General features: G+C 50.4%; 1 protein-coding gene across 1 annotated transcript; it reads right to left on the reverse strand.

Moving 5' to 3' along the window:
- Positions 1-14,725: 14,725 nt before the first annotated feature.
- Positions 14,726-51,031, reverse strand: LOC119709524 (heparan sulfate glucosamine 3-O-sulfotransferase 3A1-like). The gene is made up of 2 exons (XM_038157422.1): positions 50,071-51,031; positions 14,726-20,870 (listed from the first exon to the last, which is right to left on the reverse strand). The coding sequence occupies exons 1-2, from the start codon at positions 50,628-50,630 to the stop codon at positions 20,252-20,254; spliced, it is 1,179 nt and encodes a 392-aa protein (XP_038013350.1). The 5' UTR covers positions 50,631-51,031; the 3' UTR covers positions 14,726-20,251.
- Between the last annotated feature and the right edge of the window lie 19,858 nt (positions 51,032-70,889).

Below are 70,889 nucleotides of genomic sequence, written 5' to 3' on the forward strand. Positions count from 1 at the left end.
TCCTCCAGCCTACAACCTCCCCCTGCACCCACCTTCCCTCTGCTCTTCCTCCCATGCCTGCAGAAATAAACCAGTAGTGCCACTGTGACGAGGTACCTGTGACAGTGAAATGGGTGCTACAAGCCCCAGGAGTGGATCCTGCTTTCTGCTTTGTTGGCAGATAATTACAACGTGGAAGGGAAAAGTGTTTTCTGAAAGCAGGGACTTCACGGGGTTTACAAAGAATGCTTTGTCCAGGCAGCTACTGGAGTCAATAAAACTCAGCTTGGGCTCCGTAAAGCTCTGCAGAGGTGAAAGTCTGAGTTCTGCTGAGTGTTGCCAGGCTGGGAATGTGGGGCTGGCATTCATGGCTCCTGGCCAATGCTCCATGGAGAGCTGGGGGGTACAAAGGGTGATGAGGACTCGGGGTTGTACAGGAACAGCTCCTGAGCCCCCCAGCCCATGGAAGCTGGAGCCAAACTGCCTGTTTGCCAGCCAAGGAGCTTTGTTGCTGGATTTCACAGCACTAGGAAAGCACCACAAACTCCCAGAGGTTTTCTGTTTTGGGGACTCATCATTATTAAGTGCATTTGTCTTCATTTGGTCTCTTCAGCCAGCAAGACTCAGTAGCAAAGGGGTGAAGAGGGGATGTGGAATTTTAATGCTGAGCTGTTTTTTCTATTTTTGTGATCCCATTCGTGGTGCCCAGGTGGGACATTAGTACAGGGTGTGGGTGCCAATCCATCCCAAAATAGCCCTGGACGCAAAGATGTCCCTTGCAGCACCAGGAGCTCCTCCTGCACCTGCAGCTGGTGGTTGCACTTGGTCATTATGGGCTTTGAAATTCTCAATCTGACACAAAGGCAGTGGGAGCTGAACGGCTGTTGAATAAATAACTTTTTGGGGAGGGAGTTCCTACTCTTTTCTTGTCTTTTTATTCTTTTCTCCAGTAGCTGCAACAGGGGAAAAATATATAGAAAAAGGGAAAAAAGACCTGGAGGAAACAGGTCAGAAAATAAATAAAGAATGAGAAATTAAGTTATTTGGAAAGCAGAGTTATTTGCTTTGAGAGCCAACTTCTTTTTTTGGTAAAAAAAAAAAGGCAAAAAATAATTTTATCAAAATATCACTTTTTTTTTCTTTCTTTCTTTAAAAACTTCAGGCAAATTTTTGGTGTTGCCTCTGCTCAGGGTTTGCAATTTAATAAAGTTGTTATGTTACAAATCCTGAGACTCCACGACTCCTACCCTAGTCCATCTGCCAAGCAGAGAGCATTTCTTGACCTTTTAAAGAAAGCCAGAGATAATGAACCATTTGGACCGTAGGATGCCCTGGCTGCTCGGAATAAAATCAGCGTGGCTGTGAATTTTGGAGAGGCACAAACACGCAGCCCTGAGCCAGCAGTGTGGCCTGAGCCTTTGTGGTGATCTCCCACTGCAGAAACAGCCATAAAGTCCTTTAAAACAGTCAGTAAATCAGAGGCTGTGGGCAGAGGGAGGCCTGGCTGCACAAGGGCTCCAGAAAGTGATTTGAAAGGTCCAGAGAGGGAGGATTTGCCTGGCTGCCATTGAGATTCAGCTTGTAACTGGTGAATTTTTCTCCTTCAGAAGTCTCTGGTGAAATGTGGATTTCAGCTGAAGAGGCTGATGCTGCTTGAGGGGAGCTGGATGTCAGCATCTCCTTCCCTGCTGTTGATGGCATTAGAAATGTGCCAGTGTGTGCCACATATTTTGATTTCAGGTGTCTGGGGGCTCCCACACAGAAAGAGAGGAATGTGGTTCTCTGGTCCTTTTGTGAGACCAGCAGCTGCTCATGGATGACCCTCTCTGTGTTTTTTCATGGATGATCCTTTCTCTGTCTGTTCATGGATGATCCTCTCTATGTTTGCTCATGGATGACCTTTTCTGTGTTTGCTCATGGATGACCCTCTCTGTGTTTGTTCATCTGTGTTTGTTTCCATCTTTCCATGATATTTCTATCTCTCTTCTCATGAATGACCCTCTCTGTGTTTTTTCATGGATGATCCTTTCTGTGTGTTTTCATGGATGATCCTTTCTGCATTCATTTATGGATGGTCCTTTCTGTCTTTCTTCGTGGATGGCCCCCTCTGTCTTTGTTCATCTGTGTTTGTTTCCATCTTTCCATGATATTTCCATCTCTGTTTTTGTTAATGGATAACCCTCTCTGTGTTCATGAATTATCCTCTCTGTGCTTTTTCATGGATGGACCTCTCTGTGTTCATGGATGATTCTGTCTGTGTTTTTTCACGGATGATCCTTTCTGCGTTTGTTCATGACCTTCTCTGTGTTTGTTCATCTATGTTTGTTTCCATCTTTCCATGATATTTCCATCTCTGTGTTCATGGATGGCCCTCTCTGTGCTTTTTCAGGGATGATCCTGTCTGTGTTTGTTCATGGATGACCCTCTCTGTGTTTGTTCATCTTTCCATGGTATTTCCATCTCTCTGCTCATGGATGACCCTCTCTGTGTTTTTTTTTAATGGATGACCCTCTCTGTGTTCATGGATGATCCTTCCTGCACTGTTCGATTCACCAGGTTTCTCCCACTGCCTGGGCTGTGATTTTCCTGCCTGGGCTGAGATTTTCCTTCCTGGGCTGTGATTTTCCTGCCTGGACTGAGATTTTCCTGCCTCCTGCACAGGGTTGCTCCTCCCAATGGTCTCTGCTTAGCCCAAGTGGTTTTGCTCTTTTCATATCCACTAGCTGAGCTACTCTGCCCCTTTTCCTTGCATTTTCCATGGTATTTCCATCTCTGTAGCGAGCACAGCACAGGAGCAACAAGCTCCTGCCTGGCTCTCCCCTTGCTCCTCCTGCTGCAGCCAGGTGGTGTTCCCTGGTCTATTTGAGGATTTGTGTGTCCTTCTAGTGCAGTGAAACCAGAGCCAGAGCCTTGCTCTGTAATTCTTTTCGGGAAAGATGTCATAGTTGGTCTTGATTAAACTTTTAGTTTAATGTTGTTTAAACCATGGTTAAATTATTCATGTGTCTAGCAGCTCATGCAACACAGAAGGAGTTTACTGTAATGGGATGGGTTGACATGGCCAGTGTTAAAAACTTGCTGTTGTGCTTGTTAGAAATGAGCATGGAAAAATAAACAAATAGGATTGTGGGGGAAGGCCTTTCTTCGTTCCCACCACAGTGTAAATGGAGCTGTCGTTTAAAATGAAACAGCATTGGGTTTATGGTGATTTTTGGCCACAGATCTCATGTCATAGCCTGCTTTTCTGCCAAGGAAACATGGGCAGGCTTGCTCTCCTCTAATGGGGAAACCCAAAGCATTGCAGAACGTGGCCACTGCCATGGTGGTGGCACAGAGCCAGGCAGAGCAGTCGCTCAGTGCCATAATAAGTAATGATTCAGCTAAGGGAAACCTCCAAAATCAACGCTCATAAGGAAAATCCCAGGGCTGCTTCGGTGCCTGGCAGAGTAAAAGAAACACCAGGCTGAGGGGATTTCTCTGAGAGCTCTCCCACTCTGCACACAGTGTTGGCTTTCTTCCTGGGAAGCTGAAAATCTTGACACTCACAGAACACAGCCCACGCTGCCAGAGGCAGGCTTGCTTTGGTCACTGGGGGCTCTCCCCGTGCCCATCGCCCCCAGGGATGGAACATGGACAACAGGGAACATGGACATCAGCAATGGATGGGCATGAGCCTGCCCCGAGGGGCCGGTTGGTTCAGATTTAGGGTCAAGGGGTGGCTGGTTAGAGGAAGAGCAGCTGCTGGAGGCTCCCTTTGCATTTCCAGCATCTCCCTGCTTTGCCATGCAAAAGCTGAGGGTGGGGAGGGAAGGGAGGGAGGAATCTCCTGCTGGGGATGGTCTGAGCCCTGCCATGCTCTGCTTGGGGCTGGGCAGGGGGGGCTGGCACAGAGGAGGGACCATGCTGCATCTCCTCTGATAACAGTAGCTGAGGGAAAAGCTGGAGGTGGTCACACTTCACAGAGAAATAAAACCATTTTTGAGCATGGGAAGTGAGGAGGATGGATGATAGGGTGTGTCAGAGTGCCCAGAGCAGCTGTGGCTGCCCCTGGATCCCTGGAAGTGTCCAAGGCCAGGCTGGACAGGGCTGGGAGCAACCTGAGATAGTGGAAGGTGTCCCTGCCTTGGCAGGGGAGTGGAATTCCTCTTTGGAGTCCCTTCCAAACCTAATCATTCTGCAATTCTATGAATAAATAACCCACCAGGGCCCATAAGAAACCTATTCTTCTTCTGCAGCAAGAGGCCATACACCAATGCGCATGTCCCAGAAGGTAAACTAACTTTATTTTGAGCTAAAAAGGAATGTTTTACTGGAAAAACCAAACCAGTTTGCTTTGGCTGAGCTGCCACCCATCCTCATGGCAGCCGTTCTCCAGCAAGCTGCAGCTGCCTGAGGTTTCCTCTCAGCCTTCTCCAGCTGAACAGACCAAGCTGCTCCTCGAGGCCCTTCAGCAGCTTCATGGCCTCCTTTGGAAGCTTTCTAACAGTTTAATGTCTTTATTTTATTGTGGTGCACGCAGCACTGGAGGCGAGGCTGCCCCAGTGCAGAGCAGAGGAGGACAATCTCTCCCTTGCCTGGCCAGCAGGGCTGTGCCTGATGTCCCCAGGACAAGGCTGACCCTCCTGGCTGCCAGGGCACTGCTGGCTCATGTCCAGCTTGCCACTGGCCAGGATTCCCAGGTCACTTCCCCTGCTTTCCAGCAGCTCTCCATCCTCATGGAGGCCTTGTGAGTGTCACAGTCACACTTTCTGGAGAAACCCCTTCGCCCAGGATTTTTCTCCTGGGAAGCTGAGAAGCCTCACAGAAAAAGGAAAACAATTCTTATCTCATTTGCTTCTCTTCTGTTTTGCTGCTTTGGAATGTGGTTGGAGATTGTTTATCCAACAGGTGATTGTTTCATTGGTTTAATGTGAATTGCTTTTGACTTATTGACCAATTACAGCCAGCTGTGTCAGACTCTGGAGAGAGTCAGGAGTTTTCATTATTATCTTTTTAGCCTTCTGTCTGTATCCTTTCTGTATTCTTTAGTATAGCTTAGTTTAGTATTCTTTAATATAATATAGATCATAAAATAATCAATTAGCCTTCTGAGAACATGGAGTCAGATTCATCATTCCTTTCTTCGTATGGGAACCCCACAAATGCAAGATTGTGTGGTTCTCCCTCTCACTGATGAGCACTGAGTGCATCCCCTGGGGCAGAGAGCTGAAGGGGACAGAGCAGTTGTGCTGAGCTAATGACAATCTCTGGAGTGGGAGCTCTGAGGATTTCCTCTGGTTTGTGCTCTGCCCCCAGAATGAGTAAATAAAAGCCTCCTCATTTATTTATGATGCAAATAGTAACTGTGCATTCAGCTCTAGGATTTGTTATTATTTATTTAGAGCCTCTTGTCTCCGAGGCACTGGCAGTTTGCATGCGGGGGCATCTGTCTGCCTTTATTACCCACAAACAGACATTTTTCTTTGCAGGCTTTGGCTGTTAATGCAGCTGAAAGTCTGCTCTGGGGATGTAAATCCTTCCAGGGAGACACAGATCCCTTGGTCCTTCCTCTTCAGAGTAGCAGCAGCAGCTCGAGGTCCCCCCAGCCCACTTTTCCACACAGTGTCCCATTCCCATGGCAGAGCTGAGCACTGAGCTCCTCTGGATGTGAAGGTTTCCACTGCGACAGCCCCAAATAAGGATAACCAAAGTCTGCTTGCTCTAGGTTTAGCAAAAAGCTGAAGGGAAGATGAGTAGGTGATGGATATGGGCAGACACAAGAACAAGGGGGTAGTATTTGGCTAAATATATTAGTGGTGGCTCTTTGGAACCCCTTCCTCTCCACCCCCGATGGAAGACAGAGCGTTACTGTGTGCCAGAAGTGTTGGATTGGTCTTGTTTGACAGCCAGGCACAAAAAGCAGCTTTGTTGGGCTCCAGGACATCAGGGATGGAATCGATGCTGCCCTGTGCATGTTACCCCAGGCACCTTTAAGTACTCCTGCTTCTCCTCAGGCTGGTGGCTGATTCAGTTTTGGCACCTGGCTTTAGGGAGCTGATGACACTCATTTGCTCCATCTGAGGCCACCCCCTGGGCTTTGACAGCTGATGGAGCACGAGCATCCCTGCAGACAGCACCCCATTAGTGCTGCACGGCAGGGACCAGCTCAGAGCCCTGGTGAGCTCCCTTCTGGGCAGCATTTCCAGACAGTGCAAAGGTGGGGAGGGCAGGGCTTGTCCCAGGAGATGGACTGTGGCATTCACATTTTCTGGAAAAATCCCTTCGCCCAGGATTTCTCTCCTGGGAAGCTGAGAAGCCTCAGAGAAAAAGGAAAACAATTCTTATCTCATTTGCTTCTCCTGTGTTTTGCTCCTTTGGAATGTGTTAGGAGATTGTTTACTCACAGGTGATTGTTTCATTGGTTTTCTGTGAGTTGTTTTCACTCTTTGGCCAATCAGGGCCAAGCTCTGTCAGGACTCTGGAGAGAGTCACGAGTTTTCATTATTATCTTTTTAGCACTCAGTAAGTATCCTTTCTGTATTCTTTAGTATAGTTTAGTATAGCAATCTTTAATATAATATAGTATCATAAAATAATAAATTAGCCTTCTGAGCACACGGAGTCAGATTCATCATCCCTTCCTTCATCCAGGCACCCCGCAAATACAATACTGGACAAGCCCAGAAATGTGAGATTGTGATGAAGGAATTCTGTCCTTTCCTGCTGGTCACAGCTGTGGCACTATCACAGGACCCTGTGAGGAAAGGCTCTGGCAGCTCACCCAGCCACCATCTCATTATCCAGCAAGTCATCCTTGCTGAAATCTCTTTCAGTGTCCTGTGCAGGAACCCCTTCCTTGTAAAAAGGTGCCAAAGTCAGGGTTTTGGAGGTAAGAGTTGATTTCTTTGAGATTTCTTTTCAAAAAGCTGTATTTACCCTTCCATTTGCCTGTCTCACAGTCCTAGGGCCCGTGGGTAGGAATTCTTTTCCCGGTAGTTACGTGGTGTGTTTCTGCAGAGGAAAGTCATTTACATCCATTGAGTCTCAGAAGTGTGAGGTATAAATAGAAGAATTAATTCTCACTCCACAGCACAGCTGGCCAGCTTGATTAAATCCAGACCTAGAGGATCAAACTTAGCACCAAAATGAGTGACCGAAGTCCCTGGTCTAAGCTCAGCTTGTTGTAGGTCTTGGATCTCTTCTCTCACAGACTGAGAAATGGTTGCTGTTAAGCAAGATGGATTTTGCTTGGCTCCTTCATTCAGGGCAGAATTTCCAGGGTTTTCCAGGGCTTCACCCATTCTCATGGGTCTTGTCTGAATCCTTCTCCAGCTTCTCTGCCTACATCTCAAGGTGTCCAGCTGCCCAGGACCTTACAGACAGGATCCTACCTAAATTCCAGATCCTTTGTGCAGGCAGCCACCCCAATGGTTAGTGGTGAAAGCTGAAAGCTTTTGAAATGAAAAGTCTTTTAACTAAAAGTTTTTTAGAGCTGGCACAGTTGAGGAAAAGGGGATGTCTAGGAGTTCCTGGGCTTGGAGAAGGCTTTTAGGGTTGGGAGGGACAAAGTGGCCAGACAAACAGCAGAGTGCTGGATGTTGTTCCTGCTCTCTGTGCATCCCAAAACACAGACACATCTGGGGTGATTTGTGGAGGTACTCAGATACTGAAGAAAGCTGCACAGACAGGCCTTGGTGACCATCAGAGTCCCACCAAAATCACATCATGGGCTGCACAGGAGAGCTGGGAAGGGCCTTGGCTCTGCAGTGGGGCAGGACCCAGCCTGTGGCTGTGCTCCAGGGCAGCTGGGATGCACTGATGGAAAACCCTGCTGCAGCTCCAGCTCCTGGGGCTGCCACGGATTCTCCAGACACTTCTGGCTCTGGGCTTGGAGTCAAGCCAGAGTGAATCTCACAGAGGGGCTGGGATGAGCAGGGGGTAATGAGCTCTTTAGAGGGCCATGAATAGCAGCTTTCATGAGCTGTCATTTCCCATTAGAGCTGACTCGGTGTGGAAACACAGCGCAGGGCCCTGGCAGGAGAGGTTCCCTGCCTCTAAGTCCCAGCCAGTTCCATCCACAGTCTCCTCTGGCTCTTTGGAGACTGAATTTTGCAGCTTGAAGCAGCTGCAGTGCCTGCTGGACCCACCAGCTTCAGGACACCAGCTCAACTCTTGACTGGCAGCATGGAGAGGGAGAAGAAGGACCCTGCTGGGGTGGATGTGAGCTGATGTGGATGTTGTGCAGCACCTCAGCTGAGTGCAAGGATGCCAAGTGCAGGGATCTTCAAACAAGACCTTATGCACAGGCTCCTTACGTGTGGGAGCCTCCTGCCAAAAGGTAGCCAGGAATTTGATGTAAAAGCAGAAATTTCCTCCAGTTGTCTTGGAAAGCAAAATCCTCCTGAGCTGGCTCACAGATCACTTTGCAGAGATCAGCTGTCCACCCATCTACCAAAACCTCCCAAACCTGGCAGAATGTCTTATGAAAAGAACAGGAGGATGATTGAGTGTCTCTGCTTCCAATTGACCGTGGGGCAAAGTGCCTGAATCTGAGCCTGAGGATGGAGCTACACGCTGTGTGCATGGAGATTTGCAGGAGTCCTTGGTGTCATGTCTGGTTGGACATGGGTGTGGTGGTGCTGGAAAGGAAGGAGAGCTTGGAAAAGGAGTTTCCAACAGGGAGTAACCAAGGGAAACTGGTAGTTTATGTGCCAATAAATTGGAACTGAGATTACTAAGGCAGAGAGTAATTTTTACGCCCTGGAGCTCATTTATCTGCTTCATTCTGGGTTTGGGTGATTGGCACACAGAAGGATGAGGGCCAAGGGCTGGGCATGGAAATCCCCAAAGCCTGTGTCTGACAGAATAGTCAGTGTTTAGTCAGTGTTTAGTCACTGTTTTCTCCAAGCAGTGTGGGGGCAGCTCTGGGTGAGCAGCGTGCCCAGCCTCAGCCAGAGCCCAAACCCACAGTGAGTGTCTGGGTGTGAGAGGGAGAAGGGCTGGGAGGAAAGAAGGGTGGAAAAGCCTCACTGCTCCAGTGTGGAAACCCCAGAGCACAGGGAATATTCCTCTGCCTGCTCTGGGCTGCCCTGACCCCCAGGGCAGCACTGACTCTGACCCTCATTCATGGAGAAAGTTTCCTGGACTTCAAGATAGACTGGAACCCACAGGAGTGTGAAATGGATTATAGAGAGCAGTGTGGGTGTATCACTTGGGGAGAAATTGAGGGTTTGGCATTTCTAGTGTGTTGTGGATGGCAGCAAGATGAGCAGAGGGTGTCATCCTGGGTTTCTTCTTCATGCTGCTTCTTCCTCCTTCTCCATGGGTTTGGGTGGCATTTTGGAACTGGGCAGGAAAGTCCCCACTGGGGCTCTGTGGGATCAGTTATTGGGTTAAAAGGGGAAATAATCCAGGTGTCAGTTCTTAATTGGATAGTTTAGTCTTAAAAGACCTTGTACCAAGAGATTGTTGGCCATTTTTGTGGTGCTTTTCCAGCACGCTGAGCCTGGTGTGGACAGCGTGCACAACTCTAGATAAGATAACAATAAACAACAACCTGAAGACTGAAAAAATCCAGTGTGTCTCTCTTTCCTGACACAAGACTGCTCCAGGAGGGTCTCCCCCGACAGGGGAGCCCCTGGGAGGGCCCAGCCAGAGTCGCAGAGGTTGGGGAATTGGCAACAGGTACCCCAGCAACTGGTGCCCCGTTGTGAGGAGCAAACCCATGACCTTCAGATGATGAGATTCCAGTGGGGCTGGAGATGGAACAGAGGAAGGGGTGAAGCACAAATCCTGCAGGACGGAGCCCTGCAGAGACAGCTGCTGCACTCCAGTTACTCCAGTGGGGTCTCCCCACCTGCAGCTGCCTGAACCTTCCCTTTCATCCCTCCAATCTTTATTTCATTTGACGAACAAAAAACTCCTTCTCTCAGCAGAGATACTGGAGCACAGCCTACGGGCTGGGAGAGGAAGGAGGAAATAGCTGCAGCTTGGCTTCTCCTCTCTGAGCACCAGCCAGCTCCCCAGCTTGGGATGGATCCAACAGGAGCATGGGAGCTCACTCCAAGAAACCCCAGTGCTCTGCCAAGGCCACACAGGTAGCAAAGAGCCTGATAGAAAGTCAAGTGAAACATCTGGGAGCCCTTTTTTTCTTTCTTTTCTGCTGCGTTTCAGGGCAGGAACTCTCTGATCCTCTGCACAGAGGGTTTGCCAGGGCTCCAAACGCTCCAATCTCCCACACGAACCCCCCCTTTGTGTGCATCTGGGAGATCTGGATCAGAGGACAGCAACAATAATCCAAACCAACATGTCAATTGATTTGACAGAATCGCACAATGTTTTTTGTTGAAAGGGACCATAAAGACCATCCAATGCCACCCCTGCCATGGCAGGGACACCTCCCACTGTCCCAGGCTGCTCCAAGCTCTGTCCAGCCTGGCCTTGGGCACTGCCAGGGATCCAGGGGCAGCCAGAACCTCCTCACCCTCCGAGTAAAAAACTAAATTCTGGTTCAAAATCCATCAGACCTGGTGCATTTTTGCCCAGGGAAATGGTGGAATCACCATCTCTGGAAGTGTAAAAAAACGTGCAAATGTGGCCCCTGGGGACAGGTTTAGTGGTGGACCTGGCAGTTCTGGGTTAATGGCTGGATTTGATGATCTTAGAGGGCTTTTCCAAACCTGATTATTCTATGACTTTAGGAGGGGAAGTAAAGCATCCAAAATGCATCCAGTAAAGTTTTTTAGTAACTTCTCCTTTCTTCCTGAGAAATGTCTTATCCAGCCTGGGAAAAGGAGTCCTGCCATGGAACTTGACTGATTGTTCCCAACAAATAGCTTAAATAAATAATTTCCCACCAATATAACTAGCAAATTCTGTTTGTGTGAGCCATGCAGCTGAGGAACAGTGACAGAAGTGAATTAAATTATTTCAGGAATTAATTGTGAGCAGGGAAGCAATCCAGTGCCAGTGATACAGGAAAGACACATGAAACAGGGGGAAAATTCCCCAAAAAACCAAAACCAAACCAAACCAAAACCAAAACCAAAAAAAAAAAAAAAAAAAAAAAAAAAGAAAACAAAACAAAAAAAAACCCCAAAAACAACCACAGGAAAATATAATTTAAACATCCACAGAAGACATGCAAATGCAGGCACAATGAGGGGCCTCTGGATCTTTCCTAATGAACTCTAATGCAAAAAGGAAATTAAAGAACTCTCTTTTCCACTCTCCCCAGTTGCAGAACCTCTCTGCTGGAGTGGGGGGCTGGAGGGTGGGGGACAGGGAGGGCCATGTCTGCTCTTGGCCTGACAAGCAGGATTGGATTTTGGATGGAATATTCCTGTTCGTTAAGTGAAACAAACTACTAACTCAGCAAAACTGGAATTTTCAGCAGGAGAAGAACAGCCTGGATAAACTTCTTGGCTGAGTGGTTTTGTTTCTCCTTTTTTTTTTTTTTTTTTATAAAAAGGGTTTTCAAGATGGTTCAGTATCTGAGGCCATTTGTTTTTTGAAATAGAAAATCCAGTTTTCTACTCCGTAATACTTTTCATTTTGAATTGTAAGCTAAATATTCCATGAATGGGACTTCTCTGCTGAAGGTTTGGGAGAATTGAAACCAAATGTTTGAAAATTATCTATTCAAAAGGACTTGGCTTGACTCGACTCAGACAACTGTTGCTTTTAAAAACTATAAACAATATTAAAATTCTGACTGTTTATCCCCATATGACTTGAGGATTGTTTACAATTTTTAGACATTTTTCAGGAACTGAAAACCTGTTTCTCATGTATATTTATGCTGGCAGCTGCTATCAAAAGGACAGCTCAGCTCCTCGAAAAGTGGAAGCATATGACAATTTTCTCTTCAGTGAAGCTGGTAAAATATGGGGTGTCAAAGCAGGATGAATTTCCCAGGCTAGTGGGATAGCTTGGCTGTCCAGGGAGTGGTTGCAGGCTCCTGCAGAGGGTGGCATTGCCCCCTGAGGTGACAATGCCCAGGGTCCAACGAGCTCCACTCCCTGTCTCCATGCCTCCCCATCCAGGGCACATCGTGTCTGACAGGGATTTAGGTGGTTCAAACATAAAAATCTGAATTTAGATGCCCATTCCCTGGGATTCCAGACCACCTGTGGCTGCCCCTGGATCCCGGGCAGTGCCCAAGGCCAGGCTGGACAGGGCTTGGAGCAGCCTGGGACAGTGGAAGGTGTCCCTGGCCAAGGCAGGAGGGTGGAATGAGATGAGCTTTAAGGTCTCTTCCAACCCAAACCATTCTGGGATCTGCTGTGGAATGCTGCATTCAGGACCAGGCTCTGCTGGGAAAAGGTCAATTCTGTCATTTACAAGCTTTTCTAAGCTGGTGAAAGCCCAGATATGATCCCAGATGTGCATGTGCAGCCCTTTACTACATCAGCAGCATCTTCCAGACACCAGGGTCCCTGCAGGTCAGGGAGAGCTCCCATCTTGCTCACTCAGGGTTAATATCCAATTTATACAGGCAGAGCTGGCCGTGCCCTGAGCCCCAGCAGCTCCCAGGAGAAGTCATACAAATAATTTCTTCATTTAACCTTGAATCTTCCCCTTGGGGAAAAACGGAGTTCGGTCTCAGGACAATACAGGGTTTGAGTCAAAGGAAAGGGGAGCAGTGAGGGGGTTTTTGAGTTGTGGTGTATCATTCCCCTTGGGTTTGTCTCTATAATTCCCCTGGCAGGTGGTTGGGGATGTGCCTGTGGGACAGGATCTGCCCCTGAATTGCAGTTCTTGGACTGTAGGGCCAACAGACCCTGTCAGAACTCAACAGAGCCGATTAAAACCCAGCAGGGAGATGGCTCCTGGCATTCCAGCAGGTCGGGTGATGCTGCTGGGAGGCCTGGTGGGATGCTCCCTCTGCCTCCACCAGCCCTGCTCCTCTCAGGAGCCTGCTCCTGCTCAGGGCACAGACAGCACTGCACATCCCAAGCCGTGGATGTCCCAGGACACCCCTGGTGCTCATTTGGCACTGGCAGAGCCCTGAGGGAGCAGAAAGGTGAGTAATTAGATTGGTGACTGCGTTTGGCCTCTTTCCTCTGTGCTCTCAAACCTGTCCTGCTCAAGAGAAGGTTCTCACTCCACTTCCACCTCCTCTGTGACCAGCCATGGGTAGAAAATCAATAGATTCTCTTCCAAGGGAAGGTAAGAGCTCCCCAGCCAATGCCTCTCAGTCATTTCCTTTAGGTTGCTGCTCACACCCTAAATCACACAGCTGGTGGAAGAACAAAAGAAATGAGCAGGAGAAACTCTGGCCAAGCAAGTCTAACCTACAGCCGTGGCACTAACAGAGAAACTCAGAGAGGCTGGTGTGTCTGTGAATGAGGACCTTCCATCTCCAGGGCTGATTCCATCTCCAGGGCTGATCTCCATCTCCAGGGCTGATTCCATTTCTGGGACTGATCTCCATCTCCAGGGCTGATCTCAATCTCCAGGGCTGATCTCAATCTCCAGGATTGATCTCTGTTTCCAGGACTAATCTCCATTTCCAGGGCTGATCTCCATTTCCAGGGCTGATCTCCATTTCCAGGACCGATCTGATCTGATCTGCAGGGACACATTGGTGGGGTTGACAAGCAACATTTGAAGTTCCTCAGCTGCACTGAGCACCCTGGGTAACGCTCACACCAGCAGATTTGGCCTCCAGAAGCCCCACAGCTGTCTGAAGAACCACAGCACCACGGTGGCCATTATTATTCCTCATTAACAACGTGGAAATTCAGGTGCTGGGTCTTTCTCGAGGGGCTTTGCTTGGCTCCCAGCAGCTTTCCCCACGAGCCAGGCTGCCTGCAGGGCATTCCTTGGCCAGCAGAACTGGAAGGACAGGGGCCAAGCTGTGTGCTGGGGGCTCAGTGTGGTGTTGGCCTTGTCCTGCAGCTTCACACGCCGATGATGATGATCCAGAGCTGTGTCCAGGAGTGCTGAGCCCGAGGGCAGGGCTGGAGCTAAGGAGAGCTTTCCCCAGGATGGAAAAGCAGCATGGACAGGCTGATGAAGGAGGCATAACTCCTCACAAAAGCCATGGCTGGCCAGTATTTTAGGTGAGAAATGCTGTGAACTGAGGAACGCAGCCTGGCTGAGCAGAATTAATTCTGGACATTGGCTTCTCCGGAGTTTTCTGCCCAGGTGTCGTTGACTTCTTACCACCACGTGGAGATTTCTGTATTTCAGCAGAATTCCCCACTTCTAATCTGGATAGTCCTTTCTGGGAGGAGTGCAAACCCCAGATTGTTAACTCCGGATAACCGTAATTAAAAGAAAATAAAATCAAAGGTGCTCAGAAAAGAAATGGAAAATTTTTTCTGTGGAAGCCAAAAGATTGTATTAAACTTCAGTGGTTTAATAAAATATTATGAAGTTTGGGAGCATATTTTCCCTGGGACTTAATCTGTTTATACATTAAAAAAGTAAATAGAATATCATTTTACTTGACCACACAGCAAACCTGATACAGGGGGGCTTCTCCACTGTATATATTTCTTGAGGAATTCCTTTCCCCTCGGGTTTCACACACTCAATCCTGAACTACCCAGGTCAGGGCGAACAGGAATTCTTCCATCTCAGTGGAGAAATGCTGTGGACGTGCCAGGGACAGGGACAGCAAAGGGGTGAGCACTGGGGGAGACAGGGAGACCTGAATTTTTGAGGATTTTTGCAATTTAAAGAAAAGGGCTACGGCATTGACCTTGATGGTGACGGAAGACAAGAGGTCACGGGAACAATGCCAGTGATGCCACTGGGGAGCTCACAGAAGGCAGAGCCATGGAGTGAGTCAGATTTAGGAGACCAAAATCAGACACAAATGGGTAATTTTGTGGTTTCCCACCTTTTTTCATAAACCTGCCCCCTCTTTCCAGGTTGCTGCCACCAGCAAAAAGAGAGCACAGCCTCTCAGTACCCGTAAACTTTATTAAATGTGTGCTTTTTCATTCTTAAATTAAATTAAAATATTTTTTTTCCATACTGAAATAGCACCAAAGGGAGAAGGATGACAGTATCACCAAGTGAAGAGGAGGGAGGAGAGAAAACCCAGAAACTGCTGCATACAATCAAGGAATGTTTTAATGGTTAGGAAAATGTGCAATATTTCCCCTTCATCTGGAGACTTGATGCTGTGAAGTGTGAAGTGTGGATGTGGGAGAACTGAGAATCAGTGCAAGCCAGAATCACCCTGTGCAGGGTAGGAAAGGCCAAATTATTGCTGGAAATTTGACTCCTTAGTGCTGCACCCAGAGGCCACCCTGACACCAGGCAGAGGAGTCTCCCACACTGATCTCCATGATGTATAAACTCCTTTTGACCGTGCAGATCATGGAGTGGCAGCACTCCCACAGCAGCTGAGAAAGTTCCCCGTGGCTCAAAATCAGCACCAAGGATACCACAGGCACAGCAGCCCCAGCCTTGCCCTCCCAGGAATGGCAGGGATGGGTTTCACAGCAGCAGAAAGACCTGGTATTGCCTTGCCAAACTGCACTGGTAAAGAAAACCCCATTTCTCTGAATTTTTCAGTTGAAACAGAGAGCAAAGAGCTTCCCCACCCTCCAGGTGTGGCTGAAAGCTGTGGCTGGTGGGTTAAAGGGAGATCTCACCTGCAATGAACTGGGCTCCACGAGCCTGTGCCAAAGCATCTCAACAGCAGTGGGGGGAAAATATGATTTTTGAAGATTTTGGGGCAATCCTGGTGCTCAGCACACCCAGGCCCACACTCCTGTGGTCTCAGTGCAGGAGAGCTGTGGTGCCATCTGTGGCTGTGTCTGTCCCCTCAAAGATCATGGAGCCATGGGATGGTTTGGATTGGAAGGGACCACAAAGCTGATCTCATTCCAGGGACACCTTCCACCATCCCAGGATGCTGCAAGTCCAGTCTGGCCTTGGACACGTCCAGGGATGGGGAATCCACCACCTGAGCAACCCAGGCCTCACCACCCTCATTGTACAAAACCTCTTACCATCAATTTGCCACTTGATGCTTATAGGATGCCTTGTAGATTGGTGCGGATGGGTTTTTTTTTTCTCTTCTTAAAACAAATCCAAAATTTGGATTTGTTCTAAAATCCAAATGTTGCTTCACATATGAGCCTGAGCTTCATCAATGCCTAATGGCAGATTTGATTATTGAGACCAGAAGCATTTAATAACCTAATTATTTTCTCATCGTTAACGTTTATATTTTTCCGCCTTTTTTCCTTTTTTTTTTTTTAAGAAAAACACTTTTTATTTATAGCTACTTTTGATTTCCCCTCCAATACACGTGCTCAGCCCTGCAGGCCCAGGAGGGATGTGGTTTTCAATAGTTTACCTTCAATTCTTCTTAGGTTAAAATAATCTAAACTTCATGGCTGGATTTTCAAATAAGCCTAAAGAGTTTAGAGGCTTAAATGCTATTAGAGTTCAAAGCAATTTGGTTGCATGACCTCTTTTTAAAAGCCATTGTTCATATGTGAAGGGATTTTCAAAACTACTTATGGCCCAGATCAAAACCAATCAATCACAGCCCCAGATCCCTAAATAGCTTTACAAGGTGTGCAACAAGGTATTCAAACCCCTGGAAATGAGGGGGAGTAAAACACTGAAGCATTTAGGGGAAAGTATTCCTAAGTGGCTGAGCTTGATGTGCTGGGAAGAGTTTTTAAAGGCACATTTGATGGGCTTGTGTACATATCAAGGCTCTTCTGATTTAATGGCAGGGATTTGGTGGCAGGTGCAGACACTCAGCTGTAAAAAATGCTTGGTATTGCTGCAGCTTGTGCAATATGGGGAGACCAGTCTGTGGCCCTATAAAGCTGCTTTATGGTAGTGCAAATCTGACTGTGTGGGAGAAAATAGCAATATAACTATATTGATTTTTTAAAGCATCATCCTCGTAAGTGATGTTTATATTTGTCTGCCGGTTTTGGCTGGGGTAGGGTTCATTTTGTTCACAGGACTGTGGTTTGGATTTGTGCTAGGAACAGCGCTGATAACCCAGGGATGTTTTTTCACTGGGGCTGAGCAGTTCTTACACAGCATCAAGGCTTTTCCTGCTCCTACAGTGAGGAGGCTGGGGGTGCACAGGGAGCTGGGAGGGGACACAGCCAGGACAGCTGACCCTGCTGGCTGCAAGGGATATTCCAGACCATACGGCATCATGCTTAGCATATAAAAATGGGAAAAGAAGGAAGCAGGAAATTTTTTGAGTGATGGTGTTCGTCTTCTCGAGTCGCCATTCCAAACGTGAGGGAGCCCTGCCGTCCTGGGGATGAGCATGTGAGCACCCATGGGAAGCCTGGAATTAATTTCTTGGTTTGCTCTGCTTGTGTGTGTAGTTTTGTTTTACCTATTAAATTGTCTTTATCCCAACCCACAGGTTTCCTTAGATTTACTCTTCCAATTCTCTCCCCATCTCACCTGTGGAGTGAGTGAGTGGGGCTGAGATCCCAGCTGGGCTTAAACCACAAGAACTTGTCAAAGGCATGTCTGTATTATCCCAACCTTCATTCTCCTTAAATACCAAAGAAATGGCATGCTAGAATCTTCTTTTCAGGAAGACCTCAGACTTTGTGCCCTGCTGGTGCTGGCAACGTTTGGTTATGCCTGTGAGTGACTGATGCCTCATCCTCACTACCACCTTGGTTTTTCCATTTGAATGAAAGAGCACAGCATGGGGAACTGTCCATCCCCCCTTCCTGCCCCCAAAACTTTGCTCTTAGAATATTTGTCCCAATAATTACCCACCATCCTTTTCACAGAATCACAGAATCAGAGAATTTCTAGGTTGGAAGAGACCTTTAAGATCATCGAGTCCAACCCATGTTCTAACACCTCAACTAGATCATGGCACCCAGTGCCACATAGAGTCTTTTTTTAAACACATCCAGGGATGGTGACTCCACCACCTCCCTGGGCAGATGATTCCAGTATTTGACCACTCTCTGCGAAAAACTTCCTCCTTCCTTTTGGCTACACCTCATGCCCATTCTGAGCAGCACAGGCAGATTGCTCCCCTCACCTCCAGTGTCACACTGGGGAGGATAATGTGACCCCATTACCAAGAGCCCAAGGTTCTCCCAGCTTCTGGTTTGAACTGCAGATGCTGGGAGGGTCCGTGGTCCCGTGGAGCCAGAGCTCTGTGACCATCTCTGACCTTCTCAGGTCATGTCTTGCCTGGATTTTGAGGGGCTGAAGGGAGGCAGGCAGGAGAAGGGATGTTGGGAGTCTGTGTGGTGCCTCATCCTCCTTTCTGCTGTAAGGTGAAGTGTTTATGCAGATGTGGCATGGCACATTGCCAAAAAAGGCCTTAAAATGAGACATAAATGTGGGAGGAGGTGAAAGCACCAGTGGAGGGAGTGAACACGGCACTGAGCTGTGCCACACCAGGGCAGAGGGCTGAGCAGAGCCTGGCTTTGGTGCCACCAGCCCATCACCACTTCCCTGCCAGCTGGGGCATGGGGACCTGGGCTCAGGTAGAGCCTTGCAGTGCCAGCTGTGGGAGAAGCTCCGGGGGCTTCACGAGCTGAATAAAGCTATTTTCATTCCCTTGGGAAAAGGGCCTGGCATGCAAAACCCTGTGGGCTTGTGTCTTCAGGGGATGGGAAGGTTCCAGGACTCAGCATCTTTGGGGACAGAAGGAGGCGTGTAGGGCTGAGTAGGAAGGTGGTTTAGGGCAGCCAGGAGAAGCTGTGGCTCAGCACGCGCAGAGGAACTCAGTGCCATGAGGCTGAGAGGGTCACCAAACTCTTTTCCTAACTTGCCAAGGTGGAAATGCCTCCCTCACAGGTGAAATTGTAACTTCTGATCCAATTCTCTTTGGACTCTGAAATCTCTGCTCTTCTGGGATTTTATTAACATTTTTGCTGGTATGCAGGGAGCCAGTGAACTCAATCCCCAGGCTTCTTCCTAACCCCATTCCTGGGGGATCCCCCCACAGTTTGTTTTACCCCTTCAGGCACTCCTCAGAGCTGGGCTCAGGAGAGGGAGCACTGCCATGTGCTTTGTGCAGCCCCAAGGTGTAACTGGGTAGCCCCAGAGCTCAGAAACGCTGAAGATCAAAAGCCAGCAGATAAATGAGCCCATGGAATAAAAGACTCTGCTTCACTAACAGATTCCTGTCACTGAAACATTTCCACCAGCTAAAGAAACGTGGTAAAGGTTTTGCCTGACAGTTTTTAAAGCCCTTCACACCCTTCCAGCTTCCCCCTCCGTTCTCCTTTAGGAAAGAACTATTGTTTTCTCATTCCTCTTTCTGGACATGATTATTGCTCACCTTTTCCCAACCAACCCTTCCTCCAGTCTACTTAAGACTGGCCCAACTTAAAACATTCATCATTATGGCTTAAACCATGACCACTGGACACCAAGAAGTTTCCTGAAAATGCCTGGTGGGTCCCCCCAGCACCTTCAGGGTGTGCCATCAGCATCATCTCAGTGTGGACCTTCCTTCCCATCCCCAAAATCCCTCCAGATGGGCCCCCCTTAGGAAAAAAAACCCTTAGAAAATCATTTTGCTGTCAGAGTAGTAAAAGGGATGCAATAGGGAGCCCTGGTTTAGAGCCAGAGCTGTGAATGAGGCCTTTTGACTACCTGGCAATTTTCATTATAAAGTCAAAAGAATCATTTGTGTTCTTTCACTTCTGGCTACCAAAATTATTTTCTCTCAAAACAAAACAAAGGATTATTGGTTTTGGCTTCCTTAAGAGGAAAAATAAGCTTGGCTGATGAAAAGAGCTTGATTTAAGGGGGGTAAAAGTAAAACAAAAAAATTGGATAAGTGGAAGCAAAATTCACCAAATGTTTCATGCAATAAAAAATCCCCCAAGGTAACATTTGGAAAGCCAAATTAGGTATTAAGCCACCTTTGTTTTATTGTCAAAAGTGGTGAGGTCTGGCCAAAATGGCTCTTGCAAGCCAAAACCTGGCTGAACTTTCAGGAAGACACTGAGCTGCCCCAAGCACCCCTGTCACTGCTAAAAACTTTGCACCTGTGTTTTTTTACAGAGGCAGAGCTAAACCTTGGCCCATTGAGGGAAGCTGCTCATGTCAGTAGGACCAGACTGTTGTTGCCCACAGCCTCCTTTTGTGGATGTACACAGCACCTCTTCTCTGAGAGAAGAAAGGAAACAAAGCAGTTTAAAAAAAAAGAAAAAAGAATAAAACCAAATCAGATCAAACCGTGTTTCAGCACAGCTATTATTTTTTTTTCCCCGCATTTCCCCCCGCCTCTCTACTGATACGTAAAAAAAATATATATATTATATTATATTTTCCTTTTCTTAAATTATTTCTTTCAGCCTCAGTCCCAGCCGAAGTCCTGCCCTGTCATCTGGTAGAACTTCATGTTGAATGGCCGGTAGAAGTCCCTCAGCCTCTGCACCACCTCCTGGTCGATGTCAGGGTGGGTCCTGCCTTTTGTCTTGCCCAGACAGTGGGGTTTGCTGCTGCCCTCTGCCTTCTTCAGGCACGGGAAGCCCTTGGTTTTGTTGAAGTAGAAGTGTTTGTCCGTGATGATCCTCTTGAGGCCCAGAAAGTCCTGGACCCTGCCCAGCTCCCCTGCAGGATCGCTGATGAGCCTCTCCCCGCTGACAAAGAGGATCTGCCCGATGGGGAAGTGCAGCAGCCAGTTCTCCAGGTGCTTGGCGTAGATGCCAATCTGGATGGCGCTCCACGAGGTGTCGATCAGGCCCGTAGTCCTGTTTTTGAAGGTCAGGCTCTCAAAGGTGGGGATGTCAGGCTTCTTGGAGAGCGTCTGGGTGTAGTCCGAGATGGCTCTGGTCACGGGGTCCCGCACCACCACGATCAGCTTGGTGCCCCTGGACATGGAGGAGATGCGGGCTGGGGCCTCCTTGGTGACGAAGTAGCTGGGGGTCTTCTCCATGGTGATCTGCCCCTCCAGGGTCCTGGGCATCAGCTCCCTGCAGAGGGGGAACGAGGGACATGTTAGTGCCAAAATGCCCTGGGTGGGGTCGGGGAGCTGGATGGGGGCAGAGCTCTGGGGGTGTCCTGGGGATCAAGGGCAGGGTGGTCCTGAGCCTCCTGCCTCTGACCCAGCCCTTCCCTCCCTGCATTTACTGTCAGGAGCCCAAAATGCTCTGACACCTGAGCTCGTCCTTGATTTCCCACTTCCTTTCACTGCCCATTTACCTGGAATTAGACCTGAATTCACAGAATAATTCACACAGAATTCACAGAATCACTGGGTTGGAAGAGACCTTCAAGATCATCAAATCCAACCCAGCCCCAACACCTCAGCTAAACCCTGGCACCCAGTGCCACATCCAGGCTTTGTTAAACACACCCAGGGATGGTGACTCCACCATCTCCCCGGGCAGCCATTCCAGAACTTTATCACCCTTTCTGTGAAAAACTTTTCCCTGCTCTCCAGCCTGTATTTCCCTTGGTGCAGCTGGAGGCTGTGTGCTCTGGTTCTGTCAGTGCTGCCTGGAGAAAGAGCCCAGCCCCAGCTGAGCACAGGCACCTTTCAGGAGCTGTAGGGAGTGATGAGGGCACCCCTGAGTCTCCTTTTCTCCAGGCTGAGCACCCCCAGCTCCCTCAGTTGTTCCTCACAGGGTTTGTGTTCCAAGCCTCAGGTAATTTTGCCTGTTCAAGCCCAGCCCTCAGGATGGGATCCCACCTCCCTTCTTGCAGTGGCAGGAACACAGCACACCTCTACCATCCTAATGCCCTGCCCCTTTAAATTCCTCCCTGCTCACATGGGAGGTTCCTGCACAGAGGTTTAAATTCCCTGGAATAACAGTGAATTCCTGAAGTAACAACACTCCCTTCCTGTAGGACAGGGGAATTTTCAAGGGCCAGGATGCAGGACTTTATTTTTTGGGATTTCCAAGGAGGCAGCAAGTTGGTGCCACATAAAAATGTGCAACCTCAGCCCCCTGACCTCAGCAATTTCCTTCTTCCACCCAAAGTCATCCCACACAGCAGCTGCTCTGGGAAGCTCTCCTAGAGTGAAGTGGGAAGGGGTTGGGGCTCGGGCCAGGGTCCATCCTGCTCCATGGTCCCCTTGAGAGTTCAGAGCCCTCCTGGGCCAGGATTGGGTGTGATTTGCTGAAGAGCCACAGGATTTGGTGGTTGGGTACCCTGAGCTCCTTCATGCTAAACAAGGCACACCAGGAAGGTGTAGAAGCCACAGCAGCAGGTGACTCCCAGCCCCTCTCTGTCCTCCTCATCCCTCTTGCATGCCACACCACATCCCATCCCTCACACACATCACTCCTGCACCACACCCAGACCCACTGATGCCTCAGGTTTTAGCTTTTATATTTTTCAGATTCTGTGCTGCTTTGGTGTGTGGGTCTGAGCTTCACATGAGGGGATGCTGAGCTCTCTGCACAGAGCAGGGAGACAAAACAATTCCTGCTCCAGCTGGGCACCAAGGACAAATGATCCAAATCTCAGGCCCAGGAGCACAAACACCGTGGGCTGGAGAGAGAAAAACAAGCAGGGTGGGAGTGCCTGGGCTAAAGCTGGAACAGGACAATGAACTGCAAGGTGCAAATGGAGCAGAGCTGAGCCAAGGGAGAGACCCCGGGAGCGCTCGTGCATTTTGGGACCATTTGGGTTCATCTTGGGTGTGGCCCTGGCTGGGCTCTTGTGCTGCCCAAGGTGGATCCATGGAGGAGATGCTTTGAATAAATCCCTGCTTTATTCTTTAACTCTGCCCAGCCTCTGTTCTGGCTCAGCCTTCACAAGAGCATCTACAAAACACCAGATTCCCACCCCATCATTTGGTGGCGCACAAATCCATCCTCAGCAGTTTCCCTCTCCACAGCTCAGGGTCCTGTCCTTCCCAGGGGGATGGGGGATAGCTGGGGGGTGGCTGCAGCCCCAGAGAGTTTCACCACCATGCCACCAGCAGCTCTCCTGGCAGCTGCAGCCCCCACACCCTGCCCCCTTGGCTCTGACCCCGTGTGTGATGAACTGCTCCCTGCCCGCCTCGCTGCCGCCATCCCGCAGCAGCAACATCTGCTTTGCAAACCTGAGCAATATGCCAGCAAAATTGAACCCATCTATCAAAAAAAAGCAACAATGAAAAGCCAACAGCAGCTAAAAACAGCAATAATAACCCAACCCCAGGCTGTTATGTTACAAATGAGAGAGCAAGGAATGGCCTTTCCTAAAGCAGCTCCCTTTGCAACCACCTTACACAGGGGCTGAGCAAAGACGTGGTCCCAGAGGAGTCAAACCTTTGCTGAGGGCTTCTGTCTGGGGGAAACTCCAAGAATTTGGGACATTCAGGCTGAGGAATAAGCAAGCTGAGGAGTATGAAAGATCTCTCACACATCCTGAAGATGTGAAGACAAAGGGAATCCCCACTGGCAATAATGTGGTGTTAGAGCACCCAAGGACCCTCCCTGGGGGCCACGGCTTGGGGTGAGCTGCCAGTGGATGTGATAACAGACACCTTAAAGCAAACTGCAAAGGGGAAATCTGCCCTCTGTTAGCTTTTCCCGGCTCAGCAGCTTTGCTGCAGCTTGATTTTCCTCTGGAGAAATGTCCAGGGTCTGGCTGGGATCTGGAGCACCCCAGCCTGAGGCAGTGGTGGGAAAGGAAATCTGTTGTGGTGGCGAGAGCTGTTTTTAAGGAGATGCCACTGAAGGGGTCATTGCAGGGAAAACTGTTATCAAAGAAATGCTGCTCTTTCTGAAAGAGCCCCACAGCTCTGCAATCAGCCTTGGGTGCTGTGGAAAGGGTAAGGAAGGGCCAAACCTGCTCCCAGAAGTGCAACAAGGTCACAGGGTGGATGGGACCCTCTAGATAGGGGGGAATAGCAGGGCAGAGAGGGAAAATCAACTGTCTGAGGGGCCTTGTTTCATCTCTGACTTCTCCCCAGAAACAGTGCCAGAATTCTGTCTCCAGGAAAGAGCCAGACACGGTGGTGACAGGCATGTGACAGGGCTGGCAGCCCTGGGGGAACAGAGAGCCTTCCCCAGCATGGAGCCATCAAACAAGCAGCACAGAGAAACTGAGGCACAGCCAGCACAGCATCCTGGCTTGGTGCACCCCTCACAGCCCCAGAGGGGTGTGTGCTGCTCCCTGGGCCACTGCTGCCACCACCAACTCGTTTTCTTCTTCCCCCACCATCTCTCTTTTTTTTCTTCCAGATCGTTTTAAGCAGTGACTCTGCAAGAGGAATTTATAAAAAACCCAAAACCTGCTCTCACAAGCACTCCCCTTCCCCCAGCTCCAGCCCACACTCCCAGAAGTGCCATTACAGCATGTTCAGGAGATGATTGAAAAGAAAGATGCTCTAGCAAGAGTGATAACTCGATGTAACCAGGAGCGTGGATGGATATATAAATTCAAAAATGCTGCCTGAAGAGATTAATTCCTCCCTCCCATGAGGCCAGCTGCTAAGCCCAGGGGCTGTGCTGCCCCAGCAGCTCTCACAAGGCTCTGGATTTGCTTTGATGAGCTGTGAGTGTGCAGGGGAGTCAGCTGAGCCTCCTGCTCTGCCTTCCTTCAGATCTCAGGTGAAATCGATACAGGGAAAGATGCATTTCAGGAAACTGAGAAAAATTTAAAAAAAGAAAAACCCTCCAAGAAAAGCTGTGAGACTGAGGAAGCTGAAAGGAGAGGGGCAAAAGATCAGAGAGGTCTGCAAGGAAAAAAGAAAATCACTCATTGTGGTGTTGGATGTAAAATCAAACCCAACAGCAAAAGGACACTCTTGCCACTGATTTTAATGAGGATGGATTAAGCTGAGCTTGGAGCAAAACAAGAGGCAGGAATAGCCCTGGGAGAAGGCAAGGAGCCCTGGGTGTCTCCTGTCCCTACCCATCCTGCTGTAGAGGCATTCTCTCTGCACTAAGATAAAGCTCAGGGAAATTTTGGTGTTGTTGGAGGGATCTGTGATACAACTGCCATCTCTCAGAGGATGCTGCACCCTCGCAAAACAACTCAGGGGCCTCGGAATTTCCTTTGTCTCTGCTCTTCCATCCCCATGGAAGCATTGCAAGCCATGCAGGATGAGGGTGTCACCGGCTGAAATAATCGTGGTTTTTCCCCTTGCCTGTGGTCAGAAAGGTTTCCAGCAGCACTGCCTCACTCCCACTGTCAGGAAACAATCCCTGGATTATTTACTTCCTCAGGATGTGCTGAGGCAGCTGTCCTGCCCCCGTGGCACGGTCCCTGTGCCCAGGGCAGTGAGGTCCCTCCTGCCACTGTCACATATTCTGAAAGGTCCTCTTTGCCCAGGATTTTTCTCCTGGGGAGCTGAGAAGCCTCAGAGAGAAATGAAAGGAGGATTCCTTACAAATCCACTTCCCACACCAGGGGTCCTCAGCAGAGCCTCCCAGCTGCACACCAAGTGCCATGGGTGTGGTGGTACCAGTTGTGGGTTTTTCTGGGTCTGGATTGAAGGCATTTCATGTTTGGTGTTTCATGTTTGAACTCAGGTGTTTATTGTTTCTTATCAGTGAAACAGCCTCACAACCATGAGTTCTGCAGCTTTTCATTAGAAGGCACAAAATGGCCAACAGTCTCTTGGTACAAGGTCTTTTAAGACTAAACTATCCAATTAAGAACTGACACCTGGATTATTTCCCCTTTTAACCCAATAACTGATCCCACAGAGCCCCAATGGGGACTTTCCTGCCCAATTCCAAAATGCCACCCAAACCCATGGAGAAGGAGGAAGAAGCAGCATGAAGAAGAAGCCCAGGATGACACCCTGTGCCCTCCATCTTGCTGCCATCCACAACACACTAAAAATGCCAAACCCTCAATTTCTCCCCAAGTGATACACCCACACTGCTCCTCTATAATCCATTTCACACTTTTGTGGATTCCAGTCTATCTTGAAGTCCAGGAAAGTTTCTCCATGAATGAGGGTCAGAGTCAGTGCTGCCCTGGGGGTCAGGGCAGCCCAGAGCAGACAGAGGAATATTCCCTGTGCCCTGGGTTTCCACAGTGGGCACCTTCACTCCTTCCACCATTGGGTCAAACCACCATTGGGTCAGCATTTAAGAACAACCCACTGCAGGAATCTCACAGCCTCCAAAATGGCCTGGCACACCCAGCTCCCAGTGCAGCACTCAAGGAGGTCACAGCTGCCATCATCCCATCCCGAGGTCACAGCCAGGAAGCCTCGTCCCTTCCTGAGGAGCTGGGAAATCCATCTAAGGAATGTGGTGGAGAATGCAGCTTGTTTGCTGATAACTCCAGAGGCAAAGATCCTTCCTGCACCTCAGGCTGTGACCTTGCTCAGGAGGAGCAGCAGCAATCCCGGGCTGAGGGCAGAGCAGCCAAGCCCCAGGGAGCCAAGGCAGGAAGCAGCAGTGTCCCTGAGATAAGGGGGTCACACACCCCCGGGAGACCCATCAGAGCAGCACAGTGTGACCTCGTGTCACTGCCCTTGGGGTCACTCCCCTTGGGGTTACTCCTCTTGGGGTCACTCCCCTTGGGGTCTGTTGCTCCAGGACATGAAATAAAACGATGTGGACACTGGAATCTCCAAGGTAAAAAGAAGGGCAGTTTAATTTCTGACTCCAACATTTACAGATTTTCAAAAGGGATTGGAGGAATGACAGTGCCACCTCTCCAATGACACTGGACAAACCAACAGTCCATCAAATTTCCCCTCCTCCAATAAAGAATGTAAACCAATAATTATTTACGGAAAAGCGCGTGAGAAAGTTCGTTACAAGACTGCAAACATCAGAAGGCCTAGAAGAACTTGGACTAACTTGGAAGAACAGAGTGACAGGTGTCACTCCCCTCGGTCACTGCCCTGGCTGCAGTGCAGTGAGGGGCAGCAGCTGCACACAAGGAGGGGGCTCTGCTCGCCAGCCCCGTGCCCCGCTGTGCCTCCCGTGCTCAGCTCCTGTCCCCCTGCTCTCCTGGGATGGAGAGCGTGTGGATCGCAGCTAATTACAGCACGCAAACCCTCTGTCTAATTGCTCTGATGAATTATTGACGGGCTGAGCTGCTGCTTTGAGGGCAGCAGCTAGTGGGGAGTGCTGTGCCCAGGGGCCTCCCTGTGCTGAGAGGTGACCCCGATGTCCCAGCATCCCATGGCCAGCCTGGGAGAGGAAACTGTGCCAAGAGGTTCCCAAAAAATCCACCCTGCTGGAAGGCACATCTGGAGAGCAGCAGTGCCTAAGTGCTATTGACAAGCAGAAACTCCCTGATGTCATTAGCCTTGCAAGCCATTGATTTTCTCTGTTGGAACAAGAAACTCTTTGGAGCTGAGGCAATCACAGGTGGCACCACCAGCTCCTCTGGGCTGTCCAGCTGGGCTTTGGAGAAGGGGTGTTTCAGACTGTCTTCTTTCCAATGGCTAATTGCAGGTAAATCCCAGCCTTCTGCCTACCAGGAACAGGTGAAGAGCCCCAGGGCTCTTGGTCACAGCCCCTTCAACATGTGTCCATCCTTTGTATGGGAATGGAGACACCACCAGGCATCTTCTAAAGGATCTTTCTCTGCCAGGGTTGGGGCTGGGTTCATCAGCCATCTCTGCAGTGCTTCCCACTTGGGCTGGCCATGAGCCCTGTAACCCAGCCTCAGAGCACTCCCAGCAGCTCCAGTGAGGGGGAAAGTCATGCACTGGGAAGGACAAACTCCTCCCGTGCCATCAGACCAGGACCCAACACTCATCACCTGTGGTCTCCCCAGCACCGTGTCCAGTTTAACCCCAGCAGTGGGCAGAGCTTAACACATAAGGAGCTTTGCCAAATTCTTGCAGCACCAGCTGATTCCTACAAGGGAGAAAATCAGGCTCCCAGTGATTTCATCATATTCCCAGTGTCCTGCCCAAATGAAAAGGGATTCTTCATTACAACCTGCTGACTCTCCTCTATGTCGTGTCATGCCAAAGGAGGATGTTCCAGCTGGAACAATGGACATGATCCTTTTCCATCCCTTGCAAGTGCAAATCAAGAGCTCCCTTTTGCTGTCCCACCGCACAGGAGGGTCAGTCACTGCTGGAAGAGGACAGCAGAGGATGTGGCAGGACACAAATCCATGAACCCAGCACTCACCTAAAGCAAAGTTTTGCTGGGAAGTCCTTGCCTGTTTGTCCACTGCATGTCTGCACCACAGAGAGGGAGCTCCCAGCCTCTTTCCATCACACAGAAGGATGCCAGGAGCCACAGCCTTGCCAGGGATCAGCACAGCCTTCAGCCTGGACCTCTCCTTCCTCAATTACAATCTTAAACCATCCAGTTTTGGCACCTGCACTGTGATTTTTGTTTGTTTTAAAGATGTGCCTATGTGGGCTGGGGTTTGTGCCCAGCTAGAGTGTGAACAGAGCAGGAGATGGCACCTGTTCTGAAAAGCTCAAAGAGTAGAGACTGAGGGATGAGGAAAAAGTGGGTACAAACATACCAGCACCTGATAGAAATAAATCTCAATCTCTTTATTCCTCCCTAAGGGCACCCCTGAAGTCTTACAGGGGTACATCCACCCAGACATCCTCACAGGAGCTGCTGCTGGGCTTGGAGGGAGCAGGACTGCACCTTCCCCCACCTGGACCTGGGGGAACCCTCTTGGCTGGCTCAGGCAGGACAGAAGGCTCTGTAATTGGGAGAGTGTGGAAAAACCTCCATCCCCAAACCAGCCTCATGTCTCTCTCACTCAAGGATCTCCAAGACCAGCCCTGACTAAGCAAATCATCTTAAGGAGGAAGGTTGAAGAACTGTTTGTTATTGCAAGTGTCTCCCTCTTTAGGGTTCGTTTTTTGATAAATTAACTCCAGCTCCATTACTTCATGATATATTTCCCTTGACATTTAATTATACTTACACCAAACACATTAAGCCAATCAGTCTGAACAGCTTCTTATTAATATGCAAATTTCTCCTCTGAAAAGCCATGAATCTGTGAAAAAATCTCAACAGGCTTCAATTAGACCCTTTGGGAAGCTGGGAAGTTCCCTGAGAAACACCCTCCTGGCCCAAGGCAGGAATCCAGCCCCACAGACATCGGGAATGGGAAAAGAGGAGGCCAAAGCACCTTCTCAGGTCTGGAGCCATGGGAGTGAGAGCTGAATTTTGCAAACCAACAGGGTGTTGGCAGCTTATCCCCCATCCCAGCACCTTTCCATGGCAACCACTGCTTGTCCTGTGTGCAAGTCATCCTCCTCTGGGGCCACAAACGAGAGGTTCATGTGGGAGCTGCAGAATATTCCCTGAAACATCAGCTTTTAGCAAAACAAACAGGAATCTGGTTCTCCTGGCGCCACGGGCAAATGGGACATGATTTGCATTAGGCAAATAAATTGAACTACACAATTAACCATCTGCCCTGGAACAGATTTTAAGTTTTGCTTTAAAGCATCACTTCCAGCCTCCCTCCACTCTCGCATCCATCTGAACGCTGCAGGATTTTCTGCTGGGAAACCAACGGGGAATTAATTCATTGAATCATTCCTATAATTGCAGAGAAACATCAGTGGAGGTACCACAGCCCGGGTGGCCTTTGGCCTCACGGATGTGCTTCCTGTGGATTACACCAATGGACAAACCACAAAACTGCTTCAAAACCTCCCAGAGCCTCCAATTCCCACCAAAAGTCTTTAGTCACCAAACCAAGATGATTTCCTGGGAGCTGCTGAGAGCCACATCATCATCTCGAGAAAAAGTTTCATGTTATTTCAAGAGAAGCTGCAGGTTTTCTTAAAAAACATCTGATTTTCTGTAATTTTTTTTTATTCCCTACAGTTAGACATCAAGATCAGAAATACACTGCAATCAGTGTACTATATAAATAGTCCAATTTTGGGAAACAGCTCTCATGAGCAATAAAGAAACCCAATTTACTGTGCACTATAATAAAAATATCTCTTTTACCATATAAATCAAACCAAAGTGAACAGATAAAAAAAAAAATAAACTCAATCCCCCTGGTCTCTGCCCACAGGCACAAGCAGACTGCCCTGGGGAAGGGCTCGCCTGCCCTGTATAAATATATACAAGAGCAAATCTGTTAAAAATTGCAGCCACCACTTTGTTTTCTAAAGGTCCCAGTTTATCCTTCGTCAGAAGAAGGAGGGCTGGGGAGAGGTCGGCCAGAAACACAATCCTTTCCTGTATAAACACCACAGTCTGTGCTGGTTTTAAGAGCATCATATGGTCTATATTTTATATGTATATATATTTAGAGAGAGAGAGGGGAAGAGAGATTTTTCAAGCCAGTCAGAGACATAAAGTGATCTTATATCATCTAAAACCAACAATCAGACTTGGACTTCTGGCAGTTTTCCTTGTAGTTGTCCCTGCCACCCCCCTGCCCCTTCCTCCCAGCTGCTGGAGCACACTGCTGTCTGCCCCCATTATTTTTCACAAAGGCATATAAATCACTGTGGAAACTCTTATTATCTTATTTTCCCTCTGCTTCTCTCTTGTCTGTTTGGAGAAAAATTAATGCATTTGTCTCTGGAAAAATGTGCAGTCTCTATAATTCAGTTTTAAAACAAGCACAACTAGCAAATGGATAGAGCTCCGTTAGGAGACTCATTTTTCATGTGGGTAATTGAACCCTTCCCTTCGATTTTTCCTCTGGGTGTTAAAGACAACTGATGCCTTCCTGGAATTTGCTTACATCTCAGAAAGGTGGAAAGACAAGACAGAAAAAGCAGAAGAGCTAAAGAAAGAGGAGAGGAGAGGAGAGGAGAGGAGAGGAGAGGAGAGGAGAGGAGAGGAGAGAGAGAGGAGAGGAGAGGAGAGGAGAGGAGAGGAGAGGAGAGGAGAGGAGAGGAGAGGAGAGGAGGAGAAAGAGAAAGAAGAGGAGTCCAAAGCACATCTTAGAGCCCTGGCTGTCTCTGCAGGGGGACCTTGGGGAGCCCCCAGGCAAACATCTCAGATGGTATTTTTCCAAAAGCTGGTGGAGCTTTGATTTGGGCAGCTTTTCACCACCTAGGCTGCAGAGGAGATCCACCTCCATCACAGGGACAGTTCAGTGTCCTGCAAACCCATGGATCACCAGCCCCATTGTGTCCTGCAAGAGCCCCAAACCCAGATGTGGCCTGGGGACACACACACTGCGTGGCTGATGCCAGCAGTTTCATCCTGATGCCTCTTTCTGCACACGAAACTCAGGGAATCTCCACTGTTCCTTCCCACTGCCAACGGCACATCTGCCCCACCAGAAAATGGGAACCCCAACCATCAGCTCTCCAAAAAAAGTCCCCCCAAACAGACAAACCCCAAAAATCACAGCCAGCTTGAAAATGACCCCCATCTGTGGTGCCAGGGGATGCCTCTGCCCACATCCTGATCCCTCATCAGCTCTGGGGCTCGATTCAAGCCAGACAAAAGGGAAAAGCCAAAAGAGTAACACAAACAATCACCCAAAAGTCAGGAATAATTCCAGAAAGGCCACAATCAAGTGAGTGCTCAGGCCAGCAAAAGACATTGTGTGGCATTCACATTCTTTGAAAAAATCCCTTCACCCAGGATTTTTCTCCTGGGAAGCTGAGAAGCCTCAGAGAAAAAGGAAAACAATTCTTATCTCATTTGCTTCTCCTGTGTTGTGCTGATGTGGAATGTGTTTGGGGATTGTTTACCCACAGGTGATTGTTCCATTGCATTCTGCTGTGAGTTGTTTTCACTCTTTGGCCAATCAGGGCCAAGCTGTGTCAGGGCTCTGGAGAGAATCACAAGTTTTCATTATTATCTTTTTAGCATTCTGTAAGTATCCTTTCTGTATTCTTTAGTTTAGTATTGTATAGTATTCTTTAATATAATATAGTATCATAAAGTAATAAATTAGCCTTCTGAGAACATGGAGTCAGATTCATCATTCCTGCCTTCATCAGGGCATTCCCAGCAAATACAATACTATTGTTGCTTTGTCTCTCACTACATTATCTCTGTCCCCTGGGAGCTGCATTATTGCCTGCAGTACATAATGCAATTTGCTCCTTTTCCATGTCTGCCTCATTTTTCCTTGGTGCAAGTGCAGCCCATGCACACTCACTGCTCCTCCCATGGAGAAGGAGAAGGATGGCAGAGGAGTTAGGGTGGGAACTGGAGCTGGAGACAGGGGTGGTGGTTGAGAAGCTGCAGACAACATAAAAGGGAATAAAATGTTGACTGAAAATTGGAAAAACACAGAAAAAAACTACTAAATTGAGGTGATTCGTGAAAAAAAAAACCAACAAACCCAAAACCAAACAGTGTTCTTCCATTTTCCTTCCCTCTGAAGAAATGCCACCAAATCTCAGACTGAAAATCAGGACCTAATGAGTGCAGGGACTAAACTAGCTAAATTAGGGCAGCTGAAGCTGGAGGTAGAGAAATAATATTGGAAATGGGCAGTGGATGCAGCAGGCTGGGACCCACTGGGCACTTCTCCAGCCACACCTGGGGAGTTCTGGACACCCTTGTGTCTCTGGAGATTATGAACTGGCTGCTGGGGTTTGGAGAGATGGATTTTCTCCCCTATCTGCAGAGGTAGAAGGATCTGCCAGCCAGGATATTGTTGTGGAGTCCTAAACAGTTCAGCAGAGATTATGATAAATTTTGGAAATTCCTGTGGCATGCCCTGGGCTGCTGGAGATGGTGTGTGCACATCTGTGTGTATCTGTGCCTGCTGAGGGTTTTATGAAACACCCAGACACCTCAAAGGGCCTCACTGTTGAGAACAGAGGTCGTTCCTTAAATTATGCTGAGAAGCGACTTTTTTCATGTATCACTACACATCTCCTGCTGCTGCATGGCCAAAAAACCCTTTATTTGTATTACAGAAAAGGGAGCCTGACCTCAGGCTATGATCTAAAATACATAGAGTCACACAAGTTTACTCTTGTAGTGGTTCTTCATCCTTCCTCTGCCAATTCTTTGTCCTTCTGCTAAACGAAACTTTAGTGGCTGGGAAAGGGCTCTGTGCTTCCATTCCCAGAGCAAAGCAGTCAAGTGCAAAGGGGGCACAAGTTTCCAGAAAGCTGGAAAAAGTTCTTCCTGGCCTAATCTGCAAGTTCTGGGCAAGGCAAGGGCCAGTGCTGAGGAGGCTGCACAGGGATGGACACTGGTGTCTCCAGTCAAGGCAGGGAGTTTAGCCACTACTCACAAGATCATGCAGCAAGAGCTCTTCCCTGAGCTCAGCAATTCCACCTTCTCCCAGGGAATGCATCACTGTCTGATCCAGCAGCAGAGTCATCTGACATATTTCAGTGGGTTTCAGTGTGCAGCAGATGTGGATTTCCTGAGTAAATGGCAGAGCAGCCAGCTCAGCTCTGGCTGGTCTGTAGGTCTGTGCTCACCTTTGTGTCACAGGGAAGGGATGGGGAGGCTCAGGCTTGGGCAGTGCTGTGACACCGAGGTTGTTCAGAGTGAATACAGCTCAATAATGTGAAAAGAAAAAAAAAGAAGAAAGAAAGATGAAGTGTCCTCCAGAATATGGATGGATGAAAAAAACCCCAATTATTGATCTCAAGTTCATAAGTCAACTTGAGTCATTTGGATCCAGGTCAATAAACACTGCTCTTCCTCACCCAGCCCTGAACATGGGCTAGAGGCTTCAGATCAGCTCCTGAAGATGACTCCAGCCTCTCCTTTTCCAGGCCTGCCCTGCCTAGCAAGAACAACCCTCCTTCAGCATTCATTTCTCAGCATCCAAAGACACAACCCTATTCCATCACACTTCCCTGGGAACACATAAGGAAGCACAGGAAGAATTGACTAATCCCAGGCTGAGAGCAGCAGGGATTTTAAAGCCCACAGCCCACCACAACAGTCACCCATGGTAGGTCCCACTGTGGCATTCATATTTTCTGAAAAATCCCTTTGCCCAGGATTTTTCTCCTGGGAAGCTGAGAAGCCTCAGAGAAAAAGGAAACAATAATTATCTGATTTGCTTCTCCTGTGTTTTGCTGCTTTGGAATGTGTTTGGAGATTGTTTTCAATGATTGTTTCACTGCATTCTGCTGTGAATTGTTTTGAATCTTTGGCCAGTCAGGGCCAAGCTGTGTCAGGACTCTGGAAAGAGTTGCGAGTTTCCATTATTATCTTTTTAGCCTTCTGTCTGTATCCTTTCTGTATTCTTTAGTATAGTTTAGTTGAGCATTCTTTAATATAATATAGTATCATAAAACAATAAATCAGCCTTCTGAGAACATGGAGTCAGATTCATCACTCTTCCCTGCCATGGGTGTCCCTGCAAATACAATAGTGCCACCTTGCAGGGAAGTGGGACATGGGGACCCCCGGCATGGTGTGATCTCTCCATTCCAACGTGGAGGGATTTGGGAAAGGATTCTGAGCCTTGGGAGCCCAGGTCTTCTGCTCTTAAGGCACTTTGGAAAGCCCAGACAGGACCCCTGGAGATGAAGATTTTGAAGTGTGATCAAAGAGACTTGACATAGCAAGGGGGATTAATGTTTCTGCAAACGCACAGTGAAAGCTTCTTAGTTACTCCAGGGGTTTTTTTTCCAAAGGGGCCTAAGGGAGTTAGGCACTTAAAACTCACTCAGATCCTTTATTTAGTTTGCAAATCGTGCACTGGAGCAGTGCAGCAGTGTGACCCCTGAAGCATTATTTCTGGAGCATGTCTGCTTGAGTGAAAAGCTGAATTGATCCCGCCTGTATTGGTGGCCTCCTGCAGCTGCTCCTCCTGCACAGCCAGGGAGAGTCTGCCTGCAGAAAACAGCTGAGGGCACAAAGCATCTGAAGAAATAAAACAAGACACCTCACTGAACCCCTGTGGGCTGTGTGCTCAAGGGGATGGCTGGGAGCAGCTCCAGGTCTGATCCTTTCCAAAGGGAGTTGTGCTGGACATAAGGAGCTGGAGATGGAATGATCTCCCTCTGGGCAAGTCCCACCTGGTGGGTCTCACCACCATCTCTAGGAAAGCTGCAGGAATCACTTATTTCATGACTTTGGTTACTCTTCACTGCTGTCATCTCCCTGCTATTTTTTTGTCTCCATCTCCAGCTTTTACAGTCAAAAACTGTAGAAAGAAGGCACGGTGGGGGCTTTGTTCCCAGCTGGTTACATACTCGTGATGTCCTAATGATTCCTACCACCACTTCTAGTCCTATTGCACAGGGTTCCAACCTGGGAAAAAGCAGTATGAGGAAGCTGGAAAAAAGACAGAAACAATAAACAAAGAATGTTTGCTTTCACACAAATATTCCTCATCATAGTAATGATAATACTACTACTAAAAATAATAATAATGAGAAGCACAGATCATGGTCTGGCTGCTTGCCAAGCCTCCCCACAGGGTCCCCTGGCTTTCACCTCACCCACCTCATCACCACAAACTGGTCAGGGAGCCCAAGAGGGAGCACAACACAAGCGGCCTGTTGGGAAGCACGGCACACATGTGACATGCTATTGTCCCTAATTTGATTAATGAAGCCATCACGCTAACGGAGCGTTCTACACACCCCCAGCACCTTGTTACCAACCCACACCAGCAACTTCCCAGCACAGCATTAATTCCCCAATACTTGCCTCTCTCAACTTTGTCAGGTAATTGTTTATGAAAAGATGAATGTACACAATAATACCGGGTGAAGGGAGCTGATGTATGTGGTGTTAATGAATGAAATAATCAGTTTGGCAATAACTGGCATGTGTATTTGTCAAAAGGGAACCAGCAGGACATTAGCATTCTGCAGCCACCAAACCTTTATCTCCTGGTCTTGTGTTTGACAACCGCCCCCAGATAGTCCATGAATAAAATACAGAGTGGTACCCAGACATAATTAAACTGCCAATGTGGATGTACCTAAATGAACTTGATATCTTAATGACACTAGATAGCAGGGGAATAATGAAGGCGGTGTGAAAGGGACGTGCATAATGAGCACAGACGTGGTGGGGACTGCAGCTCCTCGTTAGCACGGCCAGCACTGCCACTGCTCCCACGCCTCCCCAGGGGCAGGGGACCCTGCCAGCCTCACCCAGGCCAGTGCTGAGGACACAGTGCCACCCCTCAGGGGACAGGGGCTGCTCCTGCAGTGCTTGACAAAACACGGGGCGTGTTTCACACCCCCTCCTTCAGAAATCCCTGCTTTGCCCTGATGTCTTGTGAAGGCTGAGCTGGAACAGAGGCCAGACAGAGCTACAGAATAAAGCAGGGATTTAGTCAAAGGATCTCCTCCATGGATCCATCTTGGGCAGCACAAGAGCCCAGCCAGGGCTGCACCCAAGGTGAACCAAAATGGCCCCAAAATGCACGAGCGCTCCCGGGGTCTCTCCCTTGGATCAGTTCTGCTCCATTTGCACCTTGCAGTTCATTGTCCAGTTCCAGCTTTAGCTTAAAAAGTCCCATCCTTGTTTTTCTCTCCTCAGCCATGGTGTTTGTGCTCCTGGGCTGAGATTTGGATCATTTGTCCTTGGTGCCCAGCTGGAGCAGGAATTGTTCTGTCTCCCTGCTCTGTGCAGAGAGCTCCCCATCCCCTGATATGAAGCTCAGCCCCACACACTAAAGCAGCACAGAACCTGAAAAATAGAAAAGCTAAAACCTGAGGCATCAGCCCCATCTCTCTGCACCTAACCCTGCCACATCTGCTCCTCCAGAGAGCTCTGGCATGCTGCTGTGCAGTGTAGACGTGATTTTAGGAGCACTTAATGTGATTAAATTACCAGACATGCTCCTTTTTAATGTTGGTTTTTTGTTTTTTTTCAGCACGGAGATGGTTTTCGAGGAAACAAGCTGTTCCTTGGGGATGGGCAGCTCTGAAGATGTCCCAAGATAACACAGCAGCACAGAGCCACAACCCCTCATTCCCATCCCACCCACTGACACTGAGCCAGCCCTGTCCTCTCCCAGCACCTCTGGGTGCAATCCTTCCTCTAGGGGATGCTGGGCACCCCTGACAGTCATCCCAGCTCTCCCTAGAAAGCTGGTCCAGTGTGAGACAGGAATTTACACCCCAAAGGCAGGTTTGATCCCTCTCCTTTGGGGCAGCACCCCGCTGGGCTCCTACCCCAAAAGGTAATTGTCACTTACTGCTCTAATGGTTCCAATTCTGGCAGCAAATGAGCAATGCAGAGTAATCAGTAATCAGTCTTGTTAAAGAAGTAATAAAGGGAAACTGGAGCACGTGCTACAGGGGAAGGAACACCCCCAGTACACAGGATGCAGCCTGGCTGGTATTTGTCAGCAGCAGAGTCCCTGCCTTCTGCTGGGAGAATTCCAAGATATTTGAATACAATGAGCTCAGCATGCAGGAAAGCAACTGGTGCAGCAGGCTCAGCTTGACTCTGTTGGGATGGAATTGATTGAAGGCTTAGAAATTGTCACAAAGCCAGCGTGGGAAATGGGACCTGGAAGAGCTCCTATCTCCCTCTATAAAGCAGATTAGGAAAAATTGCTTGATGCAAGAGGGAAAAGTACAGCAGGTTTGGGGGGAACCATCTAAAATCCCTGGAAGTGTTCAAGGTCAGGTTGGATGGGGCTTGCAGCAACCTGGGCTAGTGGGAGGTGATCCTGCCTGCAGCAGGGGGCTTGGAAGGAGCTGGTCTGTAAGACCCACTCCAAGCCAAACCACTGGTGAATCTCTGATTCTATCAGAGCCCAGCACAGCCAGGAGCAGCACAGGGAGAGCCAGGGCTGAGAACCCCCCAGTGCAGGAAGCACCGCAAGTGTGATGCTGGGTGGGGTATTGAGATCAAGAAACACAACTCCTGTTAGGGCCAGGAAAAGGGAGAAGGTGGCACCAGGTGGCACAGCCTGCCCAGGGAGGTGACAGGAGGAGCCTGGGCATGTGGCACCACCATGTCCTGAGCAACGACAGCCACCACTGCAATGATGCAGCCAAAGTGCTCCGAGCTCCTGCCAGGTGAAACCCTCAACTTATTGCACTCAGCCCCTTTCCCCTGCTGGATATTTGCCCCAATTCTTTAACCATTGCCTTCCTTGCTAGGAAAGACATCCCATAGTGCACCCTCATGAGCCAGTAATGGGATTTCATTAGATTAAATAACTCCAGTGAACCCCAGAGACCAACAGCACTTAAAACACGGAGCTCAGAGTCAGAATTACTGTTATTTAACATTGATTAGATTACAGGGTAAATCCAATTTCTCCCTAACCATATGCTGGCTATGATTTGCCTGGTGGGAGATGTTAAGGAGGGCATTCCTGGAAATCTCTGCAGAGGGAAGGGCCCATGGCTGAGTCAGCAATGTCAGGGTGACCCAAGCCTTGTGCCTGAAAGTTCTGCAGAGCAGGGCTCAGGGGATGTCCCCACTGTCCCTGCCTGCCCTCACTTTGCTCCTAAGCTGGGGGTGCAGGTAGATCTGTACCTGCCACCTTGGTTTATCATCCCCTCCAGCAGGAACATCACCAGGAAATCACTGGGCCTCTCTGACCCCCAGCCCTGCCTCAACTGAGCTGTTAATCACTCCCCAAAGCCCCCTCCTGGCTCTTTCCCCCCCCGAGTACCATGGCTTGTGGCTGCCAGCAAGGGATGTGCCTGGAGCCTCTGGCACTGCCCACCACTGGTGCTGCAAGGGGAGGAGAGCAGGACAGTGCCCAGGGCCCTCTCCTCATCTCCAGGATCCTGCTGGAATCTGTTTTACAGCTCTGGGCTGGGAGTGGGCTGGAAAAGGCTGGTCAGGGCAGGAGTGAGATCATCTCAGGGTTCCACTTTCACACCTGGAGGTGTGGCAAGTGCCCTCTGCCTGAGGACAGCACAGGGATGGGATGGTTTCAGTGCACAGTGCACTTTCCTTCCTGTGTGTGCCATGTGCTTAATGCCTGGTTTGGGAGATCAGCCAGGACAGAGCTTCCCCTGTGTTGGAACCCTGGATTTTGGACTTCCTGTGCTGAGAATTTTGGACTTTCTGTGCTGAAAGGCACAGACCTGCAGGAGAACACTGCATTTGACCTGGGGCTGTGGAGAAGGCTTCCAAAATTGATTGCTAGCACTGGGATTACAGACATGTAATTGGTTAGAAGTGTGTGATCTCACAGGGTGAGATTCTGAAATTCCAACACCCCTGGACACCTTGGCTTATAGAATCTGCAGGGAGCGCCCTGACGAAGGAAGGGATGATGCATCTGACTCCACCTTATCAGAAGGCTAATTAATTACTTTATTATACGATATTATTCTATACTATATTACACTATATTACATTACATCTAAACTGAATCTACCAAGCACTCCACTGCACTCCACTGCACAGAATCTTGTGACTGTCCCGACAGTCCCGACACACACACACACACACACAGACAAAACACCATCACTTTGGGCAAACAATCTCCACATTGCATTCTACTTTTGCACAAACACAGGCACAGCAAATGACAAGAACTGTTTTTCCTTTCTCTGAGGTTCAGAGAACGTGAAACCCAGAAATATTCTTGGGAAGAATTGTGCCTTGCTTTTCGCTGTGAAGAGAAATGTGGCGACGTTGGCTGATGCATCTTTGGAAGCTGAGGGGTCAAACAACTCCTAAACGCATCCCCCACAGCCTGACTGCAGGGATGGCAGCACCAAGAACGGGGACACACCCAGGATCAGCTGTGACCCGGGGCTTTGCTGTCACTGCCAAGCAGCCCGAGCGCAATTACGGAGCTGGGAGCAGATGAAGCTGCAAACTCCACGGTGCAGCCCCCCCAAAAGGCACAGCTCACAGCTCACTGACCCTGTCACATCACACCACGGGGACAGCAGCTCCCTGGGATGTGACAGGGGGCCACGACCCCCCGTGCAGGCAGGGCAGAGCTCAAGCTGTCCCACACCAAACAAAGCAGCTCCGGCGGCGGGGCAGGCGCTGCCGCCCAGGGCTGACCCCGACCCGGGCACTGGGCATGGTCAAACTCAATTAACTCTGTGTGCTGCATCTGGGTCAGCCTGGGAGCTCTTCCCCTGGCCCAGCCTCTCCAGCTTGCCTGCTGAATTCTTTAGGAGGCTGTTCCAGAGGAGGTACCAGTGTGGTGAGCCGGGAGCAGGCAGAGCAGCATCACAGCTGGTGACAAAGGCAGCTCTGGGTGCTGTGCTGGGCTGATCACAGATCACACCCTGGGCTTGTAAAACCAAGATTTCAGCTCAACGTGACTCCCTTGTGCAAACCCCTGGGCACCTTCTGTCTGCCTGTGGTCAGAGCAAACACTGCCCAGGGAGGGCAATGCCGGAGGACAGCTCATGGTGTTCACTGGCTGCAGGAAACCCAGCCCCAGCCCTCCCAGCTGCACCTTCAGCAATGAGCTCAGCTTTGTGAGTTCATCAGGCTCACCACCAGCCAGCTGAGTGTGTCACAAAACCTCCTCAGCTGCTCTGGACGTGACACAGAAGATGCTGTCCTGGCCATGGCAATGCCCATGCTGGCCCCTGGACCTCCATCTCTGCAGGTGCCAACAAAATCCCATCCCTGGTCTTAAGGAGCAGCTAGACAAGAAACATTTGGTGTTCTGTGGGACACACATTGGCTCTCAGCCATTCACACCCACCCACGGACTGTTTTTGGGGTTTTTTGTGCTTGCTCAGAAACCTCTGGCAGCCCTTAAACCCCGACAGGTTTGCACAGGGCACAGGAGTTGGGCCAATGACCTCCAGGAGCTGACGGGGAGCAGGGGTTTGATGGTCATTTCTACCCAAATTACCCAGACATGGTGCAAAGTGGTGGAAACGCTCCCTTCTTTGCTACCAACCACGAGATGCCAACTGGAAAATTCCTCCCTGCCCAGCAGCTGGATTTTTAACCAAGCAACACTGTGGCATTCACATTCTCCAAAAAATCCCTTCACCCAGGATTTCTCTCCTGGGAAGTTGAGAAGCCTCAGAGAAGAAGGAAAACAATAATTGTCTCATTTGCTTCTCCTGTGTTTTGCTCATCTGGAATGTGTTTGGACATTGTTTACCCACAGGTGATTGTTTCACTGGATTCTGCTGTGAGTTGTTTTCACTCTTTGGCCAATCAGGGCCAAACTGTGTTGGGACTGTGGAAAGAGTCACGAGTTTTCATTATTATCTTTTTAGCCTTCTGTCTGTATCCTTGCTGTATTATTTAGTGTAATTTAGTTTGGTATTCTTTAATATAATATAGTATCATAAAATAATAAATTAGCCTTCTGAGAATGTGGAGTCAGCTTCATCATTCCTTCCTTCCTTCCTCATCTGGGGGCAACGCAAATACAACGCAACACCAACCATAATTCCCCTCCAGTAACAGCTGTGGGAAGATGAGCCTCCCTGGGTCACCCTGTGATCCACAAGCTCATTCCTGTGCCAGCAGCAGGAGCAGACCCCTGGGTCCCTCCCAGATAAAACTGGGCAGCTCCCTCAGCTGGGCTTTGTTGCTGCTCCATCACACTTAGCAGCTCCTGGTGCATTGTTCTTTGCCAAGCACTTTCAGGATGCTTTTTAGACTCTTTGAGCTAAAAACCTCCCGTGGCAGCCAATTTCACAGCTTAATCTCACACTGTTTGAGAAAGTCTCTAATTCTGCTTCTTTCCAACCTGTTGCTGATAGTACAGATGGAGACATGAGAGGGGGAGGAGGGACAGCCACTGCCTCAGTATCACCCCATGAAACCTCCTCCCAGAGGCTTCTGGACCCATGGAATGAACAGGGACAAGCCAGGGCTCCCCAGCCCTGCACAGGAGGTGGCTGTGCCAGCTGCCAACCCCAAACCCCAGCTCTGCATGTCACTGCCTGCGCTCTGCTTGCTGCAGGCAATGAGATTTTCCTTTTGTGTTTTTATCCTCCTTCAGAGGTGATGAAGGCTGTAACAACCTTTGCCACACACGCACAAGAATGCTGAATACCAGGCAAACATTTAAGGGCAAATATTCATATTCACACAGCAGAGTTCAGCAGTGCAAGAGGACAGGATTATTGTGCAATATTCACTTTATGCCTTGCTGTGACACGCAGCTTTTGCATGCAGAAAAACCCAAACTGTCTTTCAGAACAACCATCTCTCAGCAATCAGAAGCAGAGCACCCCAAGCCCTGTGGTGGGGCTCTGCCAGCAGGTCCATGGACGGGGAACAAAGGCAACTGAAACAGCAGAGTTCATTTCTAGGGGCACGGACCAGGATTACCAGAGATGGAAGTTAGCCCAGACGTGGGGATTAGCACCCTCAACCCTCGTGAGAGGTGTCAGGGGAACTCTTCCTGACCTTCAGCACAAGCAGCAGGTTGAGGAGCAGCCTGCAGGATGTGGCTGGTGCCAAGGGAAAACTCAGCACACACTGAACACCCATGGTTGACGCTTGTACCAGCCAACCTCCCCTCCCACCACAGCCAGGGGAGATCAACACTGCCTGAACACGTGCCAAGAGGTCCCACATTACTCTGCCAGAGGCTCTGGGTGCTTTTCTGCCTCTTTCCCCACGGGCAGAGGGGAGCATCCACTCCAGCAGTGCTGCTGATGGCCATGGCAGAGCACCAAGCTGTCACAGTCAAATTTTCTGGAAAAATGCCTTCACCCCAGGTTCTACTCCTGGGAAGCTGAGAAGCCTCAGAGAAAAAGGAAAACAATTCTTATCTCATTTGCTTCTCCTGTGTTGTGCTCATGTAGAATGTGTTTGGAGATTGTTCACCCACAGGTGATTGTTCCATTGCATTCTGTGTGAGTTGTTTTCACTCTTTGGCCAGTCAGGGCCAGGCTGTGTCAGACTCTGGAGAAAGTCACGAGTTTCATTATTATCTTTTTAGCCTTCTGTAAGTATCCTTGCTGTATTCTTTAGTACAGCATTCTTTAATATAATATAGTATCATAAAGTAATAAATTAGCCTTCTGAGAACATGGATTTAGAGTCATCATTCCTGCCTTCATTAGGGCATCCCTGCAAATGCAATAAGGCACCTCCTTGGCACAGCATCTGTCCTGGGCATCACATCTCCACCTTTCACTCACTAACTCTGAGCTGGAGGAGTCAGGACACAGAGCATCACCCAGGTGGGCAATCGAGATGTTTCCTCATTTGTTCTACTGAGCCAATGCTTGGGATTTCTCTGTGTAGCCAGGCTTCCCAAACAGTCCAGCTCAGAGTGTGCAAAAGTGTTTAAATAATGTCAAAAGATGCTCTATGTTACAACACGGGACCATGAAGGCAGAAGTGAAATGGTCATGAAAAAATGCAACACTGAGAGTTGAAAGCTGCAGATGTGAACTCACAGAGCCACACATGGAAAAACACAGAAGGCAAAACTATTGATCTGGTGATTTTCCATAAAAGGCTTCCCCAGACAGCTTGGTTCATGGGAGGGAGCCCTCTTCCAACAGGCAATGGCACAACAAATCAGCTTGGCTTTTTGCATTTTTTAACAAAAGGACCCCACTGGGGAGAGAAATAAATAATTAAACCGATAAATAGCCAGCTTCCCATGGTGATGTTGCACTTGAACCTGAACATCTCTCCCCAGGGGATGATGTGAGAAGGGTGGCTGTGGAAAGAAATGATCCAGCTGTTCCTATCCCAGCCCGCAGCCACCAGCTGTGCTCAGGAACTGGAGACAAGGGGCAGAGCTGGGAGCCAGGCAGGATCCCACTGAAGCTGCAGGAGTTTGGTGCAAGAAAGGTCCCCAGATGCCTGGAGTCACCCCAGGGGGATTTCCTTACGTGACACTCGGGCACAGCTGCTCGGCCATGGGGAAAACAACCACAGGAGGCTCCCAAAGCTTCCCTGGAGCAGCAAGAAGCTCCTCTTCAATCTCCCACCAGAGACATACCCAGCAGCCTGGGGGAGTTTGAGCAGGGATCTTCATACCCTGCAACAGATGGTGCTGCGAGAGAAAGAGCACATAACGAGTCTCCTCACTTCCAGGAAGCAAGAAGGATGGTCTTGCCACGCACGAATGGAACTGGCAATTCCTCCTGCTGAAAGATTTCCTGCTGCAGAATCACATTATTCAATGGAAGAAATGCCAGGAATAATTCACTTCCTCGAGCAGCTCTATTTATACCCTCACTGTGGGCACCATCCTGCTCCTGGCACAGGGCTCGGGTGGGTGTGGTTTGGAGCTGAACATGTTTAACCCCAAACCATGAAAAAGTGAATTTCCCAGGAGGTGGGTTATGCAGGAGAAAGGCAGAAACACCAGCCACTGTCACAATCCCTGGGATGACCCCAGATCTTGCCTGAACACCCCCACTGCCCCACCTGGGGCTTTGGAATGGGGTAAAACCCCAGTACCCAACCCCAGCAACACAGAATGAACTGACCTAATTCACTTCCCTCCCGCCATACCTGCACATAATGAGAATTTGCGAAGATTTATGGCCACAAAACCCGCCCCTGCTGCCCCTCTCCAGCATCTGCTGTTTCCCTGTGAAAGCAGTTTGGGTTACCTCAGAATTCCAGGGGAAAAGCATCATTAGCAGCTCAGGAGTTTCAATGCCTGTGTCACACAGGGGGCTCGTGGGGGGCTGCTCTCAGGTTTTCTGATCACTGGTTGTCTGCCCTGAACTCTTTGGAAGTGCACCAGCTCCCTCCCCCCTCCCCAGACCTCTCTGCTCCTATTCTAAACTTCAAAAGGTGAAATCCAAGCTGGGCTGTGGTAAAGACATCCTGGTGGGGATGGTGTGGCCAGGGCATGGCTCTTGCCCCCAGACTCCATGGAATGACTCCCAGGAGCCCCCCCAAGGCAGCAGGACAGGCCATGAGCACAGCTGGAGACTCACAAAATCCAGCCAGAGGGCTCAAAGCAGGTGAATCTGCTGCTTCTCTAAAGTTTATCCCAATTTTTGCCATAAATGAGCTCTCACCCCAGCCAGCTGCAGCTTTGTGTGCTGCTCTCCACGAGAGCTGGCTCTGAGAATTTTACTGACAACTTCTTGGACAGCCAAAGTCATATTTTCCCAATTGCTCAGCACCAGCAGACAGGGCCAGGGGAGCTCTATTTGCAAATATCTCGGGCAGAGGCAGAGCCACAAGGTGGGTGAGGAAGGTGCTGTTCTCTCCAGGACTGAGGTGTGAAGCAGTACTGAAGAGGAGGATGGGCTACAGAGTGCTGAAACCCCCCTGCTCAGACCACAGCATCTGGAAAGAAGAGTCCAGTAAAATCTGAAGTATTTATTTGGGTGCTTTCTGATAGGAATGTGGTTGACTTCTCCTAATATGCCAACTCAAGAGCTCACTCCATCATCAGGAACAGACACAAACCCCAGATATGAACTTCTCCATTAACAGAAAACAGAAGGGGTATGCAGAGACACAAAATGCTTGGAAAAAACCCACCAAAAACCAATAACCCTTTGGGGTCTATTTAAGGAGTAAGAGGGGAAAGAGCCCTAGTTCTCTGCAGGGAGATCTTGCAAGGAGTGTCTGTAGCTGGAGGGTCCACCTAGGTGCAAGGGGACAGCCAGTCACAGCTGGGTCGAGGCTGCAGCTGCTCTGCCAGCAGCTCTGCTGGGGCTCACCTGCTCTGGGTGGCATTTAACCCATCAGAATCCCTGTAACTCCTCGTGTCTGTGCTGCAGAGAGGTGTCACACCACAGCCCTGCTGGATCCATCCCTGCAGCACAGGGCAGTGACTGCCTCTTACCCCTGGGCAAACTGAGGCACACCTCCACATCTCCCCAAACTTCCAAACTGCTTCAGATCTCTGCTGAAAATCCTTGGAGTATCCAAGTCCAGGCAGTGGCAAAACACATGAGCACCAGAACCAGCTACTGTCTTATACAGGCTCAACAACTCCAGCCCTGATTTCCCCAGCATTTCCAGCTCCTTTCCCCAGCAAAGAAAGTCCCTTCAGCCACCCACAGACCCACCTCACCCTCCATCTGCAGGGACCCCTTGCTCAGGAGACCCAGTTTGCCCAAGCAGCACAGCTCTCTCCTCTGCCTGTGCCAGGCTCGGCCCATCTCCATCTGCTGTTTACAGTGAATTAGCTGCACTTTGGGGCCACAACCACCTTTTGTTTCTTTTTTATACAGTACCTGGCCCTGCCAGCTCGGTACAGGAGGTGTTTGATTACACAGCTAATAAATAAACAAGGACCTTGATCCTCTTCAGCATCTGGCTGTCCAAGGCTGCAATTTCCAGGGAAACTGCTTCAGGCTGTGCTTGATGCTATTAGTGAGTCAAATGTGTTTGGGAGATGAGATGTTCCCAGGACAAGGAGGGACTGCTAAACCAGCCCTTCCTACCTCCAGCAGGGAGTGCAAAACCCAAACTGGTTTAATGTCCAATCCCACAAGCCATGCTCTGTGCTGGGCACACCCTGAACACAGCCAGAGAGCTGGTGTTTCTTGCAGGAGCAGCAGGGATGGCTGAAGGAAGGCGGGGAGATGATCACGTCAAGGCAACTACTGCTACAGCATCTCCCTCACACTGGGAGGTTTGCAACAAGGTCTTTACTCCTGAAGGCCACGCAGTCCTGCTCCACCTTCCATAAATTGTGTTCACTGCCCTGATGTCCCCCTGACACCATCCACACACTCCTGCCCCCACACCAACACTCCCACCCTCCCTCCCACACTATTCACTCACAGAATGCTCTGCTGGATAACAAAGACCTCAAAACCCCTGCCACAGGAGCAGCCTGACTCCTCCATCCCCAGGGCTCTGATTTCACCCTGGCTCCAGGCACAGACGATGGGACACAGCTCGAGGAGGAATGCAGCTGCTCCCAGCTGCTGGGAGCATCTCCCCTCCCAACAATCCCCCTTTTCCTCCATCTCAGACCCCTTCAGCATCTGAGGTGTTCTCTGTTCCTGCTGGGAGCATCTCCCCTCCCAACAATCCCCCTTTTTCCTTCAGCTCAGACCCCTTCAGCATCTGAGGTGTTCTCTGTTCCCTTTGATTCAGAAATATCAGTGGTTGCCTAGATTACAAAGAAGCAAAAAAAAAAAAAACAAAAACCACCTGGAAAAAAATCCCAAGAGGACATTAATTAGGAGTCAGAACTCCCCAGCTCTGGAAGCATCAAGGAGGAGAGATATTTAAACTCCCAACCTGACGGAGTAACTTTGAATTATCTTTCATCTTCCCCTGCATCAGATGTAATCTAATGACATTAACTTGGCTTCACTCTAGTGAAAGTGGCATTGGTGCTACAGAGGCAGGGAGATTAAAACATATGAAATAAATGTTCCTGGGGTGAGTGACAGTATAATGGCATTCCAACAGGCAGCTCAATCAGGGAGAGACTAACAAAAGATCAGAGGGAAAGAGCCAGATTCGCAGTATCACCCGCAAACACAGATATTTTCTTTTAATCCAGTTTTTTTTTTTTTTTTTTTCACATGACTGGCTCAGCCCCTGTTCTTGGGAGTTTTCCCCAGGCTGTGCAGCCGTTCTCGGGTGGGGGTTGGCAGTTGAACTCTATTAAAGCCAGTGCTCACCTGCTATTGAACTCTGTTAGCTCAATAGCCTTGTTCAGGGCTGCAGCAGCAATCTCAGCACTGAAGTCAATGCCAGCATTGTGGGCTGCCCCCTCCCTCCTTTTGTCCCCACTGGATGAGGGGACTCAAACCCAAAACAGAAAAAGCTCCTTTGGGCACACAACTGCCCTTGATATTCAACCCACACACGGGCCCACACAGAGGTGTCACACTCACCAAATTAAATCCCACAGATGGTTTTTACAAAGTCAGCTTCTCCAGGGGACCAGGGGCTGCAGGAGCTCCACTGTCACTCTGTTTATTTCCAGGATGATGTTTCCATGCATGCCAGCAGGTGACCTGCATGTCACCGAGCCCCACAGGTACACCTGGCTGGCTGCTCCAGGAGCATCCCCCAGTGCTGCAGCCACAGCTCAGCCCTTCCCCCTGCTCCCAGCAGCTGCTGGGGGAGCAGCTCTTTTATTTCCAGGGAAAATCAGGGCTCTCCTCACGCCCAAAACCCCACAGCCACCCCGTCCCTGTGACAGCCCACCTCCATGTGCCTGTGACAGCCGCATCAGGCTGGCTGCCCCTTCAATTCCTGCAACAGCCACCAGCTTTTTGTTCCCTGGGCACTGACTTCCTGGGGCACTGAAAACAAACCCAAGTGTTTATACCTTGTAATGACCCTAAACCTGTTTAGTCTGACTGCTGGGAAACAGCAGTGCACATGAAACCTAAGCCTCTGATGCCAAAGATAAGGAATGGGGACCTCTGGCAAACATCTGGCCATTTCCCCGGCCCTGAACCCTCATCAAAGATCACAGCAAAGCCTGCAGAGAGACAGGTAGGTTGGTAAATGAGGATTTTTGAGTGGTGAGCAGCGTGCTGGCACCGCAGCTCTGCCATCGCGCCGGGGCTCCGTGTGTTAGCAAAGATTACTCACACAAGCAAAGCCAGCAAGATTAGGTCTCAAAGGAATAATCCCACACAAAGAATTCACTGTACCTCAGCCTCCACAAGGCTAATAAAAATAAAAAAAAAAAAAGGAAAGAAAAAAAAAAAAGATGAAACTCAACTCAGCACATCAAATAGCAGAACAAACAAACTGCAGCAATTAATGGCAGAGCTCATGTGCCAAATGCTAAAACATAATGATTGCACAAACTGCACACAGGACAGCACGGCCAATGAAAAAGAGCTGCAAGATCAAGACCAAACCTCTGGAAAATTATATCCCCAACACCGAGGACTGCACTATGCCCTGAATGCCTGTGGCTCCTCCTCTGTCTAGGTCTGCACTCCTCGCTCAGGGAGTGCTTCCAGAAGCAGGTCTATCCCACTGCCATCTGCCCCTCAAAGCTTCCAGAGCATCTTTGATAAATGAGCTTTTCTGCATATCCACCATAAATTTCAGTAGATGCCACCCCACAGCCATGTGTTTATTTTTCAAAGTCAAGACTTGATTAGAGTTCTTGAGGTTTTTCAGATTCATTTTTAACCTTTCCTTTCCGCCACAGGGTCAGCATGTGGAAATTGGATAAGCACAGACTAAAAATATGATTTTGTAGACAGCTTCAGCCCACACAAAAGGAAATCTTTCTTCTCAAGAGAAGCCACACTTTGCAGGCTGCAGGAACCCAGCGTGTTTCTGACACTGGCAGATACACAAGGAAGCTCATCCCTTCCACGTGTTAAGACTTTTACATAAACACTCGGACTGCCAGTACTACCCTACTCCACATTTCAATACTGTCACCACAAGCGGAGCCAAAACCCTCTTCTCTCTGCTAATAGCCGGGCTTTATGTGAAAGTAAAACAAGCTCCAGGGGTACCTAAAATCCTCTCCTGTTTGCTTGTTCATTCAAGAAAGCCACAAACACAAGACACACTTCTGGAGACGGCAGCTTCACTCTCACCCTAACCCAGCCCTCCTGTAGGAATCTGCCAGAAAGACGCTCCTCTACTAACCTTAAAACACACAACAACAACAAAAATACCTGAACAACTTCAGTGAGAGCCCTCTTGGCTTTAACGTTTACTAGCTTGTTTAACAAAACACAAATCCATTGGAGGAACCACCCGATCAACCCTTTGCTAGCATTTCAAAGGCAAGGTGAGCATGTGGGGTGCGCTCCTGGAAGTGACATTTTTCTTTAGTCACTAGTGGGATGCTGAAATATTTACGTGGGAAATAGGGGAGTTTTTGTCCACGCCGACTACAGGAAAAGTGGCTTCCAGCGGCTGCAGCGCTGGGCTGGGAGCTGCGGGAGGCGATGGGGAGGCAGCCGGGGCTCGGCTGAGACTCGGCGGTCAGCCACAGGTTTGGCAAAGAGCTGGGGGAGTATCAAGATATTGGGGGTCTGTGCTTCTCCTGGCAGGGTTTAGCTGTGCCTCAGCATCCCCGCGCTGTCCTCAGGCCAGAGGGGCACCCACCGCTTCTCCCTTTGTGCGTGCCACGGACCCCGCAGGAGCAGCCGGGATGCAGCGGGAGCGCCGGGGGACAGGAGGGACCTGGGGCACGCAGGATGGGGACAGCCGGGAGGGGGATGCGGGGACAGGAGGGACCTGGAGCACGCAGGATGGGGACAGCCGGGAGAGGGATGCGGGGACAGGAGGGTCCTGGAGCACTCAGGATGGGGACAGCCGGGAGAGGGATGAGGGGAGAGGAGGGTCCTGGGGCACTCAGGAATAGGGACAGGAGGGCTGCAAAATTTGGGAGCAGGGACGAAAGAACGGGTGGAGCGAGGGGCTGCGGGGAAGAGTGCTCGATGAACGGAGGAACGAGCACGGGGCTCGGCGGTGGTTCGGGAGCGAGGACGGGGCTCCGGGAGCGGCGGCCAGCGGGGGGCACTGGCGGCTCGGTCACCGCTGCATCTCCATCCCCATCCCCGGCCGCGTCCCGCCGCCCGTCCCGTACCTGTACCAGGCGAGTCCCCGCTCGTAGTTGCGGTCGAAGAAGTGGGGCTCGGCGCCGACGGCGCGCACGTCGGGGTGCACCCGCAGGAACTCCAGCAGCGCCCGCGTCCCGCCCTTCTTGACGCCGATGATGATGGCCTGCGGCAGCCGCTTGCTGCCCTCGCCCAGCAGCAGAGCCAGGGTGCCGGCCGTGCCCGCCCCGCCGCCCGAGCCGCCCGCCCGGCTCCCGCCGCCCCCGGCCGGCTCCTCCGCGCCCGGCGCCGCCTCCTGCCGCCGCCGCCGCTGCTTCAGCCGCTGCAGGAGCCGCTTGCGCCGCGCCGCCGCCGCCTGCCAGGGGGGCAGCTCGGCCGAGCCGCCCAGGAACTCGCCGCCGCCGCCCTCGTCCTCCTCCGATGCGGCGCCGGCGGCGATGATGGGCCCGGGCAGCGTCTGGCAGCGGTCAGCCAGGCAGTAGAAGACGTAGAGGGACATGAGGAGGGAGCAGAGCATCACCAGGAACTTCTTGAAGATGCTGCGGGGCAGCGGCTCGGCGGCGGGGGCGGCCGCCGCGCTCACGGCCATGCTACCCCGAGAGGGCGGCCGGGCGCCCCGGCCATGCTCCGCGGCCGCCCCCCGGCGCGGCCCCTCCGCGCTGCGCTCCGCGGGGCCGGGGGGCTGCGCGCTGCCGCATCCCCGGCGCGGGGACCGCGGCGCTTCAGGGGGGCATCCCCCGCGGGGGACAGCGGGGCTGCTGCGGGGCAGCGGGGAGCCGCCTCGGCGGGGATGCGCTAGCGGGGCTCCCACGTGCGGAGCCCGCCGCGGAAAACTTCGGCCGAGGCATCACCGGGAGCGGGGCGGAGCGCTGCCGGCGGCGGGGCCAATGGCGCGGCGGGGGCGGGGGGCAAAGCCGCCCCCGGAGCGGGCGGACCCGCTGGGGAGCCGCTGCCGAGTCCTTTATGGGGGAGCGGAGGTGCCCGGGAGGCTGTCCGGGAGGATGCGGGGATGCGGGAACCCCCCGGGAGGCTGTCCCGGAGGATGCGGGGATGCTTTGGGGGAAGTGCCGGGGGATGCGGGAAGCCCCCGGGAGGCCGTGCCGGGGGATGCGGGGATGCTCTGGGGGAAGTGCCGGGGGATGCGTGGGTGGCCGGGAGGTTGTTCCGGAGGCAGACGGATGCAGGGATGCCCCGGAGCTGTGCCTGGAGGTGCGGGGGTGCCCCAGTGGCTGTCGCGGAGGGTGCGGGGATGCCCTGAGTCTATCCCGCGGGGCAGGGAGGAGAGCTGGGAACTCTTTGCTAGTTTTCCTCTCGATGCTGACTGCTCTCCAGCCCTAGTGGAATATCCTGCTGCCCAAGGGCAGCCTCTTTCGGCAGCCGAACTCCGCAGGAGTGCGGTGCGATGAGACCCCGGCGTTCGGCTGGCCGCGCTGGCCACCTGCCTGTCCGGCCACTCAGGTTTTGAACGAACCCCCCCGCATCCCTCCGGACCTGAGAACAAACTCCTGATGTGCCCAAAAATCCACCCTGGCAGACACAAATACCTTTGCACGGAAAAACAGTCCCCCTAAAGCTCAGCAAAGCCACGGATGGATGTAAAACACACTCAGGGTATCACAACCAACAGTTCCACTGAGCTCTGTACCAAACACAGCACAGAAACACCCAAAATCAGAATTTCCCCCCTAATTTGCACGAGCTGCCCCTAGGCTGGCTGCAGAATCTGGCCCAGGGTTGGTAAGAAATATCTACAAATGCAACACGATATTGCTCTTGGAATTTGCTCTTCTCCTTTGAGAGCACATGAAATGTGGAAATAGCTCTCAGCTTCGTGGCTCGGCTGCCTGATTCTAAGGGCTTCGTTATTTCATTGCCTGTGGGAATGCCCTCTTAATTTGAAATGTTTGTCATAGATTATAGAATTTTCAAACAAACTCGCACATGAAACACTTGACTTGGATCTTTTCTTTTTTTTTCCCTCTGTTTGGTGTGGACCTAGCTGAGGACTTAAACTTCAACTGCTGGGAAATAAAGCTGGTGTATCCACAAATTATGCAATGAAAACAGGGGAGAAAAATTGCACTGAATTATAATCAGCCATCTGCAGAGCTGGCTGGCTAATAAAAAATGTGTTTCCAAATAGTAAACAGACCAAAATTAATAACAAATGCTATTTGCAATGAATTACTCTACTAGATCTCGGTGTGTTTGGTGACTTCAAGATTCTGTAGCATTTCAGGTATTTCAATGCTCCAATGTATAAGCAGATTTACAAAATGCTATAAGCAGGTTAGGCCACCAACACCTCTAGGCAACTACTTACATCATTAGGAACCTAAATGCCTTTATAAATCTGTGCTCTGATCCAGCTCATTGAAGTCAATGAAAAGACTTTGCTGACATCAATGGGCTTTGGACTGGGCCCTGCAGAAGGGTAAAAGTGGTTTGACTTCTTATTATTCTCATTATGATACTTTTTTCCTAGACACTTAAAACAGTGCTGCACTTTCTGTTAAAAAAATGGTAGTTTCAAATGGAGAAAAACAGAAAAGAAGTGAAATTGGTGTGAAAGAGCATAGAGCATGTATCTGCTGGGATTGCATTGCAAGACTAATGTTTGCAGCATTTTTCCTGGAAATATTTGTGTGAATCTCAGCTTTCCTTTAAAGAGTCACTAGCTGACTGGGGAAAATATGACCAGAGCCTGTATAAAAAGTTTCAGTGTCTAGAAAGCAATAAGCTAAATATATCTATATTTAAAAGAGCCCTACGATATTTAAGGCAAACTTGTGATATTTTTACAGACCCTGACTCATGGTTTCTGCCTCCTGGGGCTGAAGGCACCAGTAATTCTGCAGCCAGGAACAGCTCTCCAAGAAGGAAGGTGTCTTAATGCTTTAGAAAGGGCAATACAGGGAAATAGTTCCACCCATATTGCTGTGGACTCTGTTAGTACAGCTGCAAATCTGAGGTTCTTTATTAGCAGCAGACTGCTTTGGACCTTATTTCTGGATGAGTTTTTCTTGCTACAGAGACCATTTGATGAACGCTGTACTATAAAGCCAGAAAAATTATGTGGCTGAGATCATGACATCAAGTGCTGAGAACTTACTCGTCTTATCTCTTTCAGCCCTGCTGCAAAAATAACCCTTCTCAGGGATAACTTAAGGGTTTTTAATGACTTAGAGCTTGCAGCAAAAGTTGCTTTTCATTTTACTCCGTCCCTTTGGCACAACTGACTTAACATTTGCAGTGCAGCCTCTTTCTTTGCCCCTTAAATTTCTGTCTGCCCATCTCAGAGCCGTTCATGACACCCATCCCAGACCCAGCGTGGCTCTCCCAAAGCCTGGCAGCAGAAGCTGCTGGGATCCCTTGGGGGATCCCAGGGCAGCTCTGCGCACTGTGCTGGCCCCATGGGCACTGTCACTGTCCCCAGAGTGCTGGCAGGGTGCAGGGGAGTGTGGCCACCCCCAGGGCTGTGCCCCGTGGCCGTGACTCACAGCTCCCTGGCACCAATCCTGCAGCTGGCGTGGGCTCAGCCCTGGCATGGTGCTGGCAGGCTCCCTCTCCTCTGTGCTCCTGTTTGCACTTGCTCCTTACTTTGCCCTGTTCTCCTTTTATCTATGTACAGATTTATTGCTCGCTGCACTCCTGCCTCCCCCCAGGAATGCCTCCACCCTGCTCCAGTCATTTCGGGTGTTGAGGGTGAGCGGGGCTCCTCTCCTGGCACGGTTGGTGCCAAAATCCTCCTTTCAGCAGCAAGGCTTCCTGCTCCAAATGGGCTGATTTGGGATGCCCTTCTCTGAAGGAACACACCTGCTTACCAGGAGAGACCTTTGGCACGCGAGGCTTAAACCGAGCAGCCAAAATCTTCTGCCCCTTTGGCAAACCGGAGCTGAAGACTTTTCTTCCACCATCTGACATTTCCAGGTGCTTCCACACAGCTGGGAAAGGGGAAGGCTTGCACCTCGGATGCTTTGAGCGTGCACAGCCCGTGCCAGCCCCGCTGGGATTGCTGTATTTTCCCCCTTTCCCAGTGACCCGTAGCACAGAGGGGATCAGGGGTTAAACTGGGACTGTGGTGGAAAAGGGCCCGGGAGCCCGAGGCTAGTGCAACTTAACAAGTGATTATAAGGTCTGAAGGGAAAGGGAACCCCTGCCTGTCAGGGAGCTGCTGCTGAAGAAAACATCCCTTTGTGCTGGGGAGATGGAGTATGGGACAGAGCAGAGTGAAACAGATTGATAACCGAGGGGTGATGTGACCCCACATAGGCTCCTACAACAAAAGCCCCTTCATCTAAAATGAATAGGAACAATGGCTAATGGGGACAGGCCAGCAGTGGCCAAGGATCTGAGAGCCAGGGGAGAGGGAGGAGGCAGTGACAGCTCCTGTTCTACCCAAATCCTCTATTGATCCCAATAATCTCCTGGGCTTTCCCCCCCTTGAAATCAGACAGAAAGTTCAAGGACTTTTTGCTTTTCGATTGTAGGAACACGCATTGTTCTGGAGAGCCATTGAGGTGTGCTGGCAAGAGCCCTGGAGCAGCTGAGAGGCCCGGGAGGAGCTGCTGCTGTGCCCTGCCATGTCCCCAGCCCCGGAGCAGCTGAGAGGCCAGGGAGGAGCTGCTGCTGTGCCCTGCCATGTCCCCAGCCCCGGAGCAGCTGAGGGGCCAGGGAGGAGCTGCTGCTGTGCCCTGCCATGTCCCCAGCCCTGGAGAAGGCTGAGAGGCCAGGGAGGAGCTGCTGCTGTGCCCTGCCATGTCCCCAGCCCCGGAGCAGCTGAGGGGCCAGGGAGGAGCTGCTGCTGTGCCCTGCCATGTCCCCAGCCCTCCTGGCACTGGTGGCAGGAGCACCATGGCTGCTGCCCTCATCCCAGCGCTCCCAAGGGGCTTCCAAACCCACTGAGATTTTTGGGGCAGAGTAGGTGTGGATGGCCAGAGCCTGGCAGAGTCAAATGCTGTCAAATCATTAAAAAAAGGAATTTTGGTGCTTCTGTTAGGGGGCAGCAGGGCCTCCTCAGGCACAGCACATGCTGAGGGTGTTCAGGGCAGCAGCAGAGCCGTGAGGGCACTGGGAATTAGGAGCTGCATCCCCAGGGAGCATCAACAGAGTCCAAGCAGATGGGACAGGTGATGGAGAGGTGTTGGAGACCTGATCATCAACTCCAGTCCTGGTAGTTTTGTTGGAAAGGTGTCTTGAAATATTGAGCCAGAGACACTAAAAATGTAGGGATGGGATTTTGCTATGGTTTTTAATATTTTTTTTCTTTTGGAAGGACAAAAATACTCACGGGAAATACCATGTAAACCATGTAAAGGGAAAAAGAAAAAAGAAAAGTTTTGAGAGACTGTTTTCACTCTGCACTCTCTTAACCTGACGGAATGACTTGGTCTGTTGTCTAATTTGCAATGCCTGTGCCCAAAAGCAAGCAGACCTGTGAGCAGAAAGCCAGTGAAATCTGAGTCCTGCTTTGGCTGGGGCTGGAGGCCACGTATCTCTGTACCTGATGCCTGGCCATGGCACAGAGTGAATGCACCTTGTTCCTGATACCTCCTGCCCAGCTGGGATTGGGCCAACTTGATTAGAGAGCTGGCACAAGGCATGGGGACATCTGGGAGGCCTCAGACCAGCAGCATGAATTAATAAGAACCAGAAAGAGGAGGAGACTGAACCGGACTCAGAGCCATGGCAGGAGCTCCAGGCTGCCAGCCACGGTGCCTGGCTGCTGTCAGTGGGGTCCTGCCCCCTTCCCAAGGTGGCCGTCCTGCTCAGGGGGATGCCTGTGCCATGCAGGGGGGCAGAGCCTGGCCGATGGCTCAGCCTGCCATGCCAGCAGCTGCAGCAGTGTTCCCCAAAGGCTGGAGGGGGCTGTGGAGCCCTGGGGCCAGCAGGACCATCTTCTCCCTTCTTGACTGAGCCCAGCTGTGGTTTTGGTGGCCATCCCTGCTCCAGGCTGCTGGCAGGTGGCACAGCCAGGCAGGGCAGCCTTGGTGCTGGGCTGTGACACTCAGCTGGTGCCTGCCCACCCCAGCTCCTTCTGCAGCCCACCCAGGCACCAGGACCTGGCCAGGGCAGCCAGCCCAGCCCTGGTGGCCAGCCAGAGGCAGGGCCAGAGGAGGAGCAGCCCCTGGACCTCAGGGAGTGGCACTCTCTGCAGCCAGTGACCTCAGGGGACTGGCACCACGTCTGCGAGATGCCTCAGCCCAGCTGAAGCACACAAGGCTGGCTCGACAAATCCCACAGGCAAACAAGCACCCATGCTTGTTTGGCCACATCAGGGAGGCTTTCTGCACCATCAGTGTCCCCCTGTGGAGGGGACCCGTGAAGAGCTCCTTCCCTCCATCAGCACAGGGGGAAGAACGCTCTGAGGCTGAGCATGGCTGAGCAGTGGCAAACAGGCTGGCTCCACGGGCACTGCTGGGAGCCTGAAGAGCTCTGCTGGGTGGGAAGGTCTGGAGCTACTGGGAATAGGAGCTGGGTGATGCATGGAGGGGTCTGTGTGCTGCACTGGGGGCTGAGAACTACACTGGGAGGTCAAGGAGCTACACTGTGGGAGCTGGGGGCTGAGCCCAGCTCTCAGCTTGGCTTTTACCCCATGGGAAAAGGCATCCTGGCGTCCTGTGGTAGCTGGAATGGCATCCACCCCTCCCGGGCTGTTGTATTTGTTGGGTCCCCCATGGCAGGAAGGAATGATGAATCTGACTCCATGTGCTCAGAAGGCTAGTTTATTATTTTATGATATTATGTTGTATTAAAGAATGCTAAACTAAACTATACTAAAGAATAGAGAAAGGATACTGACAGAAGGCTAAAAAGATAATAATGAAACTCGTGACTCTTTCCAGAGTCTGACACAGCTTGGCTGTCCACAGCCCACCCAGTCCACCAAACACACCACTTTCCCCAAAAGCACATTTTTAACAGAACCAAAACCTTTTATCAACAGTTAGTAGCCAGCCTTCCCTGTGTGTTTAATGAAGAACCATAAATGCAGATTTAGGGTTTAATTTTCCCTGTATTGTTTTCATTGCCTGACTTGTTGTGGGTTTTTTTTTTTTTTGGGGTTTTTTTTGGTTTTGTTTTTATTTTTTAATGGAGAATAATATTAAAAAGCACAAAAGGCCTGGAAGGTATTTATTGTTGTTCCAACCCATAGCCACTCACAACTGTTTCAAACCCAGCACAAGGAAGCACGCAGAGCACAAATAAAACGAGACACAAACAAAGGTAATAAAAGAGACAAGTATCTGTTTCAAAAGCACTGGAAGAGCAGCAGGAGTGTAACTACTTCATGTTCCAGATAATATAGCTGTCTGGAGTGATCCTCAGGAAGTTTCACCAGGCAGCACTTTATAGGTTCCCCTTGGAGAGCTCTTGTAAATATTTGCCTGCAGTGGCTGAGGGTTCTTGGGAACATCCCAGGCTGCCAGCCCCACAACAACCCCACAGCTTGGGGTGTCCAGAGCACCCCCAGAACCCTGTGGGCATGGTTTCAGACCTTGCCAGGTTATTCAGCAGCCTCCCAGTCTGACACATCCATTTTCGCTGGATGCTCAAGAGAGGAGAGCTTGGCTACCAGGAGGCCACTTAAAGCATCACCAGCAGCACGAATATGGAGCAGGTGACTCTTGGAGCTGCTTTATTCCTGAGCAGGGAGGATTTCTGAAATGCCATCTGAAGGGGAAGGGGCTGGGGCAGGTGGAGGGGATGGAGCTGTTTCCAGGCATGCAGGGCACAGGGGGCTTCCAGCACAGAGAGCTGAGGACCCGTGGGGGCTGCAGACTCAGCACCCTCAGCCTCCCCTCCCCAAATGCCCAAACTGCACTGTGGCAAATCCAGAGTGGTAAAACACCAGCACCAGGGCAGCACAGGCCCTCTCAGGATGTGCTGGGTTATTCCAGGGGTGGGTTCTCCAGGATGGGAGCTGCTGATGCACGAGCACTGGGGTGTAACAGGTTGTTTCAGGTGTGAGGCTCCCCTGCCTGTGGCTTTGTGCTCAGCACAGTGTCCTCAGCCCTGCTGCCTGGCCTGGCTCTCCAGCTGGCAATCCGTTGCTCCCCACAGCCCAGTGTCACATTCACATTTTCTGAAAAATCCCTTTGCCCAGGATTCTTCTCCTGGGAAGCTGAGAAGCCTCAGAAAAAAAGGAAAACAATTCTTATCTCATTTGCTTCTTCTGTGTTGTGCTGATGTGGAATGTGTTTGGAGATTGTACACCCACAGGTGATTGTTTCATTGGTTTTGTGTGAGTTGTTTTCACTCTTTGGCCAATCAGGGCCAAGCTGTGTCTGACTCTGGAAATAGTCACGAGTTTTCATTGTTATCTTTTTAGCCTTCTGTCTGTATGCTTTCTGTATTCTTTAGTGTAGTTTAGTTTGGTATTCTTTAATATAATATAGTATCATAAAATAATAAATTAGCCTTCTAAGAACATCATACCTTTAATATCATTTATATATTTATATATTTTATATATATATTTATGTATATACTTATTCTTTAGTATAGTTTAGTTTAGTATTCTTTAATGTAATATAGTATCATAAAATACTAAATTAGCCTTCCGAGCACATGGAGTCAGATTCATCATTCCTTCATCTGAGGGCACCCCGCAAATGCACTACAGCAGAGAGCTGGCAGACCCCTGGGTGCCCCTCTCTGGGGCACTGCTGCTGCCCCTGTTCCAGCCCCAGCTCTGCCTCGGGGCTCTGCTGGGCTGAGCAGAGTGCTTTAAAAGGAAGCAAAGCAGCAGCACAGCCTCGGTTCTCGCTGGAAGGGGGAACCAGAGATGCACATTCCTGCCTTATATGGGAAATTTGGCCTCCTTGCATCACCCTGAGGGGTTTGGGCTGGATCCTGGGCTCTTAGCACCCCACCCTCAGCCAGCCCCTGCTGCTGAGGTGGTGGGGCTGCAGCAGAGGGTGAAGAGCTCACTGAGGCTGAAGATGGCTGAATAGGGGCAAGGGCCATGCTAAACACACCTAAAAAACCCCTGGGAGGGGAAAGATGCCCTGCAGGGTGTTTGGCAGGGTGTCCTCACCCATCTGCCAGGATTCACTCCGCATACCAGCCTGTGTGTGAGCCCACTGCCCCTCTAGGAGGGGGTCTGGACACAGCCACAGCACAGTGTGACCCTGAGAGCCACTTCCAGTGTGTCCCAGGGGCTGGAGGCAGTCCCAGGACTGAGCATTTCTCATTTGGAGCACTAATTTAGGCCTAATTTGCATGTTCAGCACGCCCTGAGTGTGTAATTACAGAGCTGCACCAGCAGCCTCAGCTCTGTGGCTGTTTCCAAACATCTTCAGTGCTTCACGGAGCACAAGCAGAGCCTTCTCAACACAGCTGCCCCTGGGGTGGGGCTGAGGGAAGCACTGGGGCCAGGGGGAGGCTGCAGAGGTGCTCCCAACCAGCCTTGGTGGGACGTTCCCAGGGGATGTGGTCACCTCCTCCATGCAGGGAGGAGGGCTGGGAGCAGGGCAAGTTAGCTCAGAATTGTTATCAGAGGCGTCTCTTCAGAGGACACAGTCTTAAGCTGAGCCAGGGGAAGTTTAGGTTAGCTGTCAGAACAAAATTCTTCACTGGAAGGGTGATTGGGCACTGGGATTGTCTGTCCAGGAAGGGGTGGAGTCACCATCCCTGGAGGTGTTAAAAAAGCCTGGATGTGGCACTCAGTGCTGTGGTTTAGCTCTTGAGGAGGTGTGAGGCCAGGTCATGGGTTGGACTTGATGATCTCAAAGATCTGTTCCAGCCCAGTTCCTTGTGTGATTCTGTGATTCAGGGCCTTGGCATCTGCCGTGCCCTAACTAGATGTGCCCTCTGTGTCCCACCCCGGTCATCAGTGCCCCTTTCCACCGTCTCCATTCCCTTCCTGGCCTCCACATTTACCCAGGAGCCCTTCTCTCCCTCTCGGGAGCTCTCAGAAGTGTGCTGGGAAGGCTCAGGCACTGCCGAAGTTGGGAACACCTCAGCTTTGAGGCTGCCCTTCACTTTCTGAGCTTGTGTCCCAGCTCAGAGGCATCCACATCGGCACAGAAGGGAAAAGAGAAGCTCAGGATGTGTGCTGCCAAGGGATGCTGCTGTCTCTGTGTAAATATTTGTGTTCCAAAGCACTCGGGAGCACAGGCAGAGGTGTGGGTGTGTGTTTTGCTGCGGGGGACACCCACGTGGTTGCACTGTGTGAGCTCTGAGCATCTGCACGTCAGGCATGTTCTCACTGAGGGCTCTGCTTCTTCAAGGGTTTCTCTGCATGGATATTCACAGAAAAAAGAGCCTCACACTCATTTAAAACACATTCATACCTGAATGGGCATCCCAGTGACTACAGCTCCATGATGAACATCATCTCAGGGAGGATGGAGCATCACCACACACTGTGTCACTCTGGGGTTTTTCTCCTCAGCCTGGTTTCCCCAACCCCTGCACTGAGCAGTGCAGTGGAGAGGGAGGTGATGGGCACTCCCCTCAGGGGTGTCATCAGGTCAGCTGTGCTTTCCAGCTGCCTGTCTCTTTGCTTCTATGGATTTTACTTCTTTCTGACTGCTAATATCAACAAAACCTGCCAGGGCACCTCATCACTGCTGCTCCCCAAGAGCAGACACGGAATGCTTGGAGCATGCAGTCAGCTTTTCCAGCCTGTCCACACAGCTGGTGTAAACTGCCTAAGTACCATCAAAAACCACTTTATAAACTGAGGCTGGGAAGGGGATGATTGATGGCTCCACACTGGACATGACACAGCTTCCACACTTCCCTATATTTATAATATTTGTGTATTGCCCCTACCTCAAAGCCTGACTGGGCTGGTCCAGTTCACTCAGAGATAGGAATTTGGCACAGCCTGACATAAACTCCATCACTTTGGGCCACCAAGGGAGAGCCATTGTTATAAACTTTCTCCCCCACACACCCTGCTTGGCCCCCTTTTTAACCCCATTCCAGTTGCATTATTTCTTTACAAGCCAGCAAGAACAGAAACAAACGTTTCACATCTGTTCCTGCAGCCTGGCCATTTGCATGAGAATCATGGCCAGTGTTTCACTGAGCACAGCTCACTGGCCAGCAGCGGGGACAGAGCTGGCCACCACTGGCCCCTCGAGCTTCTGCCAGATGTCTGAGCTCTGCACAAAACAGACAGACCCGCAGCGTTAGGAAATCACCTTCCTTTTGGGATCTAATCCCTCTAGAGATGTGCCAGGGAGTTTTGCCTTCTGGATGGTGTTGTGCAGCTGATCCTCACTCTTGGTGAGCCCTTTGGAACCTCCACTTTAAGGGGTTTGGTGGAGTTAAGGGGTTAAAACCCCCATGTTTAAGGGGTTTGGTGGAGCTAAGGGGTTTAAATCCCCTGTTTAAGGGGTTAACCCCCCCTGTTATGGGGTTTGGTGGAGTTAAGGGGTTAAAAGCCCCTGTTTAAGGGGTTTGGTGGAGTTCTGCCATTCCAGCACCAGCATCATGAAGGGAAGGCTGGTGCACCAGCCAGGCTTGAGGCAAGGGTGTGTTTTGCTTAGCAGATCAGTAATTATCATTTTAATGGTAGACATCTCCAGTGACATTGGCACCACTGGGAAAGATCCTCTAGGAGCTTGCCCATGTTTCACAGGGAGTTCCCATTTGAAAAAAAAAAACCAAAAAAACCCCAAATAACTATGGAAAAAATCCCATTATTCTGCTCTTTTTCTCCTTGCCACAAGCATTTCCTCCCCACCTGCTCTTCCTCTGTATCCCTCCCTTTCAGTCTCTTCAGCTCCTGCCCTTGCCCCGAGCTGGCAGTGAGACTCAGAGCTGCAGTTTTTGGGAGTTGCTTCTCCTCTTTCCACTCAGGCTGGGCACTATGAGCTGCAGGTTGACACAGCAGTGGCTGAAAGACTTCAGCTGTCAGCATAAGCTGACCAAAATGCCTTGGAAATTCCAGCAGGAAGCTGTGGCACTGAAACCCATCTGTGCCATTCTCCTCCCCATTTAGTGGCTGCTCTGATGAACTTTCCAAGGCTCTCCCAGGAAAATTAAGATGTAAAGAAAGGTTTTAAAGCATCGTGGAGCCTCTCAGAGCAGAGGCTGGGGTTCTGCTCCCTGCAGCTCTGTGCAGCCCTGGCATGGAGGACGTTGGATGCCTTGGTTCTTTCATCTCTCCTGGGTGCATCTGAAGGTGTCGGGAAAATCAATCCACAAACATCAGAGGTTTATGTCCAAAAAGGAGACAGAGGAGTCCTTTTACTTTATTTGAATAAAGGGAGAGGCTGTGGGGCATTTCCCTGGGGTCTCTCAGATTTTTGGATTTTGGTCTCTCCTTTTTATCACAATTTCCTGGCCACATTTCCCTTCTCTCTTTCCCCATTTCTGAGGTAGTTGAGAAGTAAAGACTTCCTGATACACCTGATACCACAGATTCCCTTCTAATGTATAACCCTTCCTTTTCATTTTTAATTCCTATGGAATTTAGGGGTTTTTCTTCCCCATTGTTTCTTTCATCTTTCAACGTCTAATTTCATTTATCAGCAAACTGAAAGTTCATTTGTAAAAGCAGATATCTTTTCCCATTCATCAACCAGTGGAATCCTTCCCATTATTTCTTTTATCTCCCAATGCTGGCTTTATCTTCCAACAGACCCAGAGCTTCTTTGTGAAGCCAAATCTGCCATTCCTCTCAAGGGCTCAGGGCTGGGGTCACACTGCAGCATGAAGATCATTCCAGGTGGTAGCAGCTGGCTCTGTACAGGTGGCTGTGCTGCCTCAGGATGGAAAGCTGATATCCCTGTGCTGGCATCCCAGCCCCTCCTGTGCCCTTCAGTCCTTCCCACGAGCTGGGATCACCCCGTGGGGTTACTGGGGAGAGGCAGGGTGGCCTCAGAGGAGCAGGCATCTGCCAGGGTCATGAACCCCAGCTGCAGCATCCTCCTTTGGGCCTGGCCCAGCATTTAACCGGGTTTTGAAGGATTCCCAGGCACAAAGGCGAGACAGATTGTGTATTGATCCCTCCAGTCGATGGCTGCAAACCTCCCCAGCCATGGCAAGCACCTTGCAAGCAGAGGGGGCTGGTCAGTGCTGTGAGAGGTGATACTATATTATATTAAAGAATGCTTTACTAAACTATACTAAAGAATAGAGAAAGGATACAGACAGAAGGCTTAACAAGTTACTAATGAAAAACTCATGACTCTCCCCAGAGTCCCGACACAGCCAATGTGTCCTGACACACCCGGATTGGTCATTAAGTAAAAACAATTCACATTTGGATAAACAATCTCCAAACACATTCCAAAGCAGCACAACACAGGAGAAGCAAATGAGATCATATTGTTTTCCTTTTTCTCTGAGGCTTCTCAGCTTCCCAGGAGAAGAATCCTGGGCAAAGGGATTTTTCAGAAAATGTGACAGTGACAGTGCAGGACAGGCAATTGACATTGACTACACAAGGTGTGATGTAGAGAATGAGAAAATTCCAGGAGAGAGCATGTGCTGCTGGCTGTGCAAGTGAGAGGGGACAGCATGGGGTGCAGGTCACCTCCTGCCACAGCTGGGGCTCGTTGCAGACAGTGCTGGCTGTGGTCCAGCCCTCAAAGCTGAGGACAGCGGGTCCACGGCACCCAGACACCCACCAGGAGGGCAGTGGCATCTGTCCCAAGGTCACCCTGTGCCTCACAGGGATCAAGGTCCCACTGCTATCAGCACTGTGTGCAGCAGGGACAAGGACAAAGCTTTCTGTCCCTGCTCAAGCACAAAGGGCAGGGAGAACAGAGCACGCTGAGGAGCAGAGGTGTCCTGGGAGATTGCTTGTTGGTGGCACCTGTCCCACACCCCTCAGCTGTGCCCTTCACTCCCCAGCTGGGCCACTGCTGGGACACCTCCTGACCTTTAGGGACCAAGTATTTTTTCAGGCTGCTGTCTGATGGGCTGAAGGTCTGGAATGTGCCAGGGGAATCCCTTTGAAGCTTTGACTGTCTCACTGAGCTGCATTTTCTGCCTTTTGCTGGAAAGGCTTGTCGGCAACGCCAGTGCTTTGAGCAGTCTCAGAATCACAGAAAATGCTGAGCTGGAAGGCACCATCAAACCCAACTCCTGGCCCTATGCAGGACACACCACGTGCCTGAGATTGCTGTCCAAATGCTTCTGAGGTCTGTCAGGCATGGTGTTGTGACTACTGCCCTGGGGAGCCTGTTCCAGTGCCTGACCACCCTCTGTGTGAAAAATTTGGATATCTAATCTTGTTAATAACAGTCCTTGGCTCATGTGCAGAGCGTTGCCCAGCTCCAAGGGTTTGTGGGCACAGTTGTCAATGACAGCATCAAGCTCAGGGCATGGAAGTGTCAGCATCTGCACTTTTGTGCCTGCCGCAGGGTTTTGTGATGCCACAGGACATGGGCAGGTGTGTGGTAGCAGAGAAGCTGCCACAGACATCCAGAAGGCTGCAAGGAAGAAGAGAGCAACACAGGCATTTCAGCTGGTGCCTTTGAGCTCAGGGCAAGGACTTTTGTTGTTTGGGCTCTCTGGTCCCACCTGGCAATTCAGAGTTTATTTTTATGGAGTCACAGAATAGTTTGAATTGAAAGAACTTTTTAAAGATCATCCAGTGCCACCCCCTGCCATGGGCAGAGACACCTTCCTTTAGACCAGGTTGCTCCAAGTCCACCCTGGCCTTGGATTCTTCCAGCAATGGGGCAACCACAGCTTCTCCAGGCAACCAGAGCTGTTTTACCACTCTGGATTTGCCACAGTGCAGTTTGGGCATTTGGGGAGGGGAGGCTGAGGGTGCTGAGTCTGCAGCCCCCACGGGTCCTCAGCTCTCTGTGCTGGAAGCCCCCTGTGCCCTGCATGCCTGGAAACAGCTCCATCCCCTCCACCTGCCCCAGCCCCTTCCCCTTCAGATGGCATTTCAGAAATCCTCCCTGCTCAGGAATAAAGCAGCTCCAAGAGTCACCTGCTCCATATTCATGCTGCTGGTGATGCTTTAAGTGGCCTCCTGGTAGCCAAGCTCTCCAGTGAAAATGGATAATGTCAGACTGGGAGGCTGCTGAATAACCTGGCAAGGTCTGAATTCCTATTAAACAAATAAATAAATAAGGTGGGCTCATTGTAATGATGCTGGCTGGAAGCAGGAGAGAGGATGTGCAGTATGTATTTGTGAGCACAAGAGGGAGAGCAAGGAAGGAGGAGGGAGGAAGGACAGGAGCGAAGGAAATGGACTTGATACCTGTTTGTAAACTAGGTCAGGATTAATAATGATTTGGGTAGTCTTGGCTCCAGGCCCACTTTTACATGGTTTCAAAGACATAGAAAGAAATGACAATTCCTGCCTGGAAGGATGAGGTGTGAGTTACACGTTCTTCACTTCACACATGCCAGGACCCCAGTTGCTGCTCACACAGCCCCAGCACACGAGCGAGGACTCGCAGGCTCTGGGCATGGCAGGTTAAATCAGTGCTCTGCTTTAATCCTGCTTATGTCAGTCAAGAAAAGTCTTACCCAAGGAATAAAAAACAACAAACCAAGCCCTGCTTGTGAAGTGATGACTTTTATTTCAGTGCTTTGTAGTTTATCTGCTTAGCTCTGCCATTCCCTCTCCATGCTGTATCCGAGCAGACGTGGGAATGGCTGTGCCAACAGTTTCACTGACTTAAGGGTAATGATACCAAAAAAATAAAGAAAAACTGAATGCTGAGGTTGGTATTTTGCAAGACCAGCTCGGTGTTTGCTCCCTGGACGCAAGGTTGAGTAACTAAGCAAAAAAAGTCCTCTAGAAAAGAGGGAGTGATGGTGCAAACAGGAGCAGTGCCTGGCATGGGGTACAAACCCAGTCCCAGGGCAGCATTCCTGCAGTGCTGGAGAGCCTGATGAGAGGGCTTGAGAGCTATTTAGCACCACTGAATTGGGACTTGAAGCAGAATTAATTGAGCTCAAATTGCATCCTCCCAGCAATCCGCTAATCTGCTGCAGCAGGAGGATAATGACATCTTGAGAAACCGGCTTCAAAAACGAAACTTGCCCAGCTTTAGTAAACGGGCTGCTTGAAGAGGGGATTAATGCTTGCATATCAAATATTGCCATTTCAAGTCTTATGTTCGTGTAGGAGTCTTTTCCTTCCAAAAGGAGGGGGTTCTCAAGAGAATTTGTGAGCCGCAGGCACTTGTACACACACACACACACACGATCACCCGCCCAAGAGCACACAGAACCAAGCTGCTGTCATGTCCCCAAATCACATTCTTTAAACCCTGTTTATTAGTTCTGGGCAGTTCTTAGCATGCAGGAAGTTTAATAAAAGCTCCTTTCAAACAAAGACCTCAAAATGCTCTGGAAACAGCAACAAATCAAGTGTCACATCATCCCTGGTGACATGGGGACAGCGCTGCAGCCTCTGAGAAACGAGTGGTGTGTGGCAAGCACATGGCAGCCCAGGAGCAGAAGCCTGTTTGAATCCTGCACCCTCCCCTCCTTCATTTCATATCTCCTATTTGCTGACATCTCTGTCAGTGGGAAAGAGTTGAGAAAATGGGATATTTGCTCTGATTCCTTTTTGGAAAACGCCGTGTTTGCAGTGTCCACATGCAGCATGGTGGTTCAGGATGTTCAGGCAGACAGAAAACAGGTGAGATTCCTGGAAAATATCCCTTTCCTCACTCCATGGTGCCTGCTGGGGTCCAGCTGGCTGCAAACTCCGAAAGCAAAGTGACTCCTGCCTGTGTCCTCTCAGCAGCTCCCTGCATCCCCTCACCTCTCCATCCTTCCTTAGGTTTCTGTGTTAATTCAAGGAGACAGAACAGAAGTTCCCAACTCTTATGCATCACCCTCAATTTACATTTTATTACCACAGCAAAGCAAATCCACACCAGCAGGCTGTTCTCTCTGCTGCTGTCAGTAACATTGTCACTGCCACCAACCCAATTAGAAGCATTTGTTGGCATTCAGTAATTAGCTTGGAGCAGGGCTGAGGTCTCTGTCTTTCACCAAAGGGCTCACAGGCTGCTATCAAATATTTATGAATGATCTTGGATGACATCTGTTTGCTATTTTGCTGGTGATGTTCCTGCTGAGTGGCTGACCTGGGGAGCACATGCTGGTCGTGGCAGTGGAGCACTCACTGGTGGGTCAGCAGGGAAATAAAATAAGATATAAAATATAAAATAAAATAAAGTAAAATAAAATAAAACATAAAATAAAATAAACTAGGGCTCAGCTGCTCCATCCTCCAGCAGGTCCCAGCTGCTGCCTGGCAGCATGGCCCTGGGCTGGTCCAGACACATGAGGAACCTCACCCAGGATGAGGTGCCTGAGGCTACACAAACCTTAAACCTGGGTTTACCAGGCTTAAACCTGGGTTTAGCAAGGTTTCAAATGAAGCTGGGGCTGGTTTCTTTCACAGAAACCTGTTCTGTACCAGCTCTCATCAGATGGTCCCAGGAGGAGGAGAAACTTTATCCAAGAGGCAAATATTGGAAGGATGAGCTACTTGAGGCTTGGGCAAAGCAGTGAAATCTGATGGCCAAGCACTAAAAATTTTGTGCCAGGAGAGAATTATGCCTCTGACACAAAGATGTGCCCCATGAATGGGGGCCTGGGAAAGGGCAGGGCGTGGTTGGACCTGGGACTGTAGGGTCTGGAGCAGCACAGGCTGAGCAAAGAGGGCTGTGGGGGAAACAGGACCCCTCTGCTGAGCTCAGCCAAATCACTGTGCTGGGCATGGAGAGAAAGCCTCCACAGCAAAGCACAAAACGCCTTGAGTCACCCAATGTCCCAAAAATGCCATCATGGGGGTCTGAGGACTATCACTCAGAGAGGATTCAGCTCACCTTGTGAGTGAATCCTCGTGAGAAAGCCTTGAAGTGTTTTAAGCACTCCACTGAGGTCCCCAAGCAGGCATTCATTGTCCTGCCTTCCTCTGCTGCCTGCACTGAGCAATTTGCAATCTGCAATTTGCTAAATCTGCGCCTGAGACAGGGTGCACATTTCAGAAATGCCTGCTTCTCTCTGGGGAGATGTGCTTCCCAAAACTTCCCCAGGGCACCACAAACCCCCCAGTAGGATCCAAATAATCTGCTGATGTTAGAGACCTGATCAAAGGAATCTGTTCAATCCCCCAGGCTTTGGTGGCCCGTCCACCAGGAGATGTGTGGAGCTGCCCAGTTTGGGCAGAGCTGTGCTGGCAGGATCCCCCCATGTCCTGCTCCCACCTTCATCTGTGTTCCAAGGGGGGAAGGAGGGTGGAGGGGCAGGATGAGAGCTCCAAGAGCTCCCAGAGCTGAAGGCTGCCCAGCAGGGAGGATGGCTGGGCACACGGGTGGCTAAAAGCCTAGCGAATCCCCAAATGACACCCTTCCCACTGCCAGGAGGAAACAGGGGCTGGGCTGAAGCTGCAGTTGGCACAGGAACAGCAGAGACATTACATTTCTGTGATGTCGTGGGTCTGAGTGCAGCTCCTTCCCCAGAGCTCCTGGTGCCACCAGCACTTTCTCCTGACACCCCATCCCCACCCCTGGAGCCTCCAGCCCACCCTCAGTCCTCCTCTGAGGCCACCTGCCTGCAGCAATGCTCATGAGGAGGGGAGTTAGTGACAGGGCTGATGTGTGGGAGGGGTTGGCCTGTCACCAGTTGACCCTGTCACCAGTTAACCCTGTCACCACCAGGCCGTGGGGACATGCTTTCCTGCAGGTCCTGGCACACTCCAGCACCACCGAGGTGGATGAGGCAGAGGAGGAGCTGGGGTGGCACTGGCACTGCAGGGACACTAAAGGGCCACCAGGCGAGTTGGTGTGAGAGCCAGAACAGCTCTGGAGACCTTCAGAGAGGGCAGCCCTGCACGCCCAGGGCACACAGAACCATCCATGGCAATTCCCTCTGGCAGTATAGAGCCCGGGATCTTCTTTCTGTTTATCTCAACCATCATTTGCATCTCAGGGCAGGAGGGGATGGACAGTGGCAGAGCTAGGATCAAGTGGAATGACCTTTGGAGAGGGACCCATCTGGCTGTTCCTTAGACTGAATCTCCTCTGGGAGCCAGAAAACCTCTTGGTTAAAAACCTCCCTGAAGAACCTCTCACTTTTCTTCCCAGGACTATCACAGAATTACAGAATTAATTCATTGATTCCACAGGCTGGAACAGACCTTTGAGATCATCAAGTCCAACCCGTGACCCAACACCTCCTCATCAAATAAACCATGGCACTGAGTGCCACATCCAGGCTTTTTTTAACACCTCCAGGGCTGGTGACTCCATCCCTCCCTGGGCAGATGATTCCAGTGCCAATTGCTCTTTCAGTGAAGAACTTTTTCCTGGTGTCTGCCCTAAACTTCCCGTGAGCTTTAGACTTTGATGGGCTCAGAAACTTGTGTAGATCCCCGGAGGCTTCATCTGGAAAGCATTTGGTGATGCTTCTGGAGGCTTTGTGTTTCGAGCACCCACTGCAGGCTCTGAGTGCCATTCCAGGAGTCAGGAACAGAGAAACAAACGGAGCAGGGAGCAAAGCCCTTCCAGCAGCACCACTCCAGGTGCTCTCCAGGCTTGGCAGGAAGGAGTCACCACCTCTTCCTACTCCCCCAGCCATCCCATGGAGCTGTTTTAACTGAACCCAGCACAGACACCTCTTCACATCTGTTTGCCAGCCAGGCACTTCCTCCTGGTGATTTGCCTGTGGTGGAGGGTGCTGCTCCTAACACTTTGTTCCAGCTGAAGCCTGTGAGGATGAAAGATAAGCACAAATAATTTTCCACTGAGGGATATCAGTGAAATGTATGGAAACTGCCTGTCCCTGGACCATCTGGCTGCCAATAATACAATATTAACAACTCCAGTCAATGAAGCTGAGCCTCCCTCGGGGAGCAGGGTTTCAGTTGGGCAATGTCACACGAATCCAAGTTCTGATGCCATTGATAGCAGCTGGCCTGGAAGCCAGGGTGCCCAGAGAGGTGTCCAGGCACAGCCTGAGCTCTCCCAGGAAAGCTGCTGCCCCCAGCAGATGCTTTGCAAGGATCCCTGAAGGAGGAAGTGTTCAAGGTGAGCTGCAGGTGCTCTGGGAGCCCATCAAACCCTCCTGTTGTGAGGAAAACCACTGGAGGTGATGCTGGACACACTGTGAGCTGCTGGGGGGAGCCTGGATAAATCCCCAGGCAAAAGGGAAGAGTTTTGCTTTACTCACTGGGACTCCAGGAGCTGAAAGGGGCATCAGTTGAGATCCCTCATGGTGAGTGGGAACATGCCCAGTGGTGGAGTCACTGGAGCTGCTTCAAAGGATTCAAAACTTCCCCTCATACCTTCCTATCACTTGTAAAAACCTTCTCTTTCCTCCAAGCTATAGATTTTTCTTGTTTCCTTTTTTCTTTTAAAAGGTTGAGGCTTTTGGCTTGACAGGGCTTTGCAAACAGGCAAGAAGCAGCTCAAGAAGGTAAGGGTAAGGACATTTGTCACCTTCTGTCACCAGCCAGCCTTGTCCTGGTGCAGCTGAGCTCCAGCCTGTCCTGCTTTCCATCCAGAGCTCTCCAGGACTCTGAAGCTCTGGTAGAGCTTCACCAAAAGCCTCCATGGGAAACCCCAGAGAGGCAGATCATGCTCAGGATGGAGGAACACCAGGACACTTTAGCCCCCAGGGTCACCCATGACACCCACAGGTACCCAGGATTTGTGTGTGTGAGCAGGATAATGCCCAGGTTCCACCCCCAGCTCCCAGGGGAATGTTCTTTGGCTTGTCAGGAGTCTGAGGTGTCACTTTGGGAAGCTCCTCTGCCAGGGAGGATGGTGTTTTGCAGCAGAACATTCCTCCAGGATTGTCCAACCAGAGATTCTTTCCTCAAATTTGATTTGAAAAGCAGAGACATGCATCAATTTAAGGGAAATATAGCTAGGTATGGCAAGGATTTTTTTTC

The sequence above is a fragment of the Motacilla alba genome, chromosome 18 (genome assembly GCF_015832195.1).
Source record: "Motacilla alba alba isolate MOTALB_02 chromosome 18, Motacilla_alba_V1.0_pri, whole genome shotgun sequence".
In the NCBI taxonomy this organism is placed as follows: domain Eukaryota; kingdom Metazoa; phylum Chordata; class Aves; order Passeriformes; family Motacillidae; genus Motacilla; species Motacilla alba.

Bases quoted from the DNA above. Each gene is read 5' to 3' on its own strand.
- LOC119709524 (XM_038157422.1), bottom strand. From the start codon at position 50,630: ATGGCCGTGAGCGCGGCGGCCGCCCCCGCCGCCGAGCCGCTGCCCCGC. The intron at 20,871-50,070 runs GTACGGGACGGG...CCCCCTCTGCAG, and splicing joins CGGGGACTCGCCTGGTACAG to GGAGCTGATGCCCAGGACCC.